Source organism: Prosopis cineraria, unplaced genomic scaffold, assembly GCF_029017545.1.
Source record: "Prosopis cineraria cultivar Desert tree isolate PC_DT_omini unplaced genomic scaffold, ASM2901754v1 PC5, whole genome shotgun sequence".
Classification (NCBI taxonomy): Eukaryota; Viridiplantae; Streptophyta; class Magnoliopsida; order Fabales; family Fabaceae; genus Prosopis; species Prosopis cineraria.
In genome coordinates this window covers 29064811-29136673 of record NW_026555336.1, presented here as the reverse complement: position 1 = coordinate 29136673, position 71863 = coordinate 29064811, and the positions used below count along the sequence as shown (strand labels likewise).

The window sequence follows — 71863 nt, the reverse complement described above, 5'->3', positions numbered from 1 at the left end:
CCTAAGCTCTACTAGCCACACAAATAGCTTACATGACTATGGCACCCCAGTTATTAGCTACACAAAATATCTCCAAACAAACATTAGCTATATGTATAATAACCATCGAATCAACAAATTTCTTTTCAAAGACAAAAGTACACCTAGCTTTCCAGATCTGCCAAAGAGTAAATGCAAGTAAGGCTTTAGTAATATCTTGAATTTTCGTATTTTGTAATAGGGGCAAAAGCCATTCCACCATTCTTCGTGATTCCACCCACAAACACCCTCATTTCTAATCAGAGTAAACTCAAGCTTAGTAGCAAACTTGAAAGAGAACTACCTATATCCAGGAGGAACCCACCTCAAGTCATTTTTAACTTTGTTAGCAAAATAATCAAACAAAAAACACAATACCAAAGTAGAGGCAGAGCCACAAGAATTTCATCTCAATTAAAAGGCAATTCATAGACCTTACAGTCAAAACTTCATATTTAGAATCAAACTGCAGATCATCAAAAACAAAGAGCCTTTCCATTTCCACCAGATTCAAAAGAGCATATAAGGTGACTCGTGTTAGCCAAGAAAAATCCATCAAATTAAAAAGATTAAGCCAGTGATGATCCTTAGAAATCACTAAACAAATAGGTGTGGAAGAAGTAATCCATAAAGAAAAACTATAGGATAAAATCAATGAACTCTCATAATCAAGCAACTAAATAAAAAAGATTACCCTCAATCTCAAATTATTCATCACTTGGATAAACTATTTCCACAATTGGTCTAGCACGAACTTGGGAAATTTTATCATATCCACTATCCCAGACTCAAAAATCTCTAAACACACCAGAGATAATGGAAATCTGATTTCCATTCCTAATTCTGAGCTAGGGGACACCCAATGTAAATCTTCAGCATCACCCAAGCAAACATGATTATCAAACCAAAAGCCAATAGGCATGATCGGCAATCAAAATCCCATTTGCATTACCACGATTACAAAATCAAAAGCAAGATCTACCACCATTTTTGCTTTAATTGTCGCCCCTTTAGATACTCGATCATCCATCTTCTCCATTGAACTAGTTGTAGGAATATAGTCATTGATTTGGAATGTAAAACCTCCACCCTTACTAATGTTATGGCTGCCAAACCTAGATCATGATTCCACACTAACCACCCACACACCTAACGTGCACGCACCACACTATGGTTGTTGTCGAGGAGAAGAACCTCAAAGCTCGCTATTGCCATAAGTAGGAAAAACTCCCTTTAATGGGGTGACCCTCCTAAAGATGGAGAGGGAAACCTTAGGGCCTTGTTTGGTATGCTGGATTGATGAAGTAGGAGTGGGAGTAGGACTGGTTAGTACCAACTTTTCATATTTGGTATGAGGTAATAGAAGATTTAATCCCAATCCTAATCCCATCTACATGGGATTACCTACTATCACCACTGCTTAGTATTGGGAAATCAGTCCCAGGACAAGATAATATTAGACTAAATTACCCTCTTCTCTATTTAGTCATCCTCATGTTGTCTTCACTCTCTGATGGATCGACGTCTCTCACCCCTTGTTTGAGTAAAGTATGAACAACGTCTACTCTCCTACCATGTCCTTGCTCGTTCCCGACGTCCCTGAAAGATTAGATTTGGTGAGCTCATTTATGTTGATGTCCCTATATTTGTTCAAATTTGGTTATGCAAGTTCAGATCTGGTGAGCTCGATTGCAACCCCTCTCCCTCCTTGGTCTAGATTTGCTCGACAGAGACCCTTACCCCCTTGGTCTAGATCTTGCGAGCTTGACAGTGGCAAAGGTAGTGGTTGAGGAGGATGAGTATGGAAAATGTAAGTTCAAGTAGTGATGGAATTTGGGTTCATCAAAATGATTCCTAGTTTTAGCAAGAAGAATGATGAAGAAGAAGAATCTAGTTCATCAAAAGCATTCATACTTTTAGCTAGAATAATGATGATGATGAATCTAGGTTACATTCAAGTAACAACACGAGAGGAGAGGATGATGAAGAAAATGATAAGGACAATATTATCTTTTAGCTATTTTTTGGATAAATCTCAGTTGTTTGTTTTTTTAATCATACCTCATACTAAATATAATTTTAAAATTTATTTTCACTCCCAATCCCATACCAATCCTAATCCTAGTCCCATTCCAAATCCCTTAAAAATTAATATCACATATCAAACAAGGCCTAGAGGTTTCAAAAGAACACATGCTCTTGCCGCCATCTGCACATGTATGCATTTATCATCAGGTTAAATCCTCCAAAAGTTTAATTTGATAATTTTTAATGTCACTTTTGTCAAATTAGTGTCTTTCAATAAGAATTTGGGAGAATTATAACCAAATCCCATAAAAAAATTAATTACTGTAAATTTATTAATAAATAAACTAAATTATATTGATAGTTGTTGTCAATATAGTTTAATTATTAATAAACCTTACAATAATTATTTTTTTATAAAATTTTAATGTAGTTTTTCTTATGGTTTTTTTTTTTTCGAGCTAACAAAAAAAAAAGGAAAGGATTTTTCGCGAAACAAAAAACCAAAGGAGGAATCAGGAATTTTACAACAAAGTGAGGGTATTGTGGACATTTCAGGCCCCCCCAACATAATGAGTGGGAATCAAATATGAAGACTATACGCTGCAAGATAGGGGTACTTTGGGTATAACATTAATCGCTCTTTGTTCTTTTCTTCTTTCATTAAGCGCGTCATGGCAGGCTCGTTCATAGAACGATCTTGGAAAAATGACAACTAGAATCTGCAAGGACGTTAATGATAATTATAAATTATAAATTATTAAATTTTTAATAACAGACTATGATTTTTATTCATAATAAATTATTATTTATTTATTTATTTGAAATTCACAACAGATTTTAATTAACTTTCAATTAATGTTATAAAGATTTTCAACTATTTTTATTAATTTTATGAGTCATAATAAAAAATTACAGGTGATTGATTTAAGATTTATAATTCTCTTTTATAAATTTTTAATTAACCTTACAAATAATGTTAAATTTAAATTCTAAATATATTTAGTAAATTTTTCATGCAATTTATTTATATTGACAAAAAAATTATAAGTGATTATTTTATGTTTTACAATTGACTCTTATAATTTTTCAACTAACCTTATTAATAATTTTTAACATATTTACTTAATTTTACAAATAATTTATTTGTATATTGACAATAAAAAATTAAAATTTAGAATTGACTTTTTGTAAATTTTCAATTGACATTATAAATAATTTTAAGTGTATTTGGTCAATTTTCCAACTATTCACTTTTTTAATTACAATTAAGGACTATAGTCTGTTATTAAAATTTTAATAATTTAATATCTATAGTTGTTATTAATATTTTTATAGGGTCTTTAATTATCATTTTTAAAATTTTTTTTCCACTTGAAAGATTAATTAAGGAAAAAATTATTATAGATATTATTTTTTACTCTATTTATTTTAAATTATAAAATACTTTTGTGAGTAACTTTGCATCTCAAAATATAATATATTTTGATAAAAATAAAGTTTCAATAATTTTATTTTTTAATATTACCCTTTTTATATATTTTTTAATATTTTTTATAAATAGAGTGTTAAATAAATGATATTTTTAAAAATTTGTATTTTTATTTTAAAAATAAAATTATAAAATGTATTTAATAAATTTTATTAACATACATGATTTTGTAAGTGTTTTATAATTTAAGTAACCTATTTTTTGCCGGCTGATAATTTTCTTATCATGGTACAATTGTAGTAAATAAACAGTAATTGGATTTTTTTTTTTAAAATACGTGAACACTATCAATCAATTACTCATAAATAGTAGCAAGATATGTAATATCTCGGAAGTTATGGAAAAACTCATTTTCTTCAATTTTAATTTTAATACCTCGATAACTAATATATTCAATAAAATTTTCAAATATTATATGTATTTAAATAATAAATACACAATCTATATCTATAATAAGTTATATTTTCATAATGATAAACGATATGATAAATAATACTTAAAATTTCGCATAACGTGTGAAACGATTGTTCTAATTAATAAAATAAAAATACAAAGCTAAATTGAAAAAAATTAAAGCATAAATATTTAAATTTGTACATATTTTTATTACTCTATAGTAATTACTAAGTCGAGTCAATGTTTTAACAATATAATAATATAATCTAAATTATAAAAATTATATACTTAGTTATATTAAACCTTTACTTACGTAGTTCATCTTTAAATTTTATTCTAAAAATAAAATAAAACTATTTATTTATTAATAAGATTAATATATATTTTCCTCCTTATATATAGTGTATATATATATTTTCCTTCCTTCTCACCCTGGTGCGTGTCCAAAACCAAAACCATCTTGAAGTCTCTCTTTGACCGTCGTACGCTCTCTCGTCATCCCCCGTTGGCCCTTTTAGCCGCTGTTGCAGACTCCGCTTTGTGCTGCGAGCGAGACCAGAACACGTAGAGAACGCGAAGAAGCACCCCTACATAGACCCGAGACTCACAGATAGATAGATAGAGAGGCGTCGAAGCTGAAACTTGAAAACTCTCATCTCCTTTCATTCCCTGCGAAAAAACATATGCAATTTTTATCGCTCTTTAGCAGCAGAAACACAGACACTTTTCTTTTTCTCGCCTGATTTCGATATCCTCATTCGATATATTAAACTCGCCCCCTTCTCTCTCTATATCTTACTACAAACCTCCCTTCCCTTTACTGGCATCCGACGGCTGCGATCTTCTTGTTTCTCCAATCGTGCGGCCATGGGTCTTCATTTCTGCCGCTTCCCACATTCTCTTTACGTAAGTTGCCGACCCCGTAACAGCAAAAAGTATAACCTGACTTTCTAACCCACTTTTTCTGTGTGTTTTATTCCCCCTTTTATTTTGAGTGAAAATAAATTCCTTTTTGGGTGATATCAGTAGCTCTGTAATGCGCTCTATCTCTACTTTCTCGTGGCTATGCAAAGTTCTCTACTTTTTTTCTGGTTCCAGTTTTCGAATCTGCTCACATTCAGTGGACGTCATTTTTCCTTCTTGCCATTTTCGGGTCGTCCCAATGCTTTATTCTGTATTTCTTTAAAATTTTTAAGAGTTCATCCCACCCTTCCTTTTCAATAACAATGTAAAATTGATTTTTCATTTAGGTTCAAGCTTCAATCTGTTTTTTTCTTACATGCAACTGTATAGAGTTGAATTATGTATTGTTTTAATGGGTTTCCTGACTTAGTGGCTGCGGATGCGAGATTTAGATCCATCATGATGCTATGATCGTCAAATTTAATATCTGTTTACATTAAATGCATTGTGAACGGTTCAAACTTTGGATGTTTGGAGTTCTTGTTGCAGTTAACCTTTTGTCAAGTGCTCGTTGAGATGTTTAGTTTCGAGAAGGGGTCAATATCTGAGCTTGCTATTCTGTGATATGCATGTGGCTGTTCTGTATTAAAATGCAGGATTGTACTGTTCTGCTGTTGCTCAGACATTAAAGCTGAAGTTCCATAATATTGTAGAGTCCTTCGGCATGCGGTAGAATTTGTGATGTACTGTGGGTCAAATCTATAACGTTTCTTATTAAGTTGTTTTCTCAGGCACTCCCATTGGATTGCAATTTGAGGTTTGAAGTGCAGAAATTTGTTCAGCTTTCTGTAACTGGCAAGTTTTGTTTTTAATGGGGAACCCTAAGATGGTTATTTTGTTTTTAATGGGGGACCCTAAGATGGTTAAGTTTACAGAAGTTGTAGGCCTCTTGTTCATATAGGCGGATCGTTGAGATCATTTCTTTTGCATTAAAGGAAAAATATGTAATCCCTTTTGTTCAAAAATGATGTTTTGGGTCCACTTCAAAAAAAGGGTACAAAATGGGAAACTGTATAGGAATATTTTTACAAAATATTCTACGGAAACTCAGTATCATTTTTAATTACAACTGCTGTACTTTATGTTGGCAGTAACTACATTATACATTTATATTGCTTGCTATCATGGAACCATATTTGTTGGCTTATTTGGAGTTTTATACATGCTTCTTTGGTTCTTCACTGAATATTTTTCTCTTGTTAGTGGTTGCACATGAAATGTAACTGAGATTCTATTCTGCACGAGAAATTGGTAAAACTCTTGATAATGTGCACCTACACTGGTCTTTCATAGTTAAATGGGATGGTTCCTTGACTCACTTGGGAGGAGATTATATGTTTCATGTCATTTGTTGCCCTGTGTGCTTTGCAGGAGTGTTTATTAAGGAGCATAGATTACTGATGCCATTTGTCACAGCATCACAAGATCAGTAAATGATCTTACTTTTGCAGATTTAAAACTAGTGAGAAAGTAGCTTCTCTTCAACACTAAATTATGGAGACCAGGGGTCATCAAAGAGTAAAGAGAAATGACTATCTTGTTAAAGAAAATGGTGGCTCTCATCTGTCAGATTTTGAAGATGAATTTGATCCATGGACTGCCTGGGCATACAAGCCTCGCACAATTACATTGTTACTTATTGGTGCCTGTTTTCTTATGTGAGTGTGCTGCCAGATAAATTATTTCCATATAATGTTGGTGCAATATTACCTGCTCAGGAATGTGTCCTACATTATTATTGAGTTTGAGCAAATTTTTTATTTTGGATGCATTTGCCAGTTGGGCAAGTGGAGCACTTAATCCAGAAAGAGATGCATCTGGTGATCTTGTAACTTCTGTTAAACGGTTTGTTCTTTTTAATATCTTTAGGTTTCTTGTTGCTTTATTTTTGGCTTACAATTTTTTTCTAGAGTTCTTGTACAACGTTTTAACTACGCTTGCTATTGTTTTTTAGGGGTGTATGGGCAATGATTTCAGTTTTTCTTGCTTATTGCCTGCTGCAAGCTCCCTCCACGTGAGTAATTGCATTAATTGCTTTGACGAGTTTATAAATCTACTATACTTCTTGATTTCATACACCTATTTTTATGTATAGTTGCCTTATATTTTGTTACATTTAGTTCTAAATCCCAAATGAGGTTCTCCCTTAATGTGGAGCTTGTTTTGTGGACTTCCTTGTTAGATATGAGAAAATACCCTTTCATTGTTGACATCAGAAGAAGATCATGTTTAACTAGTTTCTTTCAATCTTTCTTTGTATTAACTCGATCTTTGCAACTAAGATCATGTGGCTCAACGATAAAATTACTCTACATGTCATTCTAATCATGGCTTAAGTATATGTGATAGCCCTTGGTCATGTGGCATAATGAAATCTGCGTTTTTGATGGGATGGTTTTTAGGTGTTAGGTTATTAGATGGCTTAACTTTTGTCGTAAACTAGTTGTTGAGACGATCATCATTGTCTGACACTCATTATTTTTCTTTCTGTATTCAGGGTTCTGATCAGACCACATCCTGCAATTTGGCGCTTGGTCCATGGCATGGCTGTTGTTTACCTTGTTGCACTTACATTTTTGCTTTTCCAGGTTGATTTTTTTTGTTTCAATTTTATTTCCTATTTTCTGATTTTGATAAGTTCAATACGATGGGGTATGCATTTGAATTAGATTTTCACACTTTCTTGATTTTCATATTTTGCTCCCTTCCACTCTTTCTGTCTGTGTCTACTATAATTTGTGCGTGATAAACATGAAAGCAGACATCATTTGTTGCTTTTTTTACCTTCAACTAAATTGGATATATGCTTATTTGTAGCCTCAAATTTGTGTTTCTGCAGAAACGTGATGATGCTAGACAGTTTATGAAGTTTCTTCATCCTGATCTTGGTGTTGGTAATGCTACATATCTCTCTTTCACACAAACACAAACAGAAGTTTTATTTTACTTTAGCATTGAATTAAACAGGAGTTATTTATTTGAGCTGAGTTGCTTTTGAGACTTGAAGGTTTTGTCAGTTTGAATCATTATAATTTTACATTACTTTATGCAGAGCTTCCAGAAAGATCATATGGTGCTGATTGTCGCATCTACATACCTGAAAACCCCACAAGCAGGTTTAAGAATGTTTATGTATGATATCTTCTTTGAAAAACTTTAGTTTATTTTTATATTTATTTTTCTTATTCTTCTAAATTCAAATGTCTTGTTATGTTTATATTATTTAGTTCCACATGCAGCTGATATATATTCACATATTTTTTTCTTTCTAAAGGAGACACTTTTTGATGAGTTTGTTCTAGCTCATATTATTGGATGGTGGGGAAAGGCTATATTGATACGGAATCAACCCCTTTTGTGGGCGTTGTCAATTGGATTTGAGTTGATGGAGGTTAGCCCTTGATCCTTATTCATTAACACTCTCCTTTCCATGGTTGTACACTCAAGCCCTTAAAGAATGCTAGCTTTTAAAATTTTTCTATGTTGTAAACATATTTCGCGTTGGCATTTCCAGTTTACCTTCCGCCATATGTTACCGAACTTCAATGAGTGCTGGTGGGACAGCATTATTCTTGACATCTTGATCTGCAATTGGTTCGGTAAGAATTGTGCATTCATCTTTCTTTGGCTTGTTCGTGAGGTGAATATAGCATGTGACATAAAAGTTGAAGCATGAGATTATGTTTTATTAATATGCAAATGATAATGATTACATTGAACTCATTCATTGATCTGAACATAATTTTTTGTGGATGACTGAAAATTCATTTTGGAAAGGGCAAGCCTTTTATTTATAGAATGCTTTAGGACTTTAACTCTTGGATATATGTTTTCCATTTAATGTTTTAAGGCTGTTGAGCTCTAAGGTTGTCTGGAAATTGTGTTTTCTGGCTCTATTTTGAATTAGAGCTATTAAGTTCTGGTTCATTTGGTCCTATTCCCAGCAAAATTGCCAAAGAACCTAGAATTGCTGTTTCAAGTTTCTGAATAATATGATGCCATGAGATCATATATTGGTTATTTATACTATCTAGTGAGACTTCCTGTCATCAAGAATATGGAGTATTTCTTTTTTAGCAATATTTTGCAATTTTATGTATTCCAGAATTATAATGTGTTAGAGCTGTTGACAACATGTTATACCTGGTTGACTTTGCAGGTATATGGGCAGGAATGCATACTGTTAGATACTTTGATGGGAAAACATACAAGTGGGTCGGACTAAGCCGCCAACCTAATATAATGGGAAAAGTATGTTTTTGCTATTATGGATGTTTTTCTTTATAACTCATTATTCTTTGCATGATTTGAAGATCAATCCATCCTTATCCTACAGGATTTCTGTCTGTCTCTATTGGATTGTTGTCCAAATCTGACTTTCTTATTCCTCAACTTTCTCTAACAGTTTGTCTCCTGATGTTATTATCAGGTGAAGCGAACATTAGGACAATTCACACCGGCACGGTGGGACAAGGATGAGTGGCATCCATTGCTTGGTCCATGGCGTTTTGTTCAAGTGCTTAGTCTTTGTATTGTCTTTTTGACAGTGGAACTCAACACATTCTTTCTCAAGTTTTGCCTCTGGATACCTCCGCGGAACCCTGTTATAATTTATAGGTTGATTTTATGGTGGTTAATAGCAATTCCAACAATTCGTGAGTACAACACCTACCTTCAAGATAGGTACATTCTTCATCTCTTGTCCCTACTCCCTACCTCACAAAAGAAAAAGACAAAAAAATATTGAATGATTAAGTTAACTGACAATCAGTTAATTTTTTAATGGCAATGTGCTCAATGCACTATTTTCAAATGTTGAAGGAAAAATTACACCACATGAAAGTTTAGAATATCAGATATTTATGAGGGAATATTGAGGGACAAAAATGCCCTTTAATCTTAAAAATAATTCTTGCTTATGTATTGCATGTGGGAAAGTGGCACATTCACGCGCTTACATTTTTCTTGTGCTTCTGGCTATTCATCTACACATGCCATTGTGAACTTTCTAGGAAGCCAGTGAAGAAGGTTGGAGCATTTTGTTGGCTATCTCTTGCTATTTGCATTGTAGAACTTCTGATTTGCATCAAGTTTGGACATGGTAGGTCTTTTCATATATGTTCATTCCTGCTATCATTGACTCTGAAAAAAAATATTCATCAGTGTGTTAATTTTATGCCAAAGATTCGCTGATAACCCATTCTTGGTGTTTCATTAGGTTTGTATCATAATTCAATGAATTTATGGTTGGCAATCTTCTGGTCATCAGTTGGAGTGGCTCTTGTTACATTCTTGCTTGTTTGGTCATGGCAACTGCATCGGAATCTAGCAAAGAAGCGGCGATAACTTTACTGTCAAACAAAGTGTAGTGCATTAATTCTTTGATTCCTTCCTGATTTTGATGGTCATTCATATTCATCTGTGTTTGATTTCGATGTAAATGCTATATCTACATTGTAATTGTAAATGATAATTTTCCTAGGATAGTGCCTCACAGGTTCTGAGCTACAGATATTGGAATTTCGGCTGGTAGAAAAAAGTACTTCTGATTTGAGAGGCATCGAAATCTTTGAATAAGTGAATTTGGTCAATTTGTTACCTGCAATGTCAATTCATTGATTTCTCTGCTTATTGATGACAGAAGAACATTGGACTTGTTTTCTACTTGTGCTGTATTGGATTGATGTAGTTTAGAAGTTCATGTAATGTCTGTACTTCAATCATTAGGCTCTTTCTGGAGCTGCAAAATAGAAACGGGCCAATCCAACTAGTAGATCAAGGAAGTATTTTATAAAAGATTATATGGCTTCGCTATGTATTATATAGAGCTTGAGAAATTAGCTATTATTATTATTAGTTAAGATTATTATAGTTTGCTATGGATCACAACTTAGTAGTATAGTTTGCTATGAATTTTATAGGTGGACTTGTGTATTGCACAAAGTCTAAGACCCAACACTTGGTATGAAAACAAAACTTGTATAATAAAGTCAACAAGCTAGTTCAAATAAATTTAAAAAATTTTAGAATTGAGTTAAGGAGCATAGATTTTTTTTTTTTTCCTTTTTACTTATAACTTATTTAGGCCGCGGATAAGCTCAAAGAATGAGTTTAGCCTGAATATTATTAATAAAAAAATTAAAATTAAAAAATTGAAAATCTTAATTTTTTTAATATAAAAATTAAAACTGATTAAAAAAATAAAATAACATTTCATAATTCAGATATTAAGCTAGCTTTAATGAGCTTGAGGGGTTGGACTGATTTTGCTGTATAAGGTTTTTTTTTTATATAATTGTTTTAAGCATGGCCCGGTTGAATTACCAATCTATTGTACAGGAAACATATGTTACGGTTCACTTGTTGGATCATAGGTTGCTCGGCCCCCTTATGAAGATTATTTTTTGACGCACGTTTGAAAAAATAGAGATAAAATGCGTTTTAAATTTGGCTTATAATTATATTTATAATAAAAGCTCTTACAAGAGAGTGATGTCATACACAATTTCAACTTCGAGTTAAAATGCCACATCCGGTTTTTCAAGGAATTTTCCCCTCTTTGCCAAGAATTTCTTGGGAGATTCACACAATAATATACACCGTCGTCGCTTATCCGTGGCAATTTCTACGTAGATGATATATTACTGGGTGGAAAATGGCATTGAAGGGAGCTTCCTCTTCCATGTTGTTCTTCCTCTCACAATTTCTTGATCTTGCTTCTGTCCTTTGGCTTGTAGAAGATGCGTAAACCTAATGGGTCTCTGCTCGAGGCATCCCAGTAATCCACCTTCCTTGATAATCTCTGACGCCAAGCTGAACAGATTTGAATTGTAATCTTGTTTCTCCACATCATGAAGTATTTCATCTTCTTCGAGATCACACAGTGACTGAACTGTATCTGAGCTTCCACATTCCCTTCTGTACTCAAGTGTGATTCCTGATAATTGGTAGCTCTCTAGGATTTGGTCTGGGATGGCCTGAAAATGTAGTTTTCGAAGTTAAGCATAAGAATTGTTATTGACCTATCATTGAAGAATGGATTGAAATTTACTTGTAATTTACCTCTAGCATCCATTTTACGTACTTCACATTGTTGACATGGTGGTTCATGTCCAAATCACTCCTCTTTGGCTGCATCAACGGAGGCGTTGCAGTCAGCGTGTGTGTGCTTTGGTAAGAAATTGAAGGCGAAGCAGAAAATGGCCATACCTTGAGATCTGAGATCATATACTTTGCCTCTTTGTTCAACTTGAGAATTTTTTCATGGGTGTCTTCATTTATTGCTTGCTTCTCTATGAACCAAGGGGAAACTTCATCCCTCACCTCATCTGGGATCTTTGAGAGGCGCCTTGTCGTTCGGTTCATCATCACCCACGTACTGTTTGATGAATTGTCTAAATGAGTAAAGTCATATAAAAGGGGGGAAAGAGGAACATACCCAAGATGACCAGGGAAAATTTTGCAGGACAAACCTTGTTGCTCGAGCGAAAACACGGCCTGTGGCTTGACTTCTTATCAGCCAGTCCCGCCGCATTCCATTTTTACCTGATGCTCCAACCCATGTGTCAATTTCAACTACCTCCCCCCTGCCATATTTGTCATAGTTTATTCAATGGTTATGATTCAGTCTTATACCAGTAAGAAAACGAAGTTTCTTTTCTGTCTTCTGGGAATCTGCTTAGATTATGGTTACTCACAATCTATAATGATAAAGAGGAAGTGTGTTTATTTGTTTAGTTTAGTCTTGGATGGTCATGTGTTTACATTAAAAGGCATAAATGCTTTTAGTTTTCCGCAGATAAACTGTGAAGAGAATGCCAATAAGAGGGATCCTTGGGAAAATGCCATTATAAAGGGAGGTTCATTTGTCTGAGGCGAGGTAGAAATTTCTGAAGATGACCAAACTAGCCAACAAAAACAAACTCGAAATTTCTTCGAATTTCTGTCATTGTTGTGGCGACCATCATGGATAGGTTATACTTACCAGACAGGGTAGTAATCAACCAGAACTTGCATTCTCGAGACAACCCAGATAAGATTGTTCCTCATCATTCCGTGGGTTGCCCCAAATCCGTCACTCAGCAGTCCAGACATCCATACATGGTTTAATGCTGTCTCCTGCACACCATCATCAACTACGTTATAATAACAACACAAGCATCTATAATTTCCTGATACAGAGCATCAATGAACTGCATGTGCTATGTAGACACCTGAAGAAGATTGAGGATGCTCTCAAGTGTCGCAGTTTTGTCAGGGCCAACTTCATAGGACCTGATGACCACTGTCTGTCTGTAGCCAACTCCACCTTCGACGATGAGCCCTTGACGATGAGGATCAACAAGCTGCTTCTTTGTTGGAATGTTCTGGCGTAGCCCATTTTGAGCAACAGAAATAACTGCTGCTTCAGCTGTTTGGCTGAGTGAATCAACCTTTACTGGGGATTTAGAAGTCCCATTAATCCTGATGCTGCTGTTTAGCTGCTTACGCTGGTCATGGTTTTCTCTCATGGAGGAACAGCATCTCACGAGGTATGCAGAAGGTGAAATTGAGAAAGTAGTAGCCATTAATTTTTTTTTTTAAATTCTTATGGAGGAGAGAAGTTGGAAAGAGAGAACAAGAATGAAACTTTTTTATAGGTGAACTTCAGGGCGTAAATGACTAGGTAACATAAATGGGGCTAGGTGGGACAAACGAGTAGTAATGAACCTTGCAATGTAGCTGACATATCAAAGAGCGCTTTGGTCTTTTACTGAGGTTGCTGGTTTTAGTTGTCAGAGCTGAGAAGCTAACTTTCTAGAACTGATCGATCTCTTTAACGGGATTGTGAAATACAAAGATGAAAGTATGTATTTTTGAAACTCCGATAACTCTCGTGCCTGACATCATTAATTTTGTCTTCTTCCATGTTGGTTTAAATTTTTCCACCTTTTCAGGTACCAAAAAGGCGGAATTTTTTACATAGGAAGAATAAAACAAAGGGATGTTTGTTGGTTAAAACTAAAAAGTACATCGCTGCTCAAGTTTTTCTTCTTAATAAGTTAATGGCATTAGCCTTGTGTGCTCAAGGCAGAGAGCAAGAAGAGAGAGAATGGTATGTTTTTGCATTCAAAGATTAGGATCAAGTGGGTAGTGGAAGTTTCTAACAGAAAGCCCCTTCATGCTTGAGCTACCCTGGGAAACATCGGAGCTTTCTTGTCCTTGCTATGTTTATTTTTTGTTTGAAATGAGAGATTTGTTGGACTGAATCTACTGAAATATTATTTTGTAAAAAAGTTTTTCCTTCAATGCTAACCAGAAGTTCAAGCATATTAGGAAGTGAAATTAGGTCAAGCACTTGTGTTGCTGTCATCTTCTTCTTCATTGTTTTCTCAGACAAGCATTGAGTTAATGTTTGTGCAAGGGCATGCTCATCAATCTGAATAAGAGCTAAGTTAGCTAGCACAAAAAAGTATACAATTTGACAATCACATATAACTGATAAAGTTTGCACAAAAGCTGATAAAATAAATGTGTCGAAGCAGGTAAAAAAATAATTAAATACTGTAACACTTTAAATAGGTTATTTTTGCAATTTCTGTTTAATAATTTTTAAAAAATAACATAAATAATGGTATATTATTTTAAAATGATACTCCTTTGTCTCATACTATAAGTCACTAGTAACTAATTCATACGAACCATGAAAAATTTAGTTACATTATTAAAATTGTCTAAAAATTGCTTTGATTTTCATTTTTATCTCTTATAAATACTATAAATTTTAAAAATAAACATGGTTTATCTCCTCATTGGAAATTGAGAAGAAGAGTATATTTGGAAGGTGACTTATAAACATAGTTTAACTTTTGGGAAGTGACTTATATTTAGGGTTATAAATTTTTTGTAAAAAACTTACTTATATATAGGATTGGAGGGAGTATACGAGTTTGTTCAATTGCATGCACTCTATCCATTTCATTATATTTTCTGTTTAAGATTATTGCACTCAAATTAAGAAATTCAATAAATATGTAAAAAAATATGATATATTTTACCAAATTTGCTCCTCATTTATTTCAATACTATAATGCCTCAATTTAAACTATGTATAATCCTATTTATAAGATAGAGAGAGAATGATTTCCTTCATTATATTTATAAAATATGTTATTGATTTTTTATCACAAAATTTTCCTTTTCCTCTCCATTAAACATTGGTGAGAGAAATTATGTAATTAAAATATATATATATATATATTTAACATGGATAAAGTTAAAAATTTATTAAATTTTTAGAGAGAGTTAATGTGTTTTATTTTTTTTATTTTAGAAAAACATTAAAAATGATTTAAAAATAGAATTGGAGTTATTATTGGCTTACTCTAAGAGTAAAACAGGAAAAATACTATTAAATGTTACTTTAAAATTCTGCTAAAAAAATGTAATATAAAACAATTCCCCCTCCCTAAAATGACAAATACTCCCCCAGTCTTACATGTAAGTCATCTCAATTTTTTTCATTAAAAATTAAAAATTTTTTAAATTTTATTAATTCTTTAGAAAAATTAATAATTTTTTAGCTACCCTTGTTAATATATATATTTTAAAAATAAGATATTATAATATTTAATAACTTTTTAAATATTTAATAAAGTAATAAATATGAACACAATAATCATTAATCTGTTATATAAATAAAAAAATAAATATTTTTTCTCTGTTTTATAAATTGAACCATATGAGTATTCCCAAATGAATTATGTTAGTTTATTTTCTATTGTTCTTCCAAGGTTGGTGAAGGTTGGACATATTGATATGGTGTAGGCCATATGCTAATTATTGGCCTCCAAATGCATATATGATGACAGTTGAACATTTAATTTCCTTGAAATTGACCTCCGAGCGTGTTTCAAATAAGTCTCTCTATTATGATCAATCATGTTCTTGTGCCGCCTTTTCAAGCAAACCCTCTTAAGTGAACTGATAAATTAGTTGGTCCATTGAATTCACCTGTTTAAGAATATTTTAATGCCTATACTTATTGTTATTCACTGCTATTCTCTCCATTGTAAATTATAATATGCTTTTAAAAGAAATTTAATATTTTAAAATATAAGATATTTTGAAAAGATCAATGTTTCATTAAATATACTTATTTTAATATTATGCTTTCTCTTCCTATTTAATTTTCACATCTCTCTCTCTCTTTTTAATATATGAAATGAATGAAATTTTTGAAAGTTTATCTTTTTGTTTCAAAAAAAAAAATAGAGTTGTTAAGTGTGGTTTATGAAATTTGTTGATATGTGAGATTTTGTCTAAAAGTATCTTATAATTTAGGATGAAAGGAATACTAATTAAGAAGTATAAATAGTAGTGAATATTAGAACCAAGAAGAGATTGTTAAATTATTGATTTTATCTAAAAATAGAATAAATTTTTAATTTTACCCATATTTAAATAAATTTTTTAAATTTATATTATATTCCCTCTCATGGTTAATAAATTTAAATAGGATAATATTAAAAAAATATAATTAATATCTCATGATGTGTCTTATATTAAGAACCAACAAATCTTTTTATAAAGTGGGTTATAATAGGTATACTGTATAACAACTTACCTACCGTCACTTAAATTTGCCCATTATATTACAAAATTGTATAAGTAAAATAAAAATACCTTAGATAATACGGTTCCCCCTTATTAGAATTTTCAAAGGATACAAGTTATGTGCTTGTCCTTAAAATAGTAAATTTAAGAAATGGTAAATTTATTCCAAAAAAATATCATCTAAGGATCCTTGAAAATTTTTATATCAAAGAAGGACCTTAAAAATATGAAATTTCATTGAACCTCAAGGTAACTATAACAAAACAAGATTTTATGAGAAAAAACTTAATTATCCCTAAAATTTTATGAATACATGAACAAACACATGTTTGTGTTCTGACAAGTAATTAGATATGTGCTGATTTTGTATAAACAAGTATTCGTTTGTGTTTTGACAAATTACAATACATAATTAATAATAATGTATTTAGAATTAACAAGTGACTATGATTAATAATACATGTTTAATTGTACAACTGTGGGTCTTGCATAATACTTATAATTGATAGGACAAAAAATTATAAATTTTCTTATATAATACTTATTTGTAATTTTTGAGTCTTTTTATATAATATAACTTTTTAATCAACCAACAGTTAAAGTTAATTTTTGTTAATAGTAGGGCGGGCATTGCATCATTTTTAAATGATGAAGGCAAATATTATATCAAAAATGAGTTTAAGATCCTAAATATTTTTGAATGTATAATTTAAAGATAAAATTGCTCAATAACCCTAAAATAAATGGAGAAAATGTAAATAAAGAAAGAAGTAAAATAATACGCCCAATACCATGTAACTGGCTATGAGATGTGAATTTCATACACAATATATTTTGTCTTGTCTTTCTATCTCATAATCTATTCCGTACAATAATGGAGAGCATTCAAAAGTTTTTTTTATTACTTATAGACATTCTTTTATTAAAGATAATTTTGTTTTAGATAAGGTTAGATATTAAATGTTAACACATCTTTCGACGAAAATCAGAATCTTGGTTCATAGAGGAACTAACCTCTTTTTACTAGACTGAATCCAACTGCTCATGCAAAAGTTTATAAATACATATACATTAAAATATAATTTTGGATCACCTCAAATTAAAAACATAGTAATATTATGACAAAGTTTAGCTTGGTATGACCAAGGAAACAAGTATTTGAACGGAAGCATAGTAGTTCACGATTCTATATTGAACTTATGCTACGGTTTGTGTAGGTGTTGGATTCTGAGATACCATAACTAGGAGTTTTCTTTCCCTTTTGCTAGTGTACAAAAAAGTACAAAGTTTAAAGGTATATTACATCCGTATCTATTTATAAGAAACTCTAATACATTTCTTAAAACAATATGTTTTGTCTAAAGCATTAATTTTGTGAGAATGAGAACTAAGTCATAAGGGAATTATTTTATTCAACTTAAGTCCTAGCTAATTCCTCAATGTTAAAGTAAGTCTCTCGATCCTTGAGTAATATGTCATTATTTTGAGATTTTACCACTTTATATCCAAAATTTATAACTCATTTTTTCAATTTTAATACAGAAAATATAAATATTAATGATTAAATTTGAAAAAGAATCACATCATTATTTGAAAACTTTCAAGAATTTGCAACTTTGTCTCCTAAATTTATAATCTTATCATCTTAAATTTGCAATTTTCTTTTCCCAATTTTAGTAGGGAACATAAATTTTAATGATTAAATTTGAAAGGTAACATGTCATTATTTGAGCACTTTTTATGAATTTACAACTTTCATTCTCTATTAAAACTAAGATTATGTGTTCATGAATAAAACTGAGAACAAAATACATTATATAAAAATATCATTTAAAGATTTGGAGAACTTACTTTATATTATATTAATTAGGCATGTACATTTTCTTGTATGGGTGCTAATGGCCTAATGGGCTGTTGGTGTTTTTTTTTTTTTTTTAAATTACCCACATGTATTTTTTTTATAAAAGACAATTTTATTTAAAATATGAATTGAACACTTTTTTTTATTAAAAATTCGAATCATGATTCATTGCATCTTGAGGGATTAACTTCTTTTTCCTTTTTTTGTGGCTAAATCCAACCTCATTAATTGTAGCTTGGTGGTGTTAGTTGCTTACAATTTATTTTGTATGTAAAAGTACATTTTATGCCCGTGAAGCTTGGCAGGTCAAACGTTGGAGGGAGTAGATTTGTGTGTGTGAACGAGAAGACTTGCCTTTGTCCCATCGAGTTATTGTGACGTGATTAGTACGGTTTTTGGATCACGAACTTTTGGTCTTGGTTGTGGACTCTGAAATCGCTTATGATCTCAAAAATCCAAGTTTCAGAAGCAAGCAAATTAGAGATTCGTCACCTAAAAAATGGGACTCTAAAGTTGGAAAAATTGTCAAATCTGTAGGTTCTGTTCTGCAGCATCTTTGGTTGCGACTGATAAATTATTAGCTGCAGCAAAATCCTCTTTGGGTTGAGAGGGAGTCTCGCAAAAGCGACGTGACAAATATCTACCTTCTTATAGCTAGAGCTAAAAATATGAGCCAGTGAGCTCGGCTTTTGTGGGCCAGCTCCAAATGGGCTTCCATTGTGGTGGGTTAGGTGAGCTAGCCTGCCCAAAAAGTGTGGACTTTACCCAGCCCAGCTTGTACATGTACGGGCTGGCGGTCTAGCCCAGAAGGCATTGGCTGCTTTATTTTATTTCAGTTTCTTTTCTTTCAGATATTTTTGGAATAGTCCTTATCCGAAAAAAACAACATGAACTTGGGTCACTGAAGCCTAAAAGGTGAACAGGTGGAGATAGAATTTTTTTTTTTGGGGGGGGGGGGAGGGAAGAAGGCCCACTTAACTTGGAGATTAGCCTGCTTTATCTGCGCACGCATTTTGTTAAATTTCAGTATTGATAATTAAATGAGACTTGTAAGTAATTAATTAATTATTTCCTCAATTCGTTTGCAAGTCAAACTTCTATATCTACATATTAAACTTTTAGTATTTACAAGTAAACGAGACTTGTAAATAATTAATTTTCTCATCTAATACTTATATACAATTCTCCATAAAGACTTTTGGCTCTATTAATGAGCAATCCAAAGGGACTTACTGACTTCAAGCAAATTTGTGTCACAAATATATGATCCAAGGAAAGTGTTTCAGCTGCAAATAGAAAAGAGAAAGAAGCATAAGAACAGCCAATCACATGCACCTTTGGCATTTGAAGTACATTACAAGATAGATAGGACTAAAATACATGGAAAGATTATCTGAAGCCACATATCATCACCACTTTATTATTATTTATTTTATTATTTAACCTGCGGGTCACACTTGGTTGTCCTGAAATTTTGTAGTTTTTCCAAGCCTTATCTTAAATGGAATAGGCTCAATGTGAAATGTGAGTTTAGTAGAGTGGGCTTAGTGTATGGTAACGTTTTATTGGAACATGTCAAATTAGTTGGGCCTGCCTTATATATAATTAATTAATTAATTTTGGTAAACACACATTCACATGCACATGCACAACATTGGTTTTAAGTTGGAATTGTTAATGGTGAAATTATTATTATTTTTTTTGTTGCCAACGAAATTCTTTCATAACCAAAAACTATTTTAGCATTTCATTTCTCTTTATTCTTATTTGTTCTTCATGAGTGATTTCTAGTAATACTCTTTTAAAACATTACTGTTTCGTTTCTAAAATTGAGTTCACTCATCTCCTTTTTTCCATTATGAGAAATTTTGCACAGAAATTTGGAAAGATTAAATTTTCTTTCATTATAACAACATCCCTTGCATTGTACCAGAAATAATTCATTATATTCAACATTCAATTTTAAAAAGAATTCAACCCATGCATCCTACATGTGTTAGACTTAAAAGAGCCTGGACTCTAGTTATTGGACTTTATTTACAAACCTCACATCCTATCTTATGCTATTCACCTTTAATACAAACATTAAAGAACCGAAGCCACTCAGAGTTTTTTATTTCCCTTTTTACACACACACATTAAGAGCAACTAAATGCATTTAAACACAGTGAAACACGAATAATCTATACGGTTATTATACCCACAAAAGATGACGTGAATTATCCATGTTAAATCCACATCAATAATTATCCCATGCATCGCACGGGGCCAAAAACTAATTCAAATTTATAATATGACAACAGAAAAACAATCAAGTTATATATCCAAATACATGAGATATAACCAGGATCATTCTTATTTTATTTGGTAACTTTGTCCCTACTCCCTAGAATCACAGACATTAAATAAAAAAGGTATTTTAACACAAACAGAATGACAAAATACAAGTCCAGTTAGGTTGGATTATAAAAATACCAAAAATGTACACTTCATAGTAGCTGCCGCTCAGCCTTATTGATAATGCCTGTAAAATCTAATATCAACAGTCAATACACTCAGACGTTTCTTACTGATTGAAATAACCCAAAAAAATCCACCAACGATACATGGCTTCATCAGGCAGCAGATTATCCACAGTATAAATCTAACTCCAGGATAAACAGAAAATCAAGCAATATCAATGTGAAGATAAGCCAAAGATAATGATGCCATTAGCTGACATTACATGTATGCCAGCTATGCAACTTTAAAAAGTTTTTCTTCATCAAAGGCATTCAATATATATGTAAACTACAGAATATATGGGCAGCATATGTCATGCCATAACAGCTCGTGAAAATACATGCTACAATGAGCAAAGACATTACAGATAACAGAAAGAATTATTCAATCCAAGTAGTTGCTAAAGAATCTTGTCTTTTCATTTTATTTTGGATAAATGAGAAACGTTATAATAAGAAGCAAGAAAAATACATGAGAGGAAGTTGAAATGTATACCTAAAAAAAACTACTACAATCAAAACAAGACATTATAATTACAATAAAAAGGAAAACAGCAACAAAGCTGCCCAATCCTTTGTATATCTAATAAAGTGACTGCCTTGAAATTTGAAAATGATGTGAAGCAAACACCAAAGAGAGGCTGCAAAAGTTATGTCCCATATAGCATCTAAAGACGGACATCCTTGAAATAAAAACATTCTGATACAGCGAATATTCCCAATCACTGGAAAGTTTGTGCAATGCCAGTGTTTTCCCTCTCTCACACACTTAAACATAAAATGAAGAGGAAGCCAAACAATTATGATTTTTATCATTAAATTACCCAGAGTTTGAAGTTGAAGGTTTGAACCTTGTAGATGGAAAACATCCACATTGGGAGAGTTACCCAAATTGGCCCCAACAATGTTTGAATATAACTTGGTAGCATCAGATCTTAGATAGTTACTCCCTCCGGTCTTTATTGTAAGACATTTTTAACCGTCTCACGCATTTTAAGAAAAGTTAATTTTTTTCTTGATAACTTAAAAAAATAATATGTACTTTTATTTTTACCCTTGACTTTAAATAATAATATAACTATATTAAATACCTTGACGCTAATCAAAAAAAGGTAAAATTAGAAAAATTTGTTTAATTATTACAAGGTGTCTTACATTTTAGATCAAAAATTACTTTTAAAAGGTTTCCTAGTCTTACAAATTGAACCAGAGGGAGTATAGCAAAATATCGAGTGCTCTAATGAGCAAACTCCACTCATTCATTTCTTTTTCTTTCAAATGAAATCATAACAATTGCAACATCTGTGTCTTAACCAATTGGCAATGGGTTGATGAAGAATAGAGAGTTCATCTGATGTGTGCACAAACACAATGGTAATTGTAATGATGGAAACTCTGGATGTATAGAGGAGAATATTTTTGTACTTGTCATGTTTGATTACCTGTTCATACTCTGATCAACGCCCTCCAGTTTAATTACCTATTATTTTCCTAACTCAATATCCATATTGAACTGAAGTATGTTGAAAGAGAAGTGTAAACTGCAGACCACAGACAGAAGATTATAGTCAACCGTGCTTTATAATTACACTAGGATTCCCCAGCTTTAGCCCAATGTCTGTAAAAGTAAAGTCGGAAAAGTAACTGTATGGTGAGGTTATTAAATCCCCAGAGAGGTTGAGGCGTTCGCTGAATAACTAGAATAGAAGTGTTAAAATATTTATTGTCTAATCTTTTTCTTTATATAACATTGTTCATCCTTCATACAAGTTGTAACTCTAGAAAACAATATATATACCACTTGAATAAAAAAAGTAATCACCATCAAAGTCATGCATTGAATGAACGCCATCCCATCTACTTCCCTTCCCCTCTACAAAGACTACACAAAAAGAATGAAAAAATACCGTATGATTGTGTCAAAAATTTATTTGAAATATATTGACAAAGGAAATGGCCTTTCTATAAGTCTCTTCTTGCTTTTGCTGCATAACTTAACTCTGATATAACTGTTTTAACTGATTGAATCCACATGCTTTCTCAAATGTTACCTGGTTGAATTGTAAATTGTTGATGTCAGCGCTTCTAACTGATAAATAAACCCATCAGCAGCTTCATCCTGTAACAAATTATCCAATGTGTCAAGGCCACAGGATTATGGATTTCAATATAAATATCTTATGTCAAAGGAAAGAAAATAAGGAAATTCTTACTTGGCAGGATGAGCAGAAAATTTTACATTTCTATGTCTGCAGCAATTTACACCTTAATGAGGCAAAATCTGTCCATATTCTGGCATGCCTTTCACTCTAAGCCATGAAAGAATCCCATACAGATCCATTAAATCTTCACATCAAGAGTTTATTTGCCACCTCCAATCAAATTCTCAAGATATTGAATTGCATGAAATTTATAGTCTTTGTTTAGATATTTCAGAAGTGCACTGTGTGTACAAGAATCAGGCTCTATTTCCTTATCTAGCATTTCCTTATACAACCTTAAGGCCTCCTTCCAATAACCCATCTTGCAGTTCTCATTGATTAAAATAGTGTAGGTATACTTGTTTGCAGAAAGACCGTTTACTTGCATCTCTGTGAAAAACTTGTACGCTTGATCCATCCTTCTCACTTTGCAAAGACCGTTTATCAACGCATTGTAAGTGATCACATTTGGATAAACACCATTCTCCTGCATTTCCATAAAGTACATAATAGCAAGCTCAAGCCTTCCCCTAATTGCATGTGAATGAATCAAAACTGTGTAAGTAACTACTGAAGGTAATATTCCTCTGCTCAACATGTCATAAAACAACAATCTAGCTCTCCTAAGATGGCCAACAGCCAGGTGGATATGGATGATGCTAGTATATGTTACATGATCTGGAACAAGTCCATCATGGACCATTTTCTTCACAAGTTTATTTGCTTCTTTCAAATTGCCCAATTTGCAGAGCCCATCTATGAGGACATTATACGTGATCAAATCAGGAGGAAAACCTTTAGCTAGCATTTCTTCTTGCATACCAAAAGCCTTGGATAAATCACCAAGTTTCAGTTCACCTACTATACGAGTCGTGTAGGCAAAGCAATCTGGCAGCAATCCTCTATGAAGCATCTCATCAAAAAGTTTCTTAGCCATCTGCAAGTCACCTATCATGCATGATCCCCTTACAAGAATTGTGAATGTATAAACATCAGGACTAGGCCCCTGAATGATCATTTCTTCTTTAAGCTTTTGGGCCACCTCCAAGTTCCCCAATCTGCAAAGACCATCTATCAGGGTATTATAAGTGATAACAGAGGGTACAAAATTCCTACATCGTAGCTCATCAAATAAGACAAAAGCTTCTTTTAAGTTCCCCAACCTACAGTAACCATAAATTAGAATGTTGTATGAAACTAAATCCGGCAGCAGATTCTTATTCAGCATAACAGAAAAATACTGCCTTGCGTCAATCATTCTTCCCCACTTGCAAAACCCATACATGAACGTATTGTAAGTCACTACAGTAGGTGAAACTCCTCTGCTTAACATCTCCTCACCAACAATAGATGCTTGTTTAAGCAGTCCCTTCTTGCAGTACCCACTGATCAAAGGGTTATACGTATAAGCTGAAACTTCAAGTCCAGATTTCAGCATCTCCTCAATCAATTCCTTAGCTTGATCTAGTTCCCCTTTGCTAGACAAACCATTAATCAAAATATTATAAGTAACATCATTGGGAAGACACCCTCTTTCTTGCATCTCTAATAAAAGGTCCAAAGCTTGCTGGACTTCCCCTTCCTTGCAAAATGAACTCAGCATGGTATTATACGTGACAGTTGTTGGCTTAATACCAGATTCAGTCATTAAATTATAAACTTCTCTTGCTTTATTGACCAGACTTTTATTTCTAAGTGTCCTGAGAATCCTATTACAGTTCTTCACATCTGGCAACAGCTTATTATGAATCATTTCATGAAACACACATAGGCACTTCTCGAACATTGACTTTTTTGTATATATCCACAGCAACAGATCAAGAAGCTTGACAGATACCTCCGAAGGCACACACCCGTTAATCAAAACGTCCAAGATTCCGTGCATATTCCCGCTAATCACCCTTTCCATAACCCGATACGCCGATCGCATCTGATTATTCTGCGCAAGAATGTCAAGAATAACGACAAGTGCGAATGCAGATCCCTTATACTCGGGTTGGCTCTCCACCCATCTAAAGAAGCGTAAAGCGATTTTGGGTCTATCTCGAATAGAGTTAAGGACCCGAACGAACAACTCGGGTTCAGCCACCACAGCTCGAAACTGATCAGATACCCAATTACAGTTACAAAAAGCTCCAGGCTTCTCTTCAACGATGTCGAAGATAAGTTCTCTGTATTGGACCTCAGGAATCGAAGCTACACTGGAGGAGCTAGAGTTGTAGAAAGTGGAGCAGAAAGGAAAAAGAAGACGTACTTTGAGAGCTGTGATGGGTGCAGCAGTTGCAGTAAAAGCCTTTGAAGCTCTGAAACAGAGGGACATTGAGTAAACCACACATTCGGGCTTTTAGATTGGACAACTGGCGGCTGAATGATCTCAAAGAAGACTGCGAACATCAATGTAAATGGAAGAAGATGTTGCCTTCGAAGGCAACGCCATGACCTGCCACCGTCGGCGAAGGTTCCAGTGGGATCGAAATCCGCCGCCAGAACGGTTCTTCAGGGGGTGAGGCGGCTTGAGAAGGTATCAGAATCATGAATCAGTAGTTCTCAACTCTCAACCCGAGACCATGTGTCGGAGCTTCGTCGTGAACCCGAACCGCCTTGTTCCTATATATAAGTTGCGTGGTTGTTAAAAAAGTTTATATATGTTATCAAATATATATAATTAATTAATTAAATTAAAGTTTGAAAAATTGTAATTTGCGCATTCTATTTAATATATTCAATGTATTTTTAAATCAAATTAGAATAACTATATATGAATAATAAGATTTATTTACAGAAATAAAGAATACACCAATTTTGATTTGATAAAAACAATACTTTTAGTATATTTTTCTAAAAAATATGAGCGTGCATGTGGGTGAGAAAAAAATTAATGAAAAACCCGTCGAGTATTTTAATTTTAATATTTAAATTCAGGATTTGATTCTTGATTTTTTTAAAATATGAAATTAAGGACAAATTCATGCAATAAAAACAAGACTAAATCAGATTCATGAACAAAAAACCTCTAGATTCTATAGCTAGGTGATTAAAAATTCTAATATTCAAGTTATTCTAATGCAAGCTAGTTTTCATAATTATTAATCTCCATGAAAAGATGATCAAATTCCTTGATGAAGTTCGCTCCACGATCCAGCTTGCTTGACCACAAAAAGTAGTAAACTGCCAACCAACAACTCGTCTCATCTATTAGATAAAAACTTAATTAACTACAAGAAATAATAAAAGTTGAGAAAATTAGTAAAAAGGATCAAGTTAGAAGTAAAATTGGTCCCAAGGACTGAATTCTGTTAAAGGATCAAAATTAATTTTTTATTTAGAAAAGGATGAGGGGAATGGATCAAAACGCCCTTTGTTATGGGAGAAAATGTTTTAGTAAATCGAAGATGATTTCCGACGACCCTACTTCTCCAAGTCATTGTCTTCCTTGTTTTGCCATTTCACTTCCATCCTTATTGATCGCTCTCAAACTCACCTTCACCTGAAGTAATTTTGCCTAATAATTGCTCTCATGTTTATATGTGTTTAACTTTACAACTTTTGCAAACATGCTATACCCGCTTTTAAGGCCTTCTTCACCTACAGGTGACTCCGCCCATCTTCACTTCTAGTTCTGGACGAAATAGCTAATCACCATTATCTCACTTGAAGATGTCTTCCATGGTCTCCCACAATTTGATGATCTCAATCTCTTCATCCCCCTCCACTTTCTTATCTCCCTTAAACTTCAACCCAAGGTATTCGTTTCATCTCAAATTCGATCCTATTCTTGCTTTCTGTATTATTATTGTCAGGCAATACTGGGGTGGAGGTCGGTGGTGTGAAGATTTTTCCATTAAACTCTCGTTTACTTGATAGCCTGCTCATTGACTTTAAAAGTAGTCAAGTTCATTGAGTAAAGTTTTCTTTATAAATTACCAAGTAATTGTTTCTAAATTGTTCTATATACTAGTAGTTGTGAGCCCATTATTTGTTGCTGATGGATAAGCAAATAAGAGAAAGTTTCAAAGTTCAATGATTTTCAATGATAACCTTGTTGTTCAATAATCTCTAAATTACTTTTTCAACATTGTACAAATTACAATGATAGTGACTTTACTTATTTGGAGTTAGTTTCTGTACTGAAATAGGCTTTTGCTATTAGTAGAATATGTATTGGAAGAGTCATTGCAAACTTTATAATCTTTGAAGAGCTGTTTATGAAACCAAGAAGTTCATGTTAGGTCTACTTGTGCATTTTGGTGAACTAAAAAGGATATACTTTTGACACATTTATCTTTGGTGTTAATGAGAAAATTTCAATACTGTTGGAAGAAGATTTGAGAATGATTATATCCACTCTGTTAAATAAGCTGTAGTAATGACCCATTGAATATGACCAATCAATTGATGAATTCCATCTAACGATGCAATTAATTTTGAACCATGGATCCTAGAATTTTAAACATGATTTTATATAGTTGTCCATTCTATAACTTATTTTCTGCACTTAAAAACTCTAGACAACCTTCCAAACTAATGTTTACAATATGTGAACATTTACTAATTTATGTTTGCATGACATTGCATATGAAAAAGAATGTGCCACAATTAAAAAAATTGAGAATTTATCCTCCTTTGAAGCTTACAAGACAAAAGTTTCCTGCAATGATAATCTAGTGAAACTTCAAGCTCTTTATCTCTTTCCAGAGGTTTGTAATGCCATTTGAAACTTTCTGGTTCTAGTCTTGTTCTATTGCTCTAGCACCTTAGATTTGGTTAACTATTATCATAGTGCAATCGGTAGAGTTTTTACTATCTATTGTTTTTGGCATTCATTTGCCCATTTTATGTTCTCTTTGGTAAATGATTTCCAATCTTATATATGAACTGATATCTATATCATAATTTTCTTGTTTTTGCTTGGTAGTTCAAATGTTGAAGTTATTTAGTGGTCTAGTCCTAGTTTTCATAAAATTAAAAGAGAGAGAAAGCACATGTAAACATTTGCATTGATTGATGTTTTCTTTCAATCTCAACTAATAATGATCTAATTTCATTTTCAATTGTCATTCAAGTGATAATCAAAATGATACCTTTACTTGTCTTACTCCTTACATGTTATATTTGAATAATTATTGTAATTGATTGATATAGGGCTAAAAATAGTAGAAATGAGATGTTTTCTTATAATATATGCTTCAGAATGAGGTGTTTAAATTTGAAAATTTGCATGTCTTAAAAACCTATAAAGGAATGCAATAAAGGCAATATTCAACATCTTTATCTTTTGTTTAATCTAATTAAGATGATGTAATGAGCAATTTTTATTTATTTCCCCTCCTCAAATTTTGAATTTTTTTTATTACAGTGTTTGACATTGCATTACTTTACAGTATCCTTTATGCTAACATTCATTTTACCATTTTATTGCAAAGAGTAGATTGCTAGAAGAAGGGCTATACCCTTGCAGAAGTACCTCGACGCAAAAGTGATAAGTTTAGGAATTGGTGATACTATTGAACCTGTTCCATTTTGGATAAATATCTTATACTTGAACGTAGCATGGCATGAACAACCCACTTATGATGGCTACTAATTTCTATTTTAGGCATAATGTTTTAGACGTATTGAAGCATAAGATTTCTTATGAAGATGAGAAAAATAAGTTTAAGTCAAAAAGCTCTTGCAAATTCAACTTATACATATCTTAACTCGAGCGAGCTACAAGAAAATGTTGATCAAGAGGTTTGCTTGGAAGATTGAATGGAATTGTTATTGTACTTTGAAATGTATTTATAACCATCCCCCTTATTTGTTTTTTTTTCTTTATAGAGGATAAAATTAGTTTATTATGGGCATAATGTTGTTCTTAAGCCCCTATGGTATATTTTTGGATATGAGGTGCTGTATAGTCTTTATTTATCATTTTAATTGTACTTAACAAAAAGATAAACCAAACCTAATGTAATTAATGTTCTTTCATTAAAATTATTGTTGTTTATTATTACTCTTCAGATTTACTTGTTTTTTCAAAACAATTTAGTTATTCTCCATGTTATATTATTGATTCCACATCTTTAATATGTTAACATGACTTGCTATACAATGTATAATACTTAAAAAGAGAGAACTTATTGTGAGTGTTTCTTTATTTATTTTTTGTATAGGGTAGGATTTAGTTTAACATGGGTATGATATTTTTCTTACTCCTCATGATATAGTTTTGATTTGGGATGCTAGAATTAGAGGATGTAAGCATTTTGGCTTAGGGTGCAAGGGTTATGGTTTGGGTGCAAGGATTCTTGCTTAAAGTATGCAACATCCTAAATCTTAACCCTTGAATTATTGAGAAATTAATTAAGTTTAATTGTAGTATTTGAGTGATTTGATGTGGCACATGGCCAGGGAGGTCTAATATTGGATTTGGTTGTATTTTTAGCCCTAATTATGAGTTTAAAGTGAAGTTGAGCCACCTGGGTATCGAAAAGAGGAGAAAACACGAAGAAAATGTTTCTGTGCCATATGTCATGGCGCGCAGCACATTTGTCATGACACACAAATGATTACTGAAGTAAAAGAGCCTTTCTGTGCCACACGTCATAACGCACAACCCATTTTTTATAGACTTAAATTGTGAACTCAAGCAAAAAAATAGAAAGAAGAGAAAAGGAAAATGAAGAGGATGATTTATGCTCTATTAGGGTTCATACTTAGAAAGTGTTGAGAGTACTTTGGTGCTATAAATCACTTGAGGTAAGTGCCCTAAATTCCTTCCCCCTCTTTCTCTTCCACATTTATGAAGTTTTTTATTAGGATTTGATAATGGAAGATAATTTTTGATCCATAAAGATTATGGATCCTAATTCATTGACTCAAATGGAGTTAATAGGATTAGATTTGAGTATATAACCCTAAAAATAATGAGTTTTGATACCTTTAGTTAGTGGATCTTATAAATATCCAAAATTTGGTATTAATGATAGTTGTTGGAAGAGTTGCAATATCATTAATAGGAGTTTAATGGTTCATTGATGAATCTAATGAATCTAATGAATCAGCCTAAAGGTAAAAATTAAAGATGTTGGGTGTTGTAGAAGTAGAAAATGAGAGTTGAAAATGTGTATTTAATAATATTGATGAGTAAGAATTGATTGACTGTAGATTGAGCAATTGGGCACCATTGTGGCTTGGGAATTCAAGCTTGGAAGTTATAATATTGAGGGAGTAAACTTTTGACATTTCAAAAGTTTGAGATAATTAAAAAAACCCTACTTTGGGTAGTTGTTTTTTAATTGAATGTGGAATGTGAAATGTGCAAATTGGCTTGTATGATTTAACTTTTGAATGTGAAAGCATGTCATTAGCCTTGATAATTGTTTGAATTATGAAAGTGCATAACAATATGCAAACATCATCAATTGAATACCTATGCATCTCAATCCTACCTTTCTAAACCGGTATTTTTTCACAATTTTTCCCAATGCTATCATCAATCCCCTTGTGTTCAAATTAGTCTAACAATATGTAAACATAATCAATTAAATACATGTGCCTTGCATTTCTACCTTTCTAACCTGGTGTTTTTCACAAATCTTCCTAATGTTCGACTCTGTATAATCATGAGCACCATCGTAAAGGGATTATAACAAGGTCTAAGTGAAATAGGGTTTTCACAATAATAAATTGTAAATTGTAGAGACTAATACTTGCTTTCTTTTTTAATACGATGAGCACGGGTGAAAATGACATGGAAATTTCAAGTACGAGGGAGGTAGAAAAACCTAATATAGATGCATCTGAAGGATTTAAACATGATAAAGTAAAGCTTTTTACTTGGTATGACTATAAAGAAAGAGGACAAATGGGAGTCATGTTGTTAGTGGAGTGCTTAGTGCTTGATGATTGATTTGGTGGGAAAATTTTATAGTGAGCTGCTAGGTTAAATCATGGGTGCATAGGTTCAAGCCATGTGGCTTAGGGTGCAAGGGTTTTGTCATAGATGCAAGTCTTTTAGCTTAGGGTACAAAGGTTCTAGTTTGGGTGCAAGCCTTCTGGCTTTGGGTCCAAGTGTTATATGTAGTGTGATTGGAACATTAATTTACATGTAAGGCTAAAGCATTTTCATGTAATTATGCTCTTGGTGCAAGTCTTCTTGCTTAAGGTTCAAGTGTTTTGGCTAAGGGTGCAAGTCATTTAGCTTAGGGTGCATGTGTTATGTGTTGTGTGATTGCAACATAGATTTACATGTAAACCTAAGGCTTTTACATGTAACTATGCTCTTGGTGCAAGTCTTCTAGTTGGAGTGCAAGCTTTTTGGCTTTAGGTACAAACCTTCTAGCTTAGAATGCAAGGGTTCTAGCTTGAGTGTAAGTGTTCTGGCTAAAAGTACAAGCCTTCTGGCTTTGAGTGCAAGTGTTATATGTAGTGTGATTAGAATATTGATTTATATGTAAACCTAAAGTATTTTCATGTAATTATGCTCTTAGTACAGGCTTTATAGCTTGGGTGCAAGCCTTCTGACTTAGGGTACAAGGGTTCTGGCTTAGGTGCAAGTATTCTGACTAAGGGTGCAAGCCTTTTGGCTTTGGGTGCAGGTGTTATATGTAGTGTGATTGGAACGTTGATTTGCATGTAAAACTAAAACTTTTTCATGCAATTATACTCTTAGTGCAAGCTTTATGCTTGGGTGCAAGCCTTTTAACTTAGAATGCAAGGATTTTGGCTTGGGTACAAGCCTTCTAGCTTAAGTGTAAGTGTTCTAGCTAAAGGTGCAAGCCTTTTGGCTTTGGCTGTAAGTGTTATATATAGTGTGACTGAAACATTGATTTATATGTAAACTTAAAGCATTTTTATGCAATTATGTTCTTGGTGTAAGCCTTATGGCTTGGGTACTAGCCTTCTAGCTTAGGGTATAATGATTCTAGCTTGGGTGAAAAGGTTCTGGCTTGTGTGCAAGCCTTCTGCCTTAAGGTGCAAGTCATCTAGCTTGGGTGTAAGCCTTCTGGCTTTGGGTGTAAGTGTTATATGTAGTGTGATTGGAACATTGATTTATATGTAAACTTAAAACATTTTCATGTAATTAATTCTTAGTGCAAGCCTTCTACCTTAAGGTGCAAGCCTTCTAGTTTAAGGTGTAAGTCATCTGGTTTAGGTGCAAGCCTTTTAGCTTTAGGTACAAGTGTTATATGTAGTGTGATGGGAACATTAATTTACATGTAAACCTAAAGCATTTTTATGTAATTATGTTCTTAGTGCAAGCCTTCTATCTTAAGATGTAAGCCTTCTAGCTTAAGGTATAAGTCATTTGGCTTAGGATGTAATATTTTGGCTTAGGTGTAAGTGTTCTGGCTAAAGGTGCAAGCCATCTTGCTTATGGTGCAATCCTTTTGGCATGGGTACAAGGGTTCTGGCTTTATTGTTTTACATGTAATCAGAAGTTGTTTTCATGTAATTTTAGGGCATCCACAACCATGTCCTCTCTGTATCATTAATTTACATGTAATCCTTATCTATTTTTATGTAATTATGGGAAATTGTCAAGGGGTACTCTTTGTGCGTTTTATTTACATGTAATCCCTAAGGGATTACATGCAAATTGCTTACTAGGCATGCTCGAACATTTTATCCCTATAATGATTTACATGTAAAATGCGGTGGTTTTCATATAATTTTAGGACACTATCAGGGGGTACTCTTTGCGCATTTCATTTACATATAATTAGATAGGGATTACATATAAATTGCTCACTAGGCATGATCGCGCATTTTATCCCCACAGTGATTTACATGCAAAATGCAGTAGTTTTCATGTAATTTTGAGACACTACCAAGGGGTGCTTCTTAGGCATTTCATTTTCATGTAATCCACTAGGGATTACATATAAATTGCTCACCATGCATGCTTACACATTTTATCCTTATAGTGATTTACATGTAAAATGTGGTAGGTTTCATGTAATTTTAGGACTAGGGGGTGCTCTTTGTTTATTTCATTTACATGTTATCCGCTAGGGATTACATGTAAATTGCTCACTAGGCATGCTCATGCATTTTATCCCTATAATGATTTACATGTAAGAAGCAGTGGTTTTCATATAATTTTGGGACACTGTCAGGGGGTGCTCTTTATGCATTTCATTTACATGTAATTAGATAGGGGTTACATGTAGATTTCTTACCAAGCATGCTCGTGCATGTTATCTCTATAGTGATTTACATGTAAAATGCGGTGGTTTTCATGTAAATCAATATAAACTCTTCCTCATGCATGCTTGTAAGTTTTTTCTCATATTATTTTACATGTAATCTGTAGTGTTTTACATGAAAATTAGGGTCATTGATAGTTAAAATTACATGGAATTAGTCCCTATGAGGGTAGAATTTTTAAAGAGTCATATTGGAAACAAAATTGTATCCACATTTGACATCACAAACATGAGAATGCTAATGTACATACATAAAATCTATACACCAAATAATCTATAATAACATCTGTACATTAAATAATCTATAATAACATCTGTACAATAAAAACTACATTCTTTTCCTAGCTTTCTTTCCTCTTACATCTCTATCACATTCCAATTCCTTCATGACTTTGTCTTGCTTGTTGTTCCACTAATGGGTTAACAGCCACCAAACCATTTCAACCATATATGAAGTAAGGAATATGTAATATAAGTCAATGCTCCAAGCCGTCAAATTATTATAAATGGGTAATGCAACATACTGCTAGTAATTCAAGTCTGTTAGTGCACTCTAAAATAGGGCTATTATCCTATCCTTGAAGCCAACATATGAATAACATACCAAAATCATATCTGCTCAAAATAGGAAATACGTCATCATCTGTAAAATTCAACAATACAAATGACATGAACGTGAACATGTGATTCGCTAAAATACTTAACGTGTTCTTCTATTGTGAAACCCTCACAATTTTAAAGTCAATGAAAGGAATATGCAAAAATTTGTCTAGCAATAAGTATGGAATAACTCTTGCAAAATGTGAAGCTTGTAAAAATGAAACAAGTATAACAATTATATTGAGCTAAAAGTGTGAAGTGTACGTCAAAAGTAAAGTAATATGAGAAGGTTGCCATAAGTGCAATACCACTTGTCTCCCTTGATCCATCCTTCCTTAGATCAAATGTTGTCCTACTAAACCATTGATGATAGGGAGCATTGAATTCAAAAGGTATAAGGTCTTGCCTTTCTTCATGAAAGGATAACTGAACCAATGATCATCTTTACACGCAGGTACAAAAATGATCTCACGAGATGATAAATCATATCGGGATCAATTAGAGGCAATCAATCTTATGTGGTTTTTCAACCTCTATTACTTCACATTCCATAGCATGCCTCCCTGCTAGCATATACAATGATATGTTTACTTACTAGTATTCTATAAATTGTAAAAAATTAAGAAGCAAGTTACATGGTAAGCACTCACCGTCAATGAAGGATCTAAAATGAGGCACCTCAGAGGCCTATCATGAATCTGCTCAGAATTTAGCATCTTACTATTAACCAACATCACCCACAACCAATCACACAATGACAGATTTACATATCATGAACAAAGATAATGGATTCACCGAAGTACATCATATTTAAACTTATCCATTATCTAGGGGAAAAACAATACATTTCTTTTTAGGTCAGGTACAGCCCATCTCCTTGGCAAACAATTTCCACCTTATGTCCAGATTTGGGCTTCCAATTGTAAATGAAGTATAACCTCTCTTGTTCTAAAGGTGGCTGTGCATTTGAGAAGAAGGGTGAAAGCAAGAAACATGAAGACTTTATACTCCTAAAGGACCTTCTTGGAATTGAAAAGGCAGTCATGGGGGTCTCGCCATAAATTTGTTTGTGGAAAGCATCCTCCTCTTCTAGCACACCTAAGTGAGGAGGCTCCACTATTACTAACTGTAATCTATGTGCGACAACATCATGAGTTTCCCTAGAGTCAATAGTAATGGGGCTCACTTTAGCACCAGCCTCAATTTCACTTGGGTCCTTGCTTTCCGCATTCACCCCATGCATATCACTCCCTTCACTAAGGTCATCTTTATCGAGCACATTGCTTGCCCTAGCTCCCATTGACACCTCCTTACATTTATATTTCATCTTTTGTAGCTTAACCTCCAGCATAAACTGGACAATATCTTCTTCATTTGATTTATCAATGGCTAGACCAACACCCTTCCCTAACTCCAATTGTAGTTGCAACATCCTCTTGGCAATAGCATCATCGAGTGATTCCATTATTCGGCTATATATATGAGACATTTTTTTGCATAAAAGGCACAAATAAGGCCATGGAATATAAATGAAAATGACATATCAACTACAATACTCAACTTAAAATATCAGATAATTAAATGTAGGGTGTGAAGGATCATTGGCTTGGTTGTCTTTTTGCTGCCCATGTTCTATGGGTGACACTTGTGGGGTAGATTTTGTGGGTGCCTTGATCATTCTAAGCATTGTGGGTCTTGTGCGTTCCACTTTTAATGCAGAACTTGAATATACGATCCCTTAGACACTCTTCCTCTCCCTCATGATAGCTTGCTTTATCTTCCCATTGTCCTAATAGAGTAAAGCATTACTTGACTTGGCAACCTTGCTACCATCTAAGGAAAAATTTTAAACAAATATAATCTAAAATCACAAGGCGAAAACATTATCACATACACAAGTTAATCAACATGTAAAAACAATCAAATAATGCTACTTACCATTAAGAAACAGAGGCAGCCGCCAATGTATGATTTTTTCTTACTATTAATTGCAGCCTTCTTATATTGCTCGACTTCCCTCATTTAACTCGTTAACAACAAATCCACTTCAATTGTAGGAAGTCAAAGCTGTTTTCCTGTAAGAGATGATCTTAACCAACCATGAAGTCACTTCTCCTCTTATAAGAGGACACAAAAGCGTACTCAATATGTACAAAATAAGCAATACCTTAAACGAATCTTCTTCACCTTTAATGATTATGCTTTTAATGTCTGAAAATTTGCACCCAACATACTTCCCTTTCAACTCATTATATAGCTCACCAACTTCTTCAACCACCTCCCCTCCTTTTGGTAGGCCCATAAGTGTGTGCACGCAATTGGCATCAACTTGTCGCTCAATTTGCCTTATTGATAGCGTCCTTACTTCTAGGTCAATTGCTCTCATCTAACTTTTGTATAGAGCATGGTTTATTTAGGTGCACTTGATGTCAAGGAGCTTTCCAAAACCAATTGCGTTGGCCCTCACCATGAGACTTTCACTTTGCTTAACATGTTGAACCACTTTGATAACTTGCTTAAGCGAGTAATATGTAAGCAATTTCTCTTTTAATGCTTCATTAGATGAAGACATGCATGGTTCATGACGCCTTTCATCGTTGGCCATTTTGTTAAATTGTTTCCTGTCTTCTTCAGATAGATTTTTTCAGTCCTTTCTTGCTTCATCTACAACATTTTTTAGACCTTTCACCTTGCCTTTATTTTTCAACTCATGTGCATAAATGTGCAATCCCCTGAACCTTGAATGACATGCATCCCTTCCTTTAACCATGGCTGCCAATGCCCAATGTATAGAGTACAAGTCCTAGATAATTGTATAAGATAGGGCCAGGTATTACTTGACACTGAAGATAATTCAATCACAATGCAATCATGTGTGTTCTGTGTGTGTTAGCATGATCATAAGCATGTGATTGTCCTATAGGCATGTTAGCATGATCACACATTATTTTACATGGTATCACATAATGGCTAACATGGAATGTAGGTAGGGGCATTGGAAGGTGCATTCATTTTACATGAAATTCAGTACAAATAAGATGTAATTTTCACACACCCAACTTTTTCATGGATTAATTTACATGAAAATCTTAGAGATTACCAGGTTTGGGCAATTGGAAGTTCATGGTCAATCTCATTTGCAAATTTTTGAATAAGCTTAGACAACATAAAGAACAGGGGGAGCAACTTAGAAGAAGAGGAAAACAGAACAATACTCGCTCGACCAAAATGGAAGCTTTCAAACACAATACATATCTAGTCATTGTTGCTTAGGCCACCACTACTTTGAAAGAGTTTGAGACTCATCGCTGAAGACTCATTGATCACAAGCCATTTGATTAGGGCATTGTGCGAAGAGATGAACTTGTCTTTCTTTGTGCTCATCGCCTAAAACTCGCTCACACCTCACACCGTTGTTGATTGTCTGTAGGAAGCAACCCTCACCATCTTCTCCCGTTCAAATCGAGCGAAGAAAGGAAGAAGAGAGTGTAATTTTTTTTTCAAAATTTTTAGTTTCTAGCAAGGGCATTTCAATCAGAACATGAAATGGTTTAATGAATAAAAAATTAACTTTGATCCTTCAACAAAATTTGGTCCTTGGGACCAATTTTGCTTCCAACATGGTCATTTTCACCAATTTCCCATAAAAGTTCTTGTAATTCATATAAAATATAATATGTAATTATGTGACACAAAAAATACATTTTTATTTTAAAACATTTTTAAATTTCATTCTATTATAATATATTTTACTCTTGCCTTGATTGATATTCTTTTTTTTTTTTAAAAAAAAGGCTCTACTAACTTGCGGAAATCATTTACTGAACAGGAAAAGTTATAAAAATAAAAGTAACCAATAAAAGGGGAACTGTAATTAAATGACCGTATGTAAATTATATGTGAATAAATAATAAAATAATACTAACGGTTTAAATTAAGATAAGGTTGTGTTAAAATATAAAAAGGAAAGATTAGAACATAAATTTGACTATCAACTAACACCAACTAATTCAAATTCATGCAGCCCCAATTAGGGGAAAGTTCTCTAAACATGATTTTTTTTCCCTTGTTTACAAAAGTTGAACTCAAAATCTAAGCATCAAACTCATTATCATTTTACCCAATTGTAATTAGCTAAGATATTATTATATTCTTAAAACATTTTCTAGAATAATCGTGTCTAAATCCAGTGTCATCTCTGTTGTTATTATTATTAGCCCTTCGTATGAATGCAATAAGAGAAATAAATCTTAAATACAATGCATTTCTTCTCATTTTGTGCCTAGAAAAAATTTCTTAATTTTTCAACTTTTAAGAAAAAATAAGAGAAATAATCTTTTAATTTTTCAACTTTTAATTTACTTGCAACTCAATTTCTTAACTTTTAAATCAAATATGACTCAATACCTCAACTTTTATTAGTTCTTTTTGTTTCTTTTCATGTTAATTTAGATCCCACATCAAAGAACAGGGGGTATTTTAAAATAAGATATGAACATTCTTTTTATCCTTCTTATTTAGCAAGGATAATTTTTTTAAAAAAATTTAAAAAATAAGGATCAAATTATAAACGAATCAAAAATTAAGGAATTGAGTTATAAATGAGTTAAAAATTGAAAGGCTACAAGATTAATTTTTCCAAATTTTTTTATCTCCACCTATATTTATGGCTAACCCCAAGCTCGGATAAAAGAGGAGGATTGTGTTAGGTTCTTAACAAGAAATGTAAAACTTTGTCAAATCTTGCATGGATATAAACAAACTCTTTCTAAATGCATCCTTTACATTCGTTTTGTAAATGAATTGTAGATCAACCTTCCTGTCAACAAAAATTAGGCTGTTTCCTGGCTAATTTTGAAGGCACTCATCCATAACTAGGTGTGTTAATTCTTCTAAATGCTAATCGGCAAGGTAAACACGTATCTTCGACCACTTTGGAATTTGCTAGCTTAAAAGATATGAATATATGAATCAAATTTTTGCCATATATCAGCTGCAGATTACAAAAAAGTTTTGGCAAAGAAAATTCAACTAAAGAGGACCCTCCTCAGCAGAAAATGCGGCTACAGCTGAAAAATTCTAATACCATAACTGACATTTACCTTCTTCACGCTGAGATGGTCAAACCTAGTGCGTACAATATCTCCCCAGAGGGTCTTAGCCTTCGCGATCCATTAACTTATGAAGAATGGCCTGCCAAAAAAAAAAATATAATGTAGCAAAGTTATTCTCCCATCACTATCACCATATGTATTGCATGTTATGATTCGCAATCAATGGTATTTACAATAAGAAAGATCATTGAGTGCAATTCATTGAAGTTAGTTATCACGTTAAAACACTCTCCAACTTTTTTTTTCTTTTTTAAGAGAACCGTTGAATAATAAAATGTCTATAATTTGAAAGCATTTTTCCCTCACTAAAAGCCATTCTTATATAAAGAAAAGATGAAGAAAATAAAGCAGAAAGCTACCAAATAGTTTAGAAGATAAGGCGCATAAAAAATAGGTAGGCTCATTTTGTCAGCTACTTACAGGGCATGAATGATATGCTTTTAGTCCTTGGTGTAGTTCAGCGGGAGAGATTAAAAGCTTTACAGGACGGAATTCGACAGATAAATTGTGTCCTCTATTGTCTGTGAAACATACCAGTTCACGGTTTATAAGATGTTCAAATGCCTGCATTACAAAGCAAAATACCACCCAATAAGCTTAGAGATGAAATTAAAAGAAAACATCACCATGAACTCATTTGTAAATATATATACGCATTGTCTCAGATAAATTATTAGAAACACACACCCTTAAGCAGACATTTCGTGCATAATAGTCAGAAGTCTGGAAGGAATCGTGTATAATTTTATACTCTGCAAAGTATGACACACAAATTAAGTGAATAATGTAATATTAACAGTAGACTAATGACACACTAGTTATCAAGGTTTGACCTTTCATTATAGAATTGAAGTTGCACAAGGTCTGTTCTTTTACCTCCAACCTCTTCATGCAAACCAGGATGTAAAGTTCTAATATGGAGCAATCTGTTTGACCAAGATGTCGAGTGATGAAAAGCAATCAATTACTCCAAAAAAGAAAAGGGGAGGATTAGAAAGGTTGATTATTTACTTTTCATGTGTGCTTGCGCAAATTAGTAAAAATAATTGCCATACTTTTCAAACATTCCAGTTTGGGTTGCCTCAGGATACTTGAGAATGCAGTTTCAAAGTTCTCGCATGTCAAAAAGCCAGTCTGTAAATCCATACAAGAGACAGCACAAAATCTGGAAAAGCATCAAACTTCAGTAAGTCTGTCAGGCCGTCTATCATTCACAGATAGCTTTGAAATCATTGTTATTTAGACAAGTGTAAAGAAATACTTACAGAAACCTCAGTAACTGTTTAACTGAGGAATCAAAATTCAAATATTTATTGAAGGTTTCTTTGAACCTTCTATCTTCTAATATATCCTAAATAATGTCAAGGATTCCGTTAGAGATTGGGAAGAGTATTGTTATTATTTTATTTTTCCTGAAAGAAGGCTATTTTTTCTGCACATCAACAACATTAAATACCAGAAGTAAATTAGCTGTTGTCAATCAAATCGATAGCTCATAACAAAAATGGTGAAACCAAACTGACAAAATAAGAGCACAAGCACCTGGAAACACATGCAAAACCAATTACTAAGTCTTCACAAGCACAATAGAAAAGGCACACAAACACCAAGTTGATTAGTGGCATAAACAGTTTATTCTCGATGGCACTATTATTATCATTCTAAAGGCTCAATAATTCCATAGATTCACCACTATAAATGAAGACCTATATGCAGCAGTAACAACAAAAATAAACCTTATCCCAATCAACAACTAGAATCAATTAAGAAGAAAGGAGAACCTCGATCCAGGTTACTTGAAGAGCAATGATTAATTCCACAGCTTTAGTATCTTTTGAACAGATGATTTCTTGACAAATTTATTTTTTAGGCTATTTTACTTTCTTTTCTCTCAGACCAAAACCAATTAAACATACGTTCAAAAACACTTCAAAATATGAATGCTGCAGAAAAAAAAAATTCTCAACTTTTGGGATTAAGTTAACTTTTTTTCATGAAAACCATAACATTTTGAGATGATGTCATCAAACACATTCAATTTCCTAGGCATGGATGTTAAGATGCTACCTGAATTAACAAACTATCAAGCTGAAAGATTCAACGTGAAAAGGATACTTGAATCTTTCTATTAAATTCAACAGCGTAATCATGTGGAAGGCTTGAATCCATCGGTAAAGACAGTATGTGCTCCAAAATTCTACACACAAAAGGTCAAAGAACAAGCCATTTATTCTCATAGTCATCATACAAGCCAAAACAGCCAGCGTGACAGAAATTAAAAGAAATATACCTCTTTGAGTCTTCCATAGAAGGTGGAAGGAATAATAACTTTCTATGTGAAAAACGAGATCGTACTCTTTTTTCCAACAGCTGGTCTGCATCCTGTAAGGGGGATCAGATTGATATGCTCAATTCATGTTATAATAGATTGTATTCAAATAAAAAATATATCCAATCAAATTAAACTAGAAAATTCTCAGTCCAATAACAACTCAAAAATCACAACAAAAACAATCAAATAGAGAGCTCTTTCCCCTTTGACAAACCAGGTAAGGAAATTGGGATACAACATACTAATATGATATTCAGAACAACTTGAAATTTACAAAGGAAGCAAAAGCAATGAACAAACCAGCCGGCAACTAATGCCAATTACAACAGCCTGTGATGTTACTGATTGCATGGCATCTAGCAAGCTATAAAGCAACCTCTGTTTGCCCTGTTCAACATCAGAATGAGAATAACGGCAATGTATAATTAGAAACATTAAATTAAACATGGAATTGTAGATAACATTTCACACAGAACACAATTAAGCCAAATAAAATTCACGGCTCACACAGGAAGGATTTCAATAATGGTTGAAGACAAAAAGGCGGATTCTTACCTGGGCAAACAGGTCAAACTCATCCAGAATAAATACAATTGTTTTATGTGCTAATCCGCACTCCCTGGCAAACAAAGATAACAGTTGTTTCAAACAGCTAAACAATTTACCCTTTTTGGATCAAGAAAGTTTCTACTCACTTTAGCATGGCTACCATGAATTGGGAGTTGTCGTCAAATGACGCCTATACAGGATTACATCAAGATCAAGAAATCACTATTCCATAGTTTATAATGCATATAAATCTTGTATAGGCTAGCCTTATTACCGCTTTTGAGAATTTCAGTTGATGCTTCATGCATAACTGCCTAGCTACTTCCTGATTAATCATCAACAAAACAACAAATGGGACATATTATAGTGAAAAAGGGGCAGTGTGATAATAAAATCAACAAGTCAAAACAAATTCAACTTAGGTTATAAAAAATGTGGGAAAATTAAAGAAATAAGTAACACACAAGCATCATTATATTGAATTTTTCAAATTTATATATGAATTGTTTATATTCAGGAGTGCATGACAAAGTAAATAGTTTTCAAGAGAGTGTGTGTGTATGCAAATTCAAGTCCTCGTAGGATCAAATAGAAAGGATTTTATCTTCAATTCTATTACATGTCTAATCAGATATTACTACTCCTACAAATCCATAAGTTATCCAAAGTTATCTTGGTCCATCATCATCCAATTTCTTTGAGCATTTACAAGTATAGATAAGAACTCACTAGATCAGAGATAAGAACAGAAAAATAGCAAGATTTGAGGTTTTTGGTAGCAAAGAAAAGTACAAAACATGAATGCCATCAACATTCTCATCATGCAGGGTCCAGATTCTATGTTGCTACAAGAGAAGCAGAGAACAAACTCCATCTATGCCCTCCAATAAGAGTGGCCATCTGATTTTGTGTTTGCTTTTTTTTTGTTTTTTTGGGGAACTCAGGAGCAACATGGAGCAATAGAGAGCAACAAAGAATCCGTTTTCCATGGCAAGAAAACCAATAAAAAAGAAAATGAAAACTCAACAATTAGAAATAAATGTTCATCTCTCCTGAGAGAGAGAGAGAGAGAGAGAGAGAGAGATTTTCCAACTAGTACTGCATCAAATCCAAAGCCAGGTTCTAAGCTCTAACCTTTAATGCACAGTTGTCATCACTATGTAAAAGCCCACTCAACCTGATCTGTCAAACAAATACAAAATCCAAAAAAAATGCGATTCAAAATGAGAACAAACTTACTTCAAATCCACTAATTCCCTTTTTATTCAGCACATGGTTGTCAACATTATTACGCCCCACAATAAAGAATCAACAATTAAACTTATCCTAGCATTTTGCTATGTCACCCTAAGTTAGCATGAAATTATACGCCATTACCATGCATTTGAATAGGTGATTTTAAGAGCAGTTCACTATGCTATTGAAAAATGTTATAAAAGATGAACTATCAAACCAATTCATTATACCAACACACCCTATATCACAATGATATTAATGGTGCTATTCCACTGTTGGTGAAAAATCGTATATAACTCAGGTAGGGAACTTTATTCATTAGTTCATTTTTGGCCACCATATGCGAACTTTAATTTGACGGAAGGAAATTAAAGGTTTGATTCAATTATCGTCATCAAACTACGAACATAACTCCATTCTATCTTGAACAATGTGAAGAACAATACGCTTGGTTTAATTCCAACAGATATCTCAAAAACGTGAAACCCAAGGGCAACCCTACCACTGAAATCATGTCTGGATACTCCACCAATAAATCTCCAAGAACGAGCTCCAAAACCTAGCGATATTTAAGATGTTAACTTTGTAAGCGCAAAGCAATATGAAGAAACCCCTGATCAGAACTTGCTCCAAAAGACTTATAAACAAACCGCAGATTTCCCAGAGCCGCGGGGACCAAGAAGCAGAATAGAATTATTGCATGCCTCAGTAATGGAACTTGATATCATGAATTTCAGTTTACTGCAAATCAATAACGCGCAAATTTCTAAGCATATTAATTTAGTCGTTAGTCAATTAAATAAGGCAATAAAATATCTGCTAGAAAACGAAAACAGAAAAAAGGGGGAAGCAAGACCTGTGGTTGCTGTCCGGAGAATCGTGGAAAGGCTTGAATATAAATTTGGGGTCACAGATTCTGCTTCTTAGTAGGCTTAATGCCTTCATTTTGTGACTTTCTCGCCCCATCGGCTCCGATTTTCAAAATGCGAGCAAACCGATAAGTTTAGAATATAAAAGGAGGGAACAAAGCAGATAAAAATTCAAAAGGAGGGGACGAAGCAAGCAAAAGAGCAGGCTGGATTGTGGAGAATGAGAGGCAAGCAGAGAAGACCAAAGCAAGAGCGGTGAGGGGTTTTTTGCGCGGCTTCGAGAATCGCACGTTACGAACTTTAGAAGGGTAAGTATGTAATTTTAAATTTGGAGGGAAATGCTTCTTTAGATAATTCTTTATTATAAAATAAAAAGAAAAAATATATGTAGATCATTCTAGTTTTCTTTAATTTTAAATTAAGTACCTATAATTTATTTTATTTTAATTAAATTTTTAGAGTTCGATCTATAATATATATCAACCTCTAAAAATTAAAATTATTAATGCATGATTATTTTTAAAATAAAATACTTTTTTATAAAAGATTTGATTTAATATTTTTGGTCAAAAAAGAAAAATAAAAGTTGTGTTAATATAGTGTTTACATTTTATTAAATTTTTATAGAAATTCTATAAGTTTAAAAAGTTCTCTAAAATTATGGCAAAAAAAAGTTATTTAAAAAACATAACCTAATTATGATAGGGGACATGGAAGCAGAATCGTGCTAATTTAAAGACAGAACCCTAAAACACAACAAAAATACAAGAATAAAAGGAAAGAGACAAAATTTATGACAAAAATAAAGAAAAAAATTAGATAAACAACAGGATAATAATCCATGATAAAATCCTTTAGAGCACCTGCCTCTAAGAACCTCAACCTTTGAAGATACTACAAGAGTTAATCACGCTTTTGATCACGTCTGTTTTTCACAAATGAAATGCCACCATAAAGCATCAAGGCTAATAAGAGTTATAAATTTTAAAATGAATAATTTCATTTAACTTCTTTTGTGTTTACAAAAGTGAGCATGCCTAATATATATATATATATATATAACTATCAATTAGGGTCGAGCACGTCGGGCCAGCTTTTTTAAGCCCAAAAATAACTAGGGTTGGGCTGCTATATTGAAAGAAAAAATGGTAATTTGGGCTTAAAAGGGCCGGCCCTTTTAAGCTCTTTTATTATTTTTTTAAACAAATTTTAATATAAAAAAATAAAAGATTAAATATATAATTCAAAGAAATGAACATATTAAATGCATTCATCTAGCCCTCATTCATTTATTAAGATTTAGTTAATAATATTAGCTAAGTCTAATTTTTATTGGTATTAACTTTGATGTTGCTGTTTGATATTAGACCTAAATGTTTAAATTTTTTTTTATTGTTTTGGTGTAAATTGATTTAAATTTATTTTCTTAAACTTAATTGTATGTATAATGACTTTTTTTATTATTATAAATATGTTTTTTATAATTTTAAATTGAATTTTTTTGAAAAAAAATAGGGCTGAGGCCCTTAAGCCTTAAGGGTTAGGGTCGGATCTTATAAAAGAAAATCCTAACATATAATTAGGCTTATTAGGACCAACCCGTTTAAGCCCTGGCCCTTCAAGAGCAGGCCCTTTAGGGTCGGGTTAGCTTTAATTGATAGCTCTATATATATAGGCTTATAGAGAAGATTATTTTTGTAGAATTAAAACCCTAATTTTCCAATACTAAAAGAAGAAAGAAGATAATATGAAATAAATATTTAGCCACATAATTTAGGAAATGTGATCTTAAAATTATGAGATTACAAAACTTAAAAATAATATAATTAATCCTAATCTTTGAATAGATTTAAAATAGGAAATTATGACTAATCTTTCTCCTTAAGGAATCAAGTTAAAGGACCATTAAAATAGAAAATAATTTAGGAGACAATTAAGGGATTATATAAGATTTAAAATTATGCCACCCTTGATTTCTTTACTAGGGTTTCATGCTTCCTTACTTGCAAGAGGTTCCACTTATATTCTTCCTTGCATGGGGCTAGGGTTTGTACTTTTTGGGCTTGACTCTTCGTGGATTTGGATCTTAAGCACATTACACACGCCTAGAGACTCTCCTTTAGGCTTGAGAGGAGTACCCCAATACTTTCTAAGCTCTTGGACTTCTTGCACAAGATTAAACAAGGCTTGTTTCATGGCTTTAGTTCGGGCTCTTGTCATTGGACCTCCAATATGTTGTAAATGGTCCTTAAGCATGTTGGATTGAAAGTATTGGGCTCCTTGCTCCTTACCTTAGGCTCCTTTCATGCCACCATGCCCATGATTACCATCCTTAAGTTTTGTTGCCATTAATGCCATGTCATCTATGTTATGAGGTCCATCATTCCCTCCCAGTTGGAAAGGATTCGTCCTCAAATTTGCATAATCATATAAAGATAGATCAGAAACATTGAATGTGGCACTAACATTGCCATAAGAGCTAAGAAAATTAATCTTGTAAGCATTATCATTAATTTTTTCTAAAACTTAAAAAGGTCCATCTTCTTAGGCTTGAAGTTTGGATTTCCTTTGATTAAAAAATCTCTCTTACCTTAAATGTAACCAAACCCAATCTCTAGGCTTAAAAATCACATGTCTCTTTCCTTTATTAGCTTGTTTGGCATATTGTTCATTCTTTTACTCTATGTTTGCTTTAACCTTAGCATGTAAGTCCTTCACAAACTCAGCTTTTCTCTTGCCATCAGTGTTAGCACGCTCAGAAAAAAGGCAAAAGTAAAATATCAATAAGAGATAATGGATTGAAACCATAAACAATTTCAAATAGAGAATAAGAAGTAGGAGAATGAACAGTCTGTTGTAAGCAAATTCAATATGAGGTAAACAATTCACCTAATTCTTCAAATTCTTCTAAATTATCACTCTTAGTAGTATAGACATAATTTTGCTGACTACCTCAGCTTGACCATCAGTTTGTGGATTGGCAGTAGTGAAAAAAAGTAACTTAGTCCCCTATTTATGCTATAGGATACCCCAAAAGTAACTAAGAAACTTTACATTCTTGTCACTCACAATAGTCTTAGGTAAACCATGCAAATGGACAATCTTTTTAAAGAATAAATTAGTAATGTTAATAGCATCATTAGTCTTAGCACCAGTTATAAAGTGTGCCATCTTAGAAAATCTATCAACAACAACAAATATGAAATCTTTGCCTACAGAAGATTTAGGTAATCCAATTATAAAATCCATAAAGATATATTCTCAAGGGTGAGAGGGGACAAGTAAAGGAGAGTAAAGTCCATGAGGTTGGATCTTAGATTTTGTCTGTCTACATTTAATGCATTTATCACAAACAGACATGACATCTTTTCACATGTAGGCCAAAAGAAATGATCAAACAAAATAGCTAAAGTTTTCTTTACACTAAAATGTCCCATTAAACTACCACCATGTGCTTCTTTAGTAAGCAACTCACGCATAGAACAAATAAGAATGCATAATTTGTTTTTCTTAAAAAGAAATTCATCAAATCTAAAGAAATCACCATATCCATAATTTTTACAAGATTTTTAAATATTTTTAAAATCAAAATCAGTTTTATAAAAATCTTTTAGAATCTAAAAGCCAAGTAATTGAGCATACAAATAGGAAAATAATGTATACCTTAGAGATAAGGCATTAACAATGACATTTTTTTTGCCTTGCTTATGCTTAATCATCTAAGGAAAGGTCTCAATAAATTCTATCTAGCGAGCATGTCTCTTGTTCAACTTACCTTGAGACTTGAAAAACTTTAGACTTTCATGATCAGAATGAATGATAAATTCCTTGGGCCATAAATAGTGTTGCCACATTTCTAAGACCTTTTTTAGAGCATAGAAATCTTTGTCATAGGTGGAATAATTCAAAGCTGCACCATGTAACTTTTCACTGAAGTAAGCTATGGGCTTAGAATCCTGCATTAAAATAGCACCTATACCAATACCAGAAGCATCTTATTGAATTTCAAATACTTTAGAGAAATTAGGCAAAACAAGTGAAGGGGCATTAGTTAATTTATCCTTTAGAGTTTGGAAAACCCTTTCTTGCATCTCACTCCATATGAAAGTTACATTTTTCTTAACAAATTCATTAAGAAGGGCAGCAATGCTAGAGAAATCCCTAACAAATCTCCTATAGAAGCTTGCTAAGTCGTGGAAACTTCTCACTTCACTTACATTCTTAGGGGTTGGCCATTCACGAATAACCTTAATTTTCTGCTCATCCACATAGATTACTTGTGATTCAACAACAAATCCTAAAAAAATAACAGAGTCCATGCAAAAGAAACACTTTTGAAAATTAGCATATAGCTTATATTCCCTCAAGGTGTCAAACACAGTTTTAAGATGATTCACATGATCAATCAAAGATTTACCATAAATTAAAATATCATCAAAGTAAACTACAACGAACTTGCGTATAAATTTTCTAAAAATATGATTCATTAATGCCCTAAAAGTACTAGGAGCATTAGTTAGACCAAAAGGTATAACTAACCATTCATATAATCTAAACTTAGTTTTAAAGGTAGTTTTTTATTCATCACTCTCTTTTATGTGAATTTGATGATAACCACTTCTAAGATCAATTTTAGAAAAGATAAAAGTACCATGCAGCTCATCAAGCATATTATCAAGTCTAGAGTTAAGGTAACGATACTTTACAGTAATTTTGTTGATTGCTCTATAATCAACACACATCCTTCAAGATCCGTCTTTTTTAGACACCAAGATAATAGGTACAGCATAAGGGCTAAGGCTCTCACACACGAAACATTTTATCATCAATTCCTCTACTTAGCACTAGATCTCCTTAGTCTCTTCAGAATTAGCCCTATGAGCAAGCTTGTTTGAAATAGCAACTTTAGGAAAGAAATCTATCCTATGCTTAATTCCTCTTAAGGGAGGAAGTCCATTAGGAATCTCGTTAGGGAATAGATCTCCATAATCTTGCAACAAAGAGACAAAACTAGAAAACAAAGTAAGGTCAAGAGTGTTAATAGAAAAATAAATATTTTTAAAAATTACAATAAGAGCTCACTCACTTATCAAAGCGTCTTGAATCTTACCTTTTTCACATAATAATATTTTCTTTTCACTATTTTCTTTCATGCCCACCATTCTTTTTTTCCTTTTTCTCACTTTCTCACCACTCTTTTTCCTCTTTTTTGATTGATTTTTAAGTAAAGCAATACTTTCTTTCTTTTCTCTCTCACTCATGCCATAATCAAGGAGATCCCTCCTTTGCTTGTAATCTTGAGCAATCATCAATTGATCTTCATAAGTTTGGGTAGGCTTAAGAGAATTTAATATAACAATCTTGCCTTTAAAAAGCACCTTGTAACAATTTCTGAAACTATCATGGCTAGCCTTACTATCAAATTGTCAAGGCCTACCTAATAACAAATGTTTAGAAAGTATAAGGGCTACATCATATAATTCATCACAAGTATAAACCCCAATAGAGAAAGTAATCAATACTTGCTTAAAAACCTTAATTTCAGCACAATCATTCAACTATTGCAATTTGTGGGGCTTAGAGTGTGGAATTAAAGGTAGAGATAATTTATCTATAAGTAAAGTGCTAGCTACGTTAGTGCAACTACCACCATCAATTATCATGCTACACACTTTCTCTTTGATGAAGCATCTAGTGTGAAAAATATGCTCATGTTCATCATCCTCCTTTGGTTTAATATGGAAAGCTCTTCTTACCACCAAGATAGAGCCAACAATACCATTACATTCAAGCTCATAATTTGATTCATGGGAGGTAGAATCATCATCAATATTATTAGTATCATCTTTATCACTTTCAGGCACATTATCATAGCCACTACCATCTCTCAAGATCAATAGCTTTATTATTGCTGCAATCTCTTGCCATGTGGCCCACACCATGGCATTTGAAACACTTAATAAGAGAAGTGTTAGATGAATAAGAAGAAGATTTAGGTTTAGAAGTTTTAGCCCCATACTAGTTCTTTATTTCTTCTTTAGCCTTGGATGCATTTTTGGCCTTAGAATCCTTCCATTTGGAAGTTTTCTTGGAGTTTTTCCAAGAGGACTTGAAACGTTTGTTCTTATTTCTCTATTCTAACTTTATAGCTTTGTGTATGAGCTTTTCCTTATCCACAAAAGTGTACAAGTCAAGCTTATCTCTCAACTCTAGCCTCAAGCCATCCATAATTCTTAACATTGCTTCACGTTCATTCTCTTGAATGTTTGCATGAAACTTTAAGATATTCAACTCATGCACATATTCCTCCATGGTCATATATTCTTGAGAAAATATTTTCAATTTTATATTTAGCTTCATTTAGTAGTAGTTGGTGACGTAAGCCTTTCTTAAGTATCTTCTAAGCTTCTTCCACATTTTAATGGGCTTTTTCTCAAGTTGGCTTCTTTTGTATTGTAAATCTTGCAACCAATAAATAGCATAGTTAGTGAAATTTAAAGAAGCAATTTTACCTTCCTTGACTCAGACAAATCAAGAGTCATGAAGTTTTGGTCCATCTTCATTTCCCAATCAAGGTATTTTTCTGGATTGTTGCTACCTTTGAATGAAGGATACTTTACTTTTTGGTTGGTAAGTCAACATCATGGTTTGAGGATTTCTTTCCCTTAGGAGAAAGGGGCTCTTCATACTCTTCATCATCATTGGAGGTCTCATACTTCTTCCATTTAAAAGAGGAAGTTTTTGGCTTATCTTTATCCTCCTTATGAAACTTATGATCAAGTGCCAAGCAAAACTACTACAATTATATTTTAATAAATTCTAAAACAGAGTTCATATCAATACTAGGGGATTCATCCTTATTACTCATGTTCACAAAAGCATTAGAAATCATATAAGATAAAAATGGATCCTCACACATACTAACTCACGTGTTTACTATCAAAAGAAATAACGTCACTCATGTTTCACTAAAAATAATGGCTCTTTTAATGATGGAAAAAAAAACACACTTGTTTTTTACCACTCACTAAGCTTGTGGATAGAATCCAATGGTGAAACCAAACATAAATTAAGAAACTAAGAAACAATCAAATGAATATTTTCTAAATTAAAGAAACTAGAAAATAAGTACAAGAGGAAAGAGGATTTTTTTTTGCCAATTTTTTTTTAAAATTTTGAAACAAATAGGAAGGCAAAATTTTCAAATAAAATCAAGCTTGCAAAAGGAAAAATCACACGTGAGAAACAAAAATAGAAAAGAAAGAAATGAAAGTCAAAGAGTCAAATACTCAAAGACAAAAATAGAAAGCCAAATAGAATAGGAGAGTAGCACAAATAGCAAAATAGGAGAATAGAGAATTTTAAAAGTGCTACCAAAAATTAAAAATAAGAAAGTGACCAAAGTAGAAGATTTACTTACCACCCAAGTTGACTTTTCTCTTTAGGCAATTTTTTAGTGACTTGAAGTTCAAAAATAACCTTTTTCTATAATCACAACTCACAGCAACACACACACGTAATTTTTTTTTGAATTTTCAATTTTTTTCCTTTTTTTTCAACACACTAACACTTTTTTTGCCTTTTTGTGCACGAATTTCTAGGTAAGTTTTTTCTTATTTTTTTTGACTAGGCTAATAATTGACTAGGCTGATAAAATGAGAACTCACATAAGATGAAAAAGTCACAAAGGTGAAGAAGAGGAAAACCAAAAGAGAGAAGTAGATGGAGTATATAAGAGATGATTACAAAAAGAAATAATTCAAGATGAAGAAGAAGATGACAGTAACAAAAATGAAGAAGAAGAAGAAAAGACAAGAATTTGAACCATAATTACTAAATTAGCAACAAGTTTTAATACCAATCTAATAGGGGATGCGGAAACAGAATTGTGTTAGTGTAGGGACAAAACCCTGAAACAAAACAAAACCACAAAAACAAAAAGAAAGGGATAAAATTTGTTATGAAAATAAAGAAAGCAATGAGATAAACAATGTGATAATGATAAAAAATAAGATCCTTTAGAGCACCTGCCTCTAGGAATCTCAACCTTTGAAGACACCATAAGAGTTGATCACACTCTTAATCATGTCTGTTTTTCACACGAGATGCCACTATAAAGCACTAAGGCTCACAAGAGTTGTAAATTTTAAAATGAATAATTTCATTTAACTTCTCTTCTATTTACAAGAGGGAGCATGCCTAATATATATAGGCTCATAGAGAAGATTATTTCCTAAAATTAAAATCTTAATTTTCTAATACTAAAAGGAGAAAGAAAATAATATAAAATAAATATCCAGCGACATAATTTAGGAGATGTGATCCTAAAATTATGGAATTAAAAACTTAAAAATAATATAATTAATTCTAATCTTTAACTAAACTCAAAATAGAAAACTATGACTAATCTTACTCCTTAAGAAAGGGAGTCAAGTCAAATGATCATTAAAATAGAAAATAATTTAGGAGACAATTAAGGGATCATAAAAGATTTAAAATCATGCCACCCTTAACTTTTTCATTAGGGTTTTATACCTCCTTGCTTGCAAGAGGCTCCACTTATAGTCTTCCTTATATTGGGCTAGAGTTTACACTTCTTGGGCTTGACTCTTCGTGGGTTTGGATCTTAAATATATTATACATGTCTAAATGCTCCCTTTAGGCTTGAGAGGAATGCCCTAATACTCTCCAAGCTCTTGAACTTCTTGTACAAGATTAAACAAGGCTTGCTTCATAACTTTAGTTTGGGCTCTTGTCATTGGACTTCCAATATATTGTAAATGGTCTTTAGGCACGTTAGATTAAAAGTGTTGGGCTCCTTACTCCTTGCCTTAGGCTCCTTTCATGTCACCATGCTCATGATTACCATCCTCAAGTTTCGTTTCTATTAATGTCATATCATCCATGCCATGGGGTCTATCAAATTATATAAACTTTGAATTATAAAAATTATGTAATTAATTATAAAGTTGAATAGTCTTTTGATAAAAATATAAAATTTCTTAATTTCATCTTTTTTAAAGGAAAAATTCAAGGATTCTAATGTTTAAGGATTAACGTGTATAATGTATTAAACTAGAAAAGCTTAATTAAAATAAAATAAATTTCATAGACTTAATTTAAAATTGAAGAAAATTAGAAGAACTTGAAAATTAATTTTTCCAAAAATAAATGACGGGATGAAACAATTGTAGGTAAAAGTCTATCTTTATTATGAAAAGCATGTGAAATTAATTATCTCATATGTATTTATTTAGTCCAAATCTCTTGATTTTCTTTCTCTTTTCTTGGTAATTTTTATTTCTATAGTCAAATACATAAAATAAATTTACTTCTTAATTTCTTAATAGGATTCCAAAAATATTATGTTAAATCATAACATTCCAATCCATTTCATTCTCTCATATCTGAAATCCTTTGAGTCCATACATATAATAGAGTCGTTTGATTTTGAAGTTCATTGCTAAGAGTGAAAATAGACTAAGCCAAGTTAGAATTAACGAAATAGGTCTGGGCCTGTGTGGTGAATTAAAGGCTTGAGTTTGGCCTAAAGCTTCTATAAAGCCCTTTTCATGGCTCAGGCTTGAGTTTAGTTAAAGTCTAACATAATCTAAAAGCCTATTTAAAAGGAAGTTTATATTTCAGTTTGAAACATCTCAAATATATATTAGGACTATTATAATATATAATATATAATTTGATTTATCAATTATAATGTATAATAATTAAAATAACTTACAACTTAATACAATATAACAATAAAGTAACAACATTTAAATTAATATATAAGTTAAATATAATTGAAAACATAACTAAAAATAAAAAAATAGATTGATAAAAAATTAGATGGTGAAATTGATGTGTTTGTGACATGTTACATAGTGTGTGTGTAAATAAGTTGTTTTGTAACGCTTGTAGGCTACCTTAAAAAAAATAAGCATGACCTATTTAATTAAATAAACCTAATTAAAGGTCTAAACCTAGTTTATACTTATTTAGTAAATTAGGTTGGGTTTGAAATAGAGTAAGTTGTAGGCCCCTATTAGGGCTTATCATATTTTTACCTCTATTCATTACTTATCAAATGATGAGCAGTGAATACTTAGATCATCTCAAATAGATTTACATATTTTTTCAATTTTTTTTATATTTATTAACAAATTACAATAGTTTAATAAATTTATCTCATCATTGACTTGAAAAATACATATTTAATTTGAATAATCTAATTGAATATTAATTTTTTTTATAATTTTTACAAATTAACTATTTAATTATATTCTAGGAAGTCTAAATTTAATAATAAATTTTTTTAGTATTTTATAATTTTTTATTTTAGTAAATATAATATTAAAAAGTAAAAATGAAGATAATTTTCAAACTTGCACTTAAAAAAGTTTTAAGAAAAGTCGCTACTAAAAAATTTTAAATCTAGATTGTTTAGAGTACATTTAGATATTTAATTTATAAAAGTTACCAAACATTTAATATTAAATTAGACTACGTAAATTAAATATATATTGTCCATATTAATGATAAGATATATTTTATTAAAATTTTTTAATTTTTATTTTAATAAATATAAAATAAAAATTATAAATCTAGACTGCTCATATTAAAAATTTGGACAGTCCATATGCTCATTAGGCAATGAGCACCAAAACTGAACGTTATTGTATAGCTGTATTTTACATATATGTATAGAGAAGGTGGCACAAAAATAAAAGATTCTACAAAATATTGAAGGCTAACTATAATCTAGTAAAATAAACAATTGGATTAAAGGATATTTTTATCCATAAATTATTTCATTAGGAGTGTCCAGTGCCCTTTAACTATCATGTGATTTAACTTTACCCTTCAACATTTGAAAATGGTACATTAAGAGTTAAAAAGGTTAATTTTGATCATTAGTTCGCATAAAAAATTACAAAAAAAACCTAAAAAATTATTAAAAAATGCCAATAAAATTGAAAATAAGCATCTTATAGAAAATTAATATTGATTAAATTTATAAAATAATTGTTGATCAAAATCATATTTTGGCCTTTTACATGGGTAAGAAATAACATTTGTATCCTATCATTTATATGTAATTTAGAGGACTTAAATGATATATTAATTTTCTTATATGATACTTATGTATAATTTTATGAATTCTTCTTTGTAATTTTTGAAATTATTTTGTTGTTGTTGTTGTAATTTGTAAGTTATTAATGGTCAAAAATCAAAATTAACCTTTTCTATTGACAAGGTACTAAATGCATTATTTTCAAATGTTAAAAGGAAAGTTACACTATGCCAAAGTTTAGGATAGCATATGTTCTTTGACTCATAAAAACTTGAGGACGCCATATTATTTGATCAAATGGTACCGCTTATTTTCCCAGTTGTTTCTAGAGGGTAACTGCCACTCATTCTAAAAAATTTTCCTTCCTTGAGTAGAGCGAAACTTGATGCCTTGTTCCTGAAATTATAGACAGAAGCTTTACCAATGCCAACCAAAAATTTCACAACTTCAGGTAACACGCCCTAATTTCTCAATTTGATTCATTTTCTGCTGACAATCTTTGCTGAAAAACCCTCTCCCTTGCATTTATTGCCTGCCAATTCATCAGACTCTCCATCAAAGAGGACATATCAAAACAGTAAAGCTGATGCAGCATCTTGACAAGGCTGGTACATGAGTTATCAACTAAATTTTAAAGATTGAAGTTAGGGTCATATAAGCTATCAACTCAGCAGCATTGCAAATGAACTTTTAATTGCTCAGAAGTAAAAATTAGGCATCAGCAAAATCAGTTGGCAAGTTGAAGATAGGGCCGTAGCATTATCAGCTCATAAGCATTTTAAATGAACTATAATTGCTCAAAAGTGAATAGTTAAGCATTAAATTTCAAGATGTAATGAAAAATTAGTCTCTAAATGAAGTGAAGAGCAAACCTCTTTTCTCCAATCTGCGCAACTTGTTACGATAGATAGCAGAGTCACTTGGCATATTGAACCAATTGTTATTCCAATCCAAAGGCCTTTTGCTCTCAAGCCTACCCAGAAACCCAAGGTTGCAGCAATTGGAATGCCAAGAACATAATAAACTCCAAGATTCACCCACGCGCCTAAGTGCTGCCAACCAATTCCCCTAGCAATGCCTGTTTTGAAACAAGAACCAGATTCCACGGTGCAGCTTCATCTCAGAGCATAACAAGAAAACAATGTCCATTGAATAATATCAGATGAATGAGGAGCTAACCTGAAAGGGTACCATGCATGGAGTCCATTAGAACAGACAGACATAAAAGGGGAACCATATTGGTGACATAGTCCACCACATCCCCCTCGTTGCTGAAAACATAGCCTAAAACATGTTTGCTGGCAAACAGGATTGCGCTCATCAAAATGGCCTCAGAAGAGGTCAGAAACATAGCAGCAAGAACGGCTACACGTGCCACCTGTGGACTTCCAGCTCCTAATGCATTCGACACTCTAGTGCTGAAAATGCCAGTCACAAGAGATGCCATAAATACAATTACATTATATAGTTGGAGGCTTCTGTAAATGGATGTGTAATCTATATGCTGATGAATGTTATCCGAAACAAACCTTGCTGCTGAGCCAATTGCCTCTGGTATTGTGTAGAGTGTTGTGGTGATTGATACACTGATCATAAAAATAAACGTTGTAGATCATTACTCAACAGTTTTATTTTGAGTTTAGAAGCTGAACAGAAAGAAAAGATATACCATATGGATAAGATTGAAGTTTCAAGCTCTGGATTCGGTAGAAGACCGGAAATCAAGGTAAGCAGCTCAAATGACCACCATTCAAGGCTAAAAAAAATTATTTTTTATTAAATATTAGTAAACTTACAAGCTCATACAAAAGAAAAGATTGGCTCTGTGGGGAAGAAAACTACCAAACCATTGCAGCTGAAGGAATAGCAAGGCCAAAGAACTCCCTAATCCCTTGGAAAAGCTCCTTAGAAATTGGAACCCGGGTTTTCGCACATGAACAAGAGAATTTCATATACAATCCAAGTAATATTACATTCAACCAATATGAAGAACCAATAGCAAATGCTGCTCCTATGCAACCAATTTCAAATTTAAAAACAAGTACCCAGCAGAAAGATATGTGGAAGCAAAGAATAATTAAGGAACTTATGAAAAGGGGGATGATCAAACTCTGCATCATAAAGAATCGAATTAGTGCCTGAAGTGTTGCATAACCAAAGAGAGCAGGAATGAGGCATACTGCAAATTTGCCTGCTTCATGTGAAATCAAAGGGTTTTGACCAAGGAAAACAAGCAGCTTGCCCAAGAACATCCACAAAAGACCCAGAGGGAAACAAGATAAAGTAAGACAGAAGATAGCAGTGTGAATTTGAACACCAAATTTTCGATATTTCTGAGCTCCATAGGCGTGCCCACAGAGAGTCTCCAGTGCACATGACAGTCCAAACTGTTTGATGTGTACAAAATACAAATGCAATCAATATCATAAAAAACGTATGATCTATTGGAGCTTTAGTGCTTATAAATCATAAACAGTGTGACTCTTCTCAATCCATGTGAAACCTCTTTATTTTTTCAATCTTCCTTCAAACATTTCATGAGGCTCTGTGCAATTTTGTTTTAATTCCTTTAATATTTTTTTCATATATTTTTATAGGATTTAAACATTTCCAGTTAATTCTGGAATAGAGATGTCCTTTGTTCCTTTTATACCCTTAGGAGATAAAAAGATTATAAGCAGAACTGATCAAAATAGCAAGTGATTCTAGCCTCTATTATACAGACCCGGCTGGTGGTTCTCTCCTATCTCCTATTACCTTCAAAAAGCAATTCTACCTTCTATATAAATCAACCTTAAAGAATCTATCAGGTAGACCCACCCCAAAGCCTATTCTACATTTATTTCACTCATTATACATGACGTATTGAATCACATCACATGTAAGTTCAAACCCGTGAGCATATTCCTTGCTTTATTTTCTACTTTTTTACACTTCAAATAGCAAGTCTATCAAATAGGTTTTGTAGGCAAGTGTTACTCTTATTTCAAAAAGCAAATGCTCAATTACAACATCTTTAGAGCAAAAGGAAATTGGAAGTGACTTACGATGACGCTGAAGCCAGAGACAGCACAGAGAGAAATAGCAATGGCAGTGCTTGAGAGAGCAAGCTTACCCAAGTGACCCACCATCATCAATGAAATAATTTGCAGAAAGAAGAGTGACCAATTCACGGCCACCATAGGCCCCCCAACGTAGCTCGCATCTTTCACCTCTTGAGCAAACACATCCCATGTTAGGCCAAAATGACGATTCCCCTCTCTATCTTTCTCTAAGAGATCCATATTTTCTCTACTCTGCGACTTGTCTGCTCACAGTCACATATTGTTATTCATGTGGGAATGAAATAGAAAGGTTTGTCTCCACAAGGTGGCGACAATCTTGTCATAAACCACCAATCTGGATTTTAACTGGGTAACGGTGTTTTGTTCACCAAAAAATAATAATAAAATCTTTTTTAAAATATATAGCTTTCAAAATGTAATTATTTTCTTAAAATTTTTAAGAATTTTTATATCATTAATAAATTTATATAAATTATGAAATTACTCTTGTTGAAAAATAAATGATTCATAACTTTTTTTTATATTCACAATAATATAACAGCAAATAAAAAATTTAATATGCAAAGTTATGAATTACTGTTATATTGTTGTGAATTTAAGAAAACTTTTAAATATAAGAAAGAAAGTTGTGAATTATTTATTTTCAACAAAGGCAATTTAATAATTTATATAAATTCTTTAAGGACAGAATAATTCTTAAGAACTTCACGGGAATTATAACATTTTGAGGGATCAAATTATCATTTATATATTTTAAAGAGATTTTATTGTTATTTTTTCTTTATTTATTGATGGTCCTTGAAATGCACATCAGCTCATTTTGCTCTGGAGCTGGACCACGCATCTTCTCTCTATCCCAAACTCTTTGATTGTAATTTAAAATGTATTTTATATACTCTTTTGGTTTTTTTTATAAGTCATTTTTACTAATTTTATCAATCTCAATATAAAAAAAGTACAAAGAATAAAAGTATATAGAATTTCAAATATGCCCCTAGATAATACATTCAAAAAGTGATATTATATTATTTTTTCTCTCACATACAGGGTAATTTTGAAAATGTATTTCAACTATTACCTAAAAAATCGCACCATAACTTATAAATAATACTAAATGGATCTTTTAAAATGTGATTTATAATTGGGACTGGAGGGAGTGCTAAAGAAATATGTATAGTATAACATGTGCGTATGACCAAAAAAAATGTTAAACTTGAAAGTTTAAGTAAATTCCTAAACATAGGTCCAAATCATAAACTCATAAAAGATTACTTCTATTAATAAATAATCTTTAAAAAATATAATTAAATAATTAAAATATAAAATCTAATTATAATTTGATTTAAATATATTTTAAATATAGAAATCAAAATTAAATCTATCTACATTAATAAATTATTATACTTAATATAAAAAATTTAAAATAGGGCAACTTATTTTTTGTATTTCTTATTTTCTTTTTTATTAATATTAATTTTTATTTTTTTAGTTTTATTTTTTATTAAACTTGGTCATATGGCTTCTATGAATTAAATTCTACATAATATATACTTTTCATGCCTAACGAGTTTATGAATGAGTTAAAATAATTTAGTAAGTTAGAAATATAAAAATAATAAATCTGAAGAGATTATGAGTTTAATTGAGTTTCATCTAATTTAAATTCATGAATGATTTAACATGATTTTATAAACTAACAATATTTTGACAATAAACTCGAAAAATTATGGTTATGTTTTGCATTGTTTCGTCTCCTGATCAAATTTTTATACGCACGCAGTTCACATACATTGAAAAACTCTCAAGTATAATAAAATGATAATGTTTTATGCCAGAGAAGCGGAAAATGGCAATGGAATGGAATGTTCACAGCGTTTTTTAAGTTAGAATAACATGACATTTCTCACCACAGAATTTAATATTATAAATATTATACTTTTTTTAACAATTTAGTATAATAAAACGATAATGTTTTATGACAATAGGAATAATTACTTCAATATATAATATTTTTAACTCAATTATACTAACTAGCAAGTTAGCTAATTATCTTTAAATCAAATACTATTTTTTTCATGTTAATTTTTATTCAATAGGTTGTCTCAATTAAAGAAAAATGGTTGAGTAATTTATTTATTAAAAGTATTTTCAAAAAACTCATTCATTATATATTGAAAATTAAAAATGGCTTACTTTTTTTTCAATATCTTGTCTCAGAAAAATACCTTGTGCGTTTGAATGAAGGACATATCATGTTATTATGCTTAATGATCAATTGACTGACCTTATGGTATTTAATTTAATTGTGTTGCAAAAATTTTGGGTATAATTCCCCCTTCCTTTAAATTTTATGTATTGAAATATTTTGAAATAAATTGCGATGATTGTTAGTGAGAGAAAGTCTCTGGCACTAATGCCGGAGGAACACGATGCCCTAGCTTGCAGTAAGAAGAAATTTTGAGTAGGAGATAGATCTTTCTCTAATGAACACACGTTGGTTTGAAGAGAGGAACCTTGGATGAGGGGGGAACGGGAGGAGTTTGGAGGTGAGAAAGAGATGGTTGACAATGATGGAGAAGATAAGGGTATAGAGACTAGGTTTAGCGAGTTTAAAGGCAAGACATAGAAGTCATACAAACAAGCATGTATGAATGGGAAAGACGAAAAGGAGGAAGAGGACTAGTGGAGCGATGATTGGTAGAAGTCTAAAATTTCAGTTATGACGACATCAAAAGGTCCAAACGTTATTATTCCCTTGGCAAAGAAAGAAAGACTGGCTAAAAGGTGGAAGAACTTCCTTATCATTAAACTATTGGGACGTTTGGTGAGATCTGAGTATATGAAAAATAAACTTCCTCAGATGTAGGGATGTTGCGGAGAAGTGGCTATGATTGATGTGGGTTTGGGGTTCTTTGTGGTACAGTTTGAAAGGAAGGAAGACTATGAATTAGCATTAACAGGGGGTCCGTGGTTGTTATTGGACCATCACTTTGCTGTGCAACCATGGAAAGAGGACTTTAACCCAGAAGAAGAGACAATAACCAGTTGCCATATGGATTCATATTTTGAATCTCCTACTTGACTACTATGATAAAAGAATTCTTTATGTTTTTAGATCTCAAGTTGGGAACAGGCTAAAGATTAATCTGACCATGATAAGAAGGAAGAAAAGTCAATTTGCCTGAATATGCGTGGAGTTCGATTTGATTGCTTCTTTGAGACCAATAATCCTTATGAATGGGAAAGAGAAAAAGATATAGCATGAAAGCATCCATTTGATATGTTTGAAATGTGTTAAACATGGTCATCACATTGAACACTATAGCTGATGCCTAATGATGGTGGACTGAAATTGTAGAACAGGGAGAAGATGATTGGTGGCATGTTGGTTACATATTTTGAATCCAAATTTTCTCAAATAAAGGGGAAGAAGAGGCTAGAAAAGATGATATGGAAATAGAGTCAGAAGTAAACTATGATTAATGGATGTTGGTGCAAAGAACTCAATGGTTCTAATGAGGTGGTTGGTCAAAGGGGGTAGATCTTCAGAGGTGTGATCTCAGGGAGAAATCACTAAATAGTGGCCTAAAATCTTATTATTTTGTTTTAGAGAATAATGAGGAAGTTATTGAGGAAGTACCCCTGAAGAATTAGCACTTAACCATGCCTTTTAAAGATATTACTAATAGGGAGAGAAATGCTAGATCAGCTGCTATTGGTTAAAGACATAATTCTACTTTATTTAAGGGCTGAAATATGATATTGAGCAAGGAGAAAAAGGAATTAAAAAGTGGACCAAGCAAAAGATCTAATGAAAGTGGCCAGAGATTCTAGAGTGAGTTAAAGAGAAGATGGGCTTGGATAGTTCAGAAGAGAAACCTGAATTAGGGGTGTAGAAATGGAATAGAAGGATATGAAGGAGAATATGGACTATGATTCTGAGAAGCTTATGCATGATGATAATCTCATTGACCTAAGTGCAGTTCCATTTAATGTCCATTCTAATCCTTTATCTATATATGGTAATGAAGATGACATGGTTGATTTTGATGCTAGTGGAAGGCATGATAGGCAATTTTAACTGGGCTGTTTCTTTCCTTGACAAAGAATTTTTTATGGATAGTACAAATAAATACAATATTCTCATTTAGAATGTTTGAGGTATAAGTGGGTGTGGCTTCCTGAATCTAATCTTGGAGTTACACAGCATTTATAAGTTTCATTTTCTAGCTCTTTAGAAACAAGACACGATAGTTTGAAAGCTCAGTATGTGGCTCATAAGACAAGACTTTTGAAATTCGATTGTGTTGAAGTAAATGGTTATAGTAGTGGTATATGATGTTTTTTAGAGGAGGAAATGGACTTTCAAGTCAAAATAAAGCACAAACAAGTGATTCATGATAGTTTTAATATAAGAACTTATAAGGAGTGGGACTTTTTAGTGGTTTATAAACATCTTAAGCATGCAAGATGTTACTGCTTATGGCAAACATTACGTCAAATAGAAGCTATTGGAGTTTGATGATGGTGTGTTGGTGGTGACTTTAATGCTACATTAGGTGTTGATGAATAATTTTCTATGGCTTCAATGCTTCTTGGAACAAACAAATGGTTTTAGAACTGGTTTAAGGAAGTTGAGTTGATTGACTTAGGTTATCAAGGGCCTAAATATACTTTGGCTAATGGTCGTTCTCATAACAGAATTGATTAGGTATGTGCTAATGTTTTGTGGTTTAAAAATTTTTAGAAGCTTCTTTAATTTATCTTCTTGAGATGAAGTCAGATCACTGCCTTATTCTTTCAAAGATGTGGAATGGCACTAGTAAAGAGAAGAGGGACAAAACTTTTTGATTCTTTACACTATGGGTTATGTATGATAACTTTAATGATTTAGTCAAAGGCTCTTAGAGTTGTAGTTCAAGCTAGGAAGAAAATGTGTCGCTGGGAAGAAAATGTGTCTAGATTTGCTTTTAATATTTCTGATTGGAATATTAACGTTTTCAGGAATATAAAAAAAATCTAGATTATTATGTAAAATTGAAGGCATCAACTGTTGCCTAGAAGCCAATCCTAATTTAACACACCTTGAAGAAGAGCGTCATGTTTTTGGTGCGATTTGGAAGGTATTTTCAAGAGGAAGTTATTTCCATACCATGACTAATTGTTATAACAGAAGGAAGAATATAGAAGCTTTAAAGGGGGAAGATGTTCAATGGATCTATGATAAAACTGCATTGAAAAGGTTAGGGACTGATTACTTCCCTAGCCTCTACTCTAAAGATTGTCAAAAATCTAATGACGTTCTTTTTGAAAAGAGTTTCCTGCCTATTGAAAAAGAGGATCTTGATTGGCTGGGCAAAGATGTTATTCTCCAAGAAGTGAAAAGTGCTATCTTTTCTACGAGACCTCTTAAAGCCCCAGGGCCTGATGGTTTAAACCCTCTATTTTTTCAATATCAATAGGATGTGGTCGGTGGTTCGGTGTTTCTTCTTGTGCACAAGATTTTCTAAAATCTTGAGTCAGTGAATCATATAAATGACACCAATATTATGTTAATTCCAAAAATTGAAATTCCTGAGACTATGAAGGATTTTCGGTCTATTAGTTTATGCAATCTTGTTTATAAGGTTGTAACCAAAATTTTTACGAATAGGTTGAAAGGAATTATGAATAAGATTTTTGCCCTAAATCAATATAGCTTTATTCCTAGAAGGCAGAGTATTGATAACATCATTATGGCTTAAGAAATAATTCACTCCTTCCATAAGTGTGAAGATAAGCATGGCTTTATGGCATTGAAGATTGACTTGAAGAAGGCTTATGATAGAGTTAAATGGAGTTTTGTGATTTAGTGCCTTGATAAACTCAATATTCCTACAAGGTTTGTTAAATTGATTTCTAATTATCTTTCTACTGCAGCAATGCAAGCATTATGGAACGTAGAGTGAGGGGAAAATTTTTTCCTTATAGAGGACTAAGACAAGGAGATCCTATTTTTTCATACCTTTTTGTTTTAGTTATAGAGAAATTAGGTCACATGATTCAAGGTGAAATGGAGAAGGAAAATTGGTTGCCTTTCAGATTAAAAAAGAATGGGATTGGTATTTCATATCTTTTCTTTGCAGATGATTTGTTGCTCTTTATTGAGGCTAAGGTGGACCAAGTAGACATGATCAAGGCTAGCCTTGAAGATATCTGCAACATTTCTGGTGAGAAGGTAAATAGTGCTAAATCTCAAATTTTCTTTAATGAGAATGTGGGTTGTAGGTACACAAGTAGATGAAATTAGTTACTTCTTAAATTTCATGTCTACTACAGATCTAGGTAAATATTTAGGTGTTCCTTTGAACTATAAGAGAGTCACTAAATCTACATATCAACATGTTCTTAATAAGATGGATAGTTGTTTGTCTTCTTGGAAAGCTCATTCTTTATCTTTGGTTGCTAAATATATGTTAGTCTCTTCTATGGTTGCTGCTATTCCCTTCTACTTTATGCAATCTACACCGTTACCTACCCATACTTGCAATGAGATGGATAAAAAGTGCTATAAATTTCTTTGAGGGGGATCTAACTCATAAAGAAAACTTCATCTCATAGCCTGGGATGATGTGTGCAAAAGAAAAGATGATAGGGGTTTAGGTTTCAAATGGTTAGGAGACAAAATAAGGCTTTTATGATGAAATTAGGTTGAGGTTTGATACATCACTGTGATGCTTTATGGGTAAAATTTATGAGAGAAAAATACAAATGTGGGGGAGTGTTATTCTAAAAGTAGAAGCCCATAGAAGTGGATTAAGCAGTTGGAAAGCTATTCTTGAAGCTTAGACAAACATTATGGACGGTCTTGCTTGGCAGATTGATAGAGGAAATAAAATTAAATTTTGGAAGGATTGTTGTTTCCCTCACCATGACAATTTGTTGACTTATGCTGTTAAACAAGTACTAAAGGAGATCTATGATGAGTTAATAGAGAACTACTTGTCATCTTTTAGAGGATGTGTTAGAGATAAATTTGATGAGTATTTGCCTGCAGGTGTGCTTAGAGAAATCATTGTATTAGAAGGAATCACAAAGATGATAATTCAAGATGGAGGTGGTCAAATGATGGAGAGTTTAATATAAAATTTGCTTATAAAAGTCTCTGTCCTGATAGTGGTAATTCATGTAAAAGTTTACGGAGGAAAGTTTGGAAAGTATAAGTGCCCCAACGAAACAAAACTTTTATGTGGTTGTGCACTAGAGGTAGACTCATGATGAATTCTTTTCGGGCCAATAAAGGTTTGTCAGCTAATGATAAATGCTCTTTATGCCCAAATTGTGAGGATGATATCATGCCTGTCCTTCGAGATTGTAAGTTAGCTTCCGATTGCTGGATTAGGTTAGTTCCAGAGGAGTTGAAACTAGAGTTTAATGCATTTGATAATTCTATTGAATGGATTTAGTGGAACATATCTCAAACAATTATCTTTAAGGACTGTCAATGGGGCATTTGGTTCATTGTTCTTTATCGACAGCTTTGGATTTATAGAAATCTATGTGTTTTTCAACAGAAGAATAGTGGGGTTTTGGTAGTCCTAGCTCAAGTACAGGCCTTGGTGTCTTGGTCTAAACTTAATCTCTTGCCTAAAGAGTTTAACAGAGATGAATGAAGATGGAGAGTGCTGACAATAAAAGTTGTAAAATTTAATATGGATGGAGCTAGTAGAGCTGATGGTAAGGTAATTAGGTGTGGTGGAGTTGCCAGGGACCATATAAGGAAGGTTTTAGGTAGCTTTATTTATCATAGTGGCTTGGGTAGCATTTTGAATGTTGAGTTGCAGAATATATTATGGGTACCTAAAAGAGCTTGGGATATGGGTTGGAGAAACATTGAAATAGAGACGGACTACATGGAGGCTATCACTATGTTGCATATTGATGAATACTATAACTATCTTGATCAAGACATTATTGAAGAGATTTAGGGCTTAGGAGGAAGAGCTTAGCATGTCAATTTTTTATGGTACAATAGAGAAGCTAACAAAGTTGCTGACTCCCTAGCGAAGGAAGCTTTGAAGCAAATGGTGGATGTGGTGCTCCTCACAAACCCACCTGAGTTTGTTTCTGATTGTTTAAATATTGATATAAAGCTTTAGTGCCTTGTGTTTATTTTTAATAAAAAAATAAATATTTTAAAATATTCTCAGCAAAGTAATGAGAATAATATTGAGGTGCAAAAGTCTTATATCATTATCCATGTATTTTTTTTATAGTAAAATCTTTTATTATCATCATCATCATCATCAAATTAATGATCAAAAGAATCACATGTCAACATAACAAACTTTTATTTGCTCAATTTTGTCTCACACATTGAGTAGGTTGTCAAGTTTACTTCAATTATCAATTTAATCATTATTATTTAAAAGGAAAATGACATGGATAGAATTCACTGATTTGGATAATGATATTTTAAATGACAGCCATTTAGATTAATGAAAAAAATATAATTATTTAGATAGAAAAAAATAGATTTGGAAATCTTTAAAAACAAACAAACAAAATATAGTGTAAAGGATTAGTTTGATTAAAATTAAACTCATTTGAGTGCTAATTTGTTCTCATTTCATTATATATACATGTTATTTTATCAATATATTTTACACAGTAGATTAATTTGATATTTAATTTTTTAAAAAACTTAAAGGATTAACATGGTAATTTAAGAAAATGTAATAAACTAAGTTAATAAAAATTAAACTTGATAGATCGATTGAGACAAACTTTAGAGATTGAAAATTTTATCATCTTTTGTCTGAAATACATGAAACCCACTGAATTTTGAGGCAGTTGTGTATAATCCTCATCACATTTAAACTTTTAATATTAACCCTCTAACATTTAATTTTATTTTTCAAAACCCCTACCATTGATTACTCTGTTATGTTATAAACAGAGTTTGCCATGTCAAATTTAAAAATGCCACATAGAAGCCTACTTGGCATTTTATGTAAACAAATAATAAATGTATAAAAATTATAACACTTATCAATTATGCATAGTTTTCTTGTATTAAATAATAACTTTTTACTTATATAATTCTTATCAATGATAACTTTTAGATTTTTTTATCTGTAAATATAAAAGGCTGTTTTAATTGATTAAAAATAATAAATTATAGTTTTTCTCTTAAATTGTGTTAATAATAAATAATGAGAACAATGTTACTCAACTTAAAAAAATATATGACATAATAAAAATATTATGTGCCATGTGTATTTCAGTAATATGACATAATAAACTATATTAATATTAATAATGTAATAAAGTTAATTAACGGTAGGATACTTTGAAAATGAAATTAAATGTTAGGAGAGTTAGTTTCAAGCATTTAAAATATGAGGATAATCATATGTAACTGTTTTAAAATTTAGAAATGTTTAATGCACTTTAACCTTATCTTTCATAACAATATGCATCCACAAAGCCAATAACAAGTTGTCCTAGCCTTGCAAGCATAAGGTACATGGTTTAAACATTACATAGTTACATTAATATTAGCATGTGTGTGTGTGAGTTGCAATTATAAATATTATATTGCTTGCTTAAAAAAGGGAATAATATACATTCAAACCATTTTAATGATGCAGAAGAGCAAAATAATATGGGTATGGGGGAACCACCATATATTAATACTTGATTTTAGATCCACATTAAATACTTTAATTACATCTTGATTCCATGTAGAGTAAATCATCTTCTTGAATCACCAATTGTGTGGCATTAATGTGGTTACTTAAAATAAGCCATTGTGATGGTAATTATCAAACTCACAAGAATTTAAGTAAATGGCTAGATATAAATTTAGATAGTAAACTTATAAGAGTTTAATTTTGTTAATAAATAGTTATTAAACATATATTATTAAATATTAAATTATAAAATATGATCATGATTTGATTTAAATATATTTTAAATTTAAATTATTGAAATTAAATCTATCTACATTGATAAATTATCATACCTAACATAAAAATTTTAAGATGGGGCTTTTTTGGTTAAGTGTTTTTTTAATTAATATTAGCTTTTACTTTTTGAGTTTTATTTTTTTGAACCAGGTCCTACAACTAATGTTTTCAAAACTGGATTGGATAATGAATTGAAAAGTTAGTGGCTCACGGTTCACATAATTCAACTAGATTGGACCAATAGTTAAACCGGTGACGTAATAATGAAATTTAAAAAAATTATATATGTATATAATCTAAATATAAGAAATTCATATGAAATTACTATTTAACTTAAAAAAAACCAATATTTTAAATTTATCATGACTTAACAAGCTACATGATACAACATAATATCAAATGATTAAAAAAAAGTAGTCATTTTTTTAAAAAAAATTGATAAAATTTTTTTTGAACAGTCTGGTTTCTGAAAACTAGATCTAATTCCCGACTTGATTCTGGTTCCTGGTCCGGCTGTCGATTTGAAACGACTCAACCTCTAAAATAATTTTCTCATATAAACCAAAACGGAATCCAGATCGGTCAATGATCCGACCGATCTGACCATTCGGTTTGGTCTGGTTTTAAAAACACTGCCTACAACTTCTATGAAGTGAATTCTATACAACATATACTTAACTCACTTAATTCAGTAAAAATGTCATGAGTTTAGTAAGTTTAATTGAGTTTATATTTAGTTTAAGTTTATAAGTGGGTTGACTTTATAAGCGAGAAATGTAAAAATGATAAACTTAAAGAGTCAATTTATAAGTTTAACTGATTTTAAATCTAATCTGAATTTATGAGTAAGTTAACTTATTATTATAAGTTAAAAATATAAAAATGATAAATTTAAAGAGTCAACCTGCAAATTTAATAACCATGCATGGTACGATAGATAAATTAAACAATGTATAGAAACTAAAGTTAATATTAATCATCAATTAATTTGCATCGATGTGGTTTCTTTTTTTGGATAATGGAAAATTTAAATTACTTAAGTAGTAGAATATTTATTGAAAGAGGCATTGATGATGTATAGACGTCATGGTCCATGGATGCACTTTGTTATAGGTTCTTGCACTTTACTTACGTTTTATTATAAGTCCTTACATTTTTTAGTATTTTAGGTCCGTATAATTTTGTTTTTCTGTGTTATAGGTTCTTCCAAAGTCTCTACACTTTATTTATGGAGAGACCTACAATATTAAAAAATAAAAGTATAGGGATCTAGAATATTAAAAAAAGTACAGGGATCAATAGTAAAATGCTAACAAAGTACTAGAATTTAAAGTTATATTTTTATAAAATTTAATAAATTTTTAACTTTTTTCATATTAAATATACTCCTTCCATTTTTATTTATAAATCACTCCCATCATATTTTATTGGAACTAAAAACAAACTTAAACTTTATTGATTTTATATAAAAATTCAGTAAGTTTTTAATTTTCTTCCAATTAAATATACATATTTGAAAAATAAAATGTTTTAGTATTTAATAATCTTTTCAATATTTAATAGAGGTGAAGGGATAAAGGTAGATACAAAGATCATAGAAGTTTCATGTAGATAAGACACAAATATGTAGTCTTTCCATTCTATAAATAATATTATAGGAGTGCGAACTTTAATAAAACAGTTTCTTTTATCAATATTTAATGGGCTAAAAGGAAAAATTTATAAAAAATATTTAATGATATAATTTATAAATAAGATTGAAAAAATTATTCTCTTTTTGTCTTATAAATAAGACTAAAAGGAATAAATACAATATAATATTAAATTTAGGACAAAAAAAGCAAGACATACAAGATAAACAAAAATTATCAAATAGATAATATTTTGGGGGACAACTTATATTGTTAAATAATAATATTGATTAACCACAAGCAATTCCAGGGTGCTGTTGTTGCTGCAAGAAAAGCCAAAACGGCTCAAAAACATAGAACGAAGTTTACTTTGCCTGCGTTGATGCCGAGGATTTCCGTTTGGTTCGATTCGCGGGCTCAACATTATTATCCTGGTTATAAGGTGATTCAATTTTCTAATTTATTTTATATGAACTACTCCCACCATTTAAAAATATAAAGTATTTTTTAAAAAGTTAAATATTAAAAAATAATATAAGATATTTTTAGTTTTTAAAGTATAATTATTATATTTTTTTTTAAAAATAGCCCCATTAAAGAAATCACTTTATATTTATTTTATAATAAAATATTTTATTAAATATGAGTAAATTTGAAGTAATAAAATTTGTTTAAAAATAAATAATTACTTTATTACAAGATAAAATTTAATAAAAAATATTTTATATTTTTAAACAAAGAGAGTATAATTCTTTTTGTACAATACCGAAGTTTATTTGAATTAAGTTTTAATATGATATTTTTTTAAAAAAAAAAGTCAACTGGTTTGAGCTACCAAAGATTCCGGAAAAAAAAAGGTAAGATAACATTCATATGCCATGAATGACTAATGAACGGAGAGTTTCTGTGCCCGTCCTATTAGAAGAGTTAAACTTTAAATGGTCTCCAGTTGTTGTTTTCATAATCTTTCAAATGCTTTTGGTCTTTTTTCTTAAATTTTATAGCTGGATAACTTAGAAGAGGTCAGTGAAAATTACCAAAGTAGAGGATGCTTCAGTGAGTTGATCTCTCATATGAACAGTAGCTTAGGATTGGAATGTGCACAAATGAGCATCTTTGCCGAGTTTATGCTTATATTTACACAGAATATATAAACTATTACATATTGATAAAAAAATAAGTATATAATATTCGGGATATGATAGGATATCTTGAAGGTAGTCCTGAGTCTAGTGGTGGAGCCACATACACTTGAGGAGGGGTATATGCACCCCCTCAACTTGGAGGAAATTAAAATGAGTAGTAAATATTTTATTATTTTACCTTCTCCAGTCACAAAATTTTGAACCCTTTGAAATCTAGGCCTTTTTTTTAAAATGTTTTAACTTAAGTCCAGTTATGACTTCGTTAAGTCCAGAACTCTAATATAATTTTTTAAAAAGAATAAACTTATTTATTTAATTTTGTTGAATCTTTGGTTAATTATTATATATTTTTATATATAAATAATATCACAAATTAGTGACTTATATGGAAGGAACATATTTTTAATAGTCTTTGATAATAAGTAGGGGACACTTCTAAAATAGATGATTATTTTAAAATATTAAATAATTATTTTTGAATTCTTGTTTTTAAAATTAATCTGCATCCCTTGACACAAGGTCTTGGCTCCACCACTAACTGAGTCTCATTGTATCCCTTTTTTGTTCAAGGCAATATAGATCCGTCCAAACACAATTAGGTCAAATTAGGCCATATGAGACAGAGACAAGCACAAACATCTTTAATATATATATATATATATATATTTGAATATCAAAGAATTACATCATCCAACCAAGGATACAAGAGAAATTATGAAAGACTGTCCAAGAGAGGGGGTGAATTGAGCCTTATAAAAATTTGATTAATAATTGCAAAATAAAATATAAGATAGAATAATATTACCGAATATTAAAGAGAGTAAGAAAGAAAAGCTCGCTTAGTTTCATTTACCTAATTCGGCTCCAAAGCATATGAGTTTACATCCAGTCCCCAAGTAACACTTGAGATTTTTTACCACTTATTCGCACCAAGATTAATCCCAAGTTCTTAGTTGCCTTAGGTACAATTTAGATTTAAACTCAAGTCTAAATCACCCCCCCTTTAGAAAGATAATAATAATTAATGTTCATTTAAGCTTTCAGAGCTTCGTAAGA

The 71863-nt window shown here is 32.0% G+C and overlaps 5 protein-coding genes across 15 annotated transcripts; 1 reads left to right on the top strand and 4 right to left on the bottom strand.

Moving 5' to 3' along the window:
- Positions 1-4364: 4364 nt before the first annotated feature.
- On the top strand, positions 4365-10600 carry LOC129310938 (CDP-diacylglycerol--serine O-phosphatidyltransferase 1-like). 2 transcript variants are annotated; one of them, XM_054952836.1, is made up of 13 exons: positions 4365-4837; positions 6346-6552; positions 6674-6739; positions 6849-6908; positions 7392-7482; positions 7734-7788; positions 7947-8026; positions 8169-8285; positions 8409-8493; positions 9054-9145; positions 9324-9577; positions 9907-9995; positions 10113-10600. In XM_054952836.1, the coding sequence occupies exons 2-13, from the start codon at positions 6389-6391 to the stop codon at positions 10238-10240; spliced, it is 1281 nt and encodes a 426-aa protein (XP_054808811.1). In that variant the 5' UTR covers positions 4365-4837; positions 6346-6388; the 3' UTR covers positions 10241-10600. The 2 variants fall into 2 exon arrangements, with proteins under 2 accessions (XP_054808811.1, XP_054808810.1); XM_054952835.1 differs by having other exon boundaries at positions 6266-6552.
- Positions 10601-11329: 729 nt separating this feature from the next.
- On the bottom strand, positions 11330-13688 carry LOC129310939 (palmitoyl-acyl carrier protein thioesterase, chloroplastic-like). Of its 2 annotated transcripts, XM_054952838.1 has the most exons (6): positions 13108-13686; positions 12879-13012; positions 12367-12480; positions 12104-12272; positions 11957-12025; positions 11330-11871 (listed from the first exon to the last, which is right to left on the bottom strand). In XM_054952838.1, the coding sequence occupies exons 1-6, from the start codon at positions 13459-13461 to the stop codon at positions 11536-11538; spliced, it is 1176 nt and encodes a 391-aa protein (XP_054808813.1). In that variant the 5' UTR covers positions 13462-13686; the 3' UTR covers positions 11330-11535. The 2 variants fall into 2 exon arrangements, with proteins under 2 accessions (XP_054808813.1, XP_054808812.1); XM_054952837.1 differs by having other exon boundaries at positions 11957-12272; positions 13108-13688.
- A 5796-nt stretch (positions 13689-19484) lies between these two features.
- LOC129311625 (pentatricopeptide repeat-containing protein At1g22960, mitochondrial) lies at positions 19485-25624 on the bottom strand. Of its 5 annotated transcripts, none has more exons than XM_054954003.1 (3): positions 23065-25624; positions 22903-22970; positions 19485-19636 (listed from the first exon to the last, which is right to left on the bottom strand). In XM_054954003.1, exon 1 carries the CDS (start codon positions 25370-25372, stop codon positions 23213-23215), a length of 2160 nt encoding a protein of 719 aa, XP_054809978.1. In that variant the 5' UTR covers positions 25373-25624; the 3' UTR covers positions 19485-19636; positions 22903-22970; positions 23065-23212. The 5 variants fall into 5 exon arrangements, with proteins under 5 accessions (XP_054809978.1, XP_054809977.1, XP_054809979.1 ...); XM_054954002.1 differs by lacking the exon at positions 19485-19636 and adding an exon at positions 19691-20883; XM_054954004.1 differs by lacking the exon at positions 19485-19636 and adding an exon at positions 19691-20874.
- A 13161-nt stretch (positions 25625-38785) lies between these two features.
- LOC129311977 (origin of replication complex subunit 4) lies at positions 38786-44219 on the bottom strand. 2 transcript variants are annotated; one of them, XM_054954507.1, is made up of 16 exons: positions 43933-44219; positions 43727-43817; positions 43579-43635; positions 42975-43022; positions 42115-42165; positions 41987-42030; positions 41847-41910; positions 41592-41678; positions 41250-41341; positions 41075-41156; positions 40225-40310; positions 40015-40124; positions 39793-39885; positions 39647-39711; positions 39380-39523; positions 38786-39038 (listed from the first exon to the last, which is right to left on the bottom strand). In XM_054954507.1, the coding sequence occupies exons 1-16, from the start codon at positions 44040-44042 to the stop codon at positions 39003-39005; spliced, it is 1260 nt and encodes a 419-aa protein (XP_054810482.1). In that variant the 5' UTR covers positions 44043-44219; the 3' UTR covers positions 38786-39002. The 2 variants fall into 2 exon arrangements, with proteins under 2 accessions (XP_054810482.1, XP_054810483.1); XM_054954508.1 differs by lacking the exon at positions 38786-39038 and having other exon boundaries at positions 39383-39523; positions 39836-39885.
- A 10970-nt stretch (positions 44220-55189) lies between these two features.
- Positions 55190-58324, bottom strand: LOC129311968 (protein DETOXIFICATION 14-like). Of its 4 annotated transcripts, XM_054954491.1 has the most exons (8): positions 58064-58324; positions 57197-57403; positions 56859-57127; positions 56686-56772; positions 56546-56602; positions 56196-56434; positions 55889-56094; positions 55503-55640 (listed from the first exon to the last, which is right to left on the bottom strand). In XM_054954491.1, exons 1-8 carry the CDS (start codon positions 58298-58300, stop codon positions 55572-55574), a joined length of 1371 nt encoding a protein of 456 aa, XP_054810466.1. In that variant the 5' UTR covers positions 58301-58324; the 3' UTR covers positions 55503-55571. The 4 variants fall into 4 exon arrangements, with proteins under 4 accessions (XP_054810464.1, XP_054810465.1, XP_054810466.1 ...); XM_054954489.1 differs by having other exon boundaries at positions 55190-55548; positions 56859-57403; XM_054954490.1 differs by having other exon boundaries at positions 55485-55621; positions 56859-57403.
- Positions 58325-71863: the final 13539 nt, after the last annotated feature.

Coding starts and splice junctions, on each gene's coding strand:
- LOC129310939 (XM_054952837.1), bottom strand. CDS start 13,461: ATGGCTACTACTTTCTCAATTTCACCTTCTGCATACCTCGTGAGATGC. Junction 12,481..12,878: donor GTTGATTACTACCCTGTCTG/GTAAGTATAACC, acceptor CAAATATGGCAG/GGGGGAGGTAGTTGAAATTG. Junction 12,273..12,366: donor GTTTTCGCTCGAGCAACAAG/GTTTGTCCTGCA, acceptor TTCATCAAACAG/TACGTGGGTGATGATGAACC.
- LOC129310938 (XM_054952836.1), top strand. CDS start 6,389: ATGGAGACCAGGGGTCATCAAAGAGTAAAGAGAAATGACTATCTTGTT. Junction 6,740..6,848: donor CTTGTAACTTCTGTTAAACG/GTTTGTTCTTTT, acceptor ATTGTTTTTTAG/GGGTGTATGGGCAATGATTT. Junction 8,027..8,168: donor GCAGGTTTAAGAATGTTTAT/GTATGATATCTT, acceptor TTCTTTCTAAAG/GAGACACTTTTTGATGAGTT.
- LOC129311977 (XM_054954507.1), bottom strand. CDS start 44,042: ATGGGGCGAGAAAGTCACAAAATGAAGGCATTAAGCCTACTAAGAAGC. Junction 41,342..41,591: donor TTGGCATTAGTTGCCGGCTG/GTTTGTTCATTG, acceptor TCCCCCTTACAG/GATGCAGACCAGCTGTTGGA. Junction 39,039..39,379: donor AAGCATATCATTCATGCCCT/GTAAGTAGCTGA, acceptor TTTTTTTGGCAG/GCCATTCTTCATAAGTTAAT.
- LOC129311968 (XM_054954488.1), bottom strand. CDS start 58,300: ATGGATCTCTTAGAGAAAGATAGAGAGGGGAATCGTCATTTTGGCCTA. Junction 56,773..56,858: donor CCTTCAGCTGCAATGGTTTG/GTAGTTTTCTTC, acceptor AATTTTTTTTAG/CCTTGAATGGTGGTCATTTG. Junction 56,435..56,545: donor GCAATTGGCTCAGCAGCAAG/GTTTGTTTCGGA, acceptor TGGCATTTTCAG/CACTAGAGTGTCGAATGCAT.
- LOC129311625 (XM_054954003.1), bottom strand. CDS start 25,372: ATGTCCCTCTGTTTCAGAGCTTCAAAGGCTTTTACTGCAACTGCTGCA.